We start from the raw sequence: 72,089 nt of genomic DNA, 5'->3' as shown, positions 1-72,089 counted from the left end.
GCACTGCTCAGGCCACACCTTGAGTGCTGTGTCCAGTTCTGGGCTCCTCAATTCAACAGAGATGTTGAGGTGCTGGAATGTATCCAGAGAAGGGCAACAAAGCTGGTGAGAGGCCTGGAGTACAAATCCTATGAGGAGAGGTTGAGGGAGCTGGGCCTGTTTAGCCTGGAGAAGAGGAGGCTCAGGGGTGATCTTATTACTGTCTACAACTACCTGAAGGGGCATTGTAGCCAGGTGGGGGGTGGCCTCTTCTCCCAGGTAACCAGCAATAGAACAAGGGGACACAGGCTCAAGTTGTGCCAGGGTAGGTATAGGCTGGATATTAGGAAGAAGTTCTTCACAGAGAGAGTGATTGGCATTGGAATGGGCTGCCCAGGGAGGTGGTGGAGGCACCGTGCCTGGAGGTCTTCAAGAAAAGACTGGATGAGGCACTTAATGCCATGGTCTAGTTGACTGGATAGGGCTGGGTGATAGGTTGGACTGGAAGATCTTGGAGGTCTCTTCCAACCTGGTTGATTCTATGATTCTATGATTCTATGATTCTAAACCTACTCTCCCTCAGCTTGACACCATTCCCCCTTATCCTATCTCTAGACACACTTAGGAAAAGTCACAGTATCACAGTATCACAGTATCACAGTATCACAGTGTCATCAGGGTTGGAAGAGACCTCACAGATCATCAAGTCCAACCCTTTACCACAGAGCTCAAGGCTAGACCATGGCACCAAGTGCCACGTCCAGTCCTGCCTTGAACAGCTCCAGGGACGGCGACTCCACCACCTCCCCGGGCAGCCCATTCCAGTGTCCAATGACTCTCTCAGTGAAGAACTTTCTCCTCACCTCCAGCCTAAATTTCCCCTGGCGCAGCCTGAGGCTGTGTCCTCTTGTTCTGGCGCTGGCCACCTGAGAGAAGAGAGCAACCTCCTCCTGGCCACAACCACCCCTCAGGTAGTTGTAGACAGCAATAAGGTCACCCCTGAGCCTCCTCTTCTCCAGGCTAACCAATCCCAGCTCCCTCAGCCTCTCCTCTTAGGGCTGTGCTCAAGGCCTCTCACCAGCCTCGTCACCCTTCTCTGGACACGCTCAAGCATCAAAATGTCCCTCCTACACTGGGGGGCCCAGAACTGAACACAGGACTCAAGGTGTGGTCTAACCAGTGCAGAGTACAGGGGCAGAATGACCTCCCTGCTCCTGCTGACTACACCATTCCTGATGCAGGCCAGGATGCCATTGGCTCTCTTGGCCACCTGGGCACACTGCTGGCTCATGTTCAGGTGGGTATCAATCAGCACCCCCAGATCCCTTTCTGTTTGGCTGCTCTCCAGCCACTCTGACCCCAGCCTGTACCTCTGCATGGGGTTGCTGTGGCCAAAGTGCAGCACCCTGCACTTGGAGCTATTGAACCCCATCCCACTGGACTAGTCCCTCTCCAGCTTTCCTGTAGGCTCGTTTTGTGTATTGGAAAGCTGCTGTAAGGTTCCCCTTTAGTCTTCTCCAGGCTGAACAACCCTAACTCCCTCAGCCTATCCTCATAGCAGAAGTGCTTCAGCCCTTGGATCTTTCTTGTGGCCCTCTTCTGGACTCATTCCATCAATTCTACATTCTTCTTATGATGCAGACACCAGAACTGGATGCAGTATTCAAGGCTGGGTTTTTACAAGAGCAGAGTGAAGGGGAAGACTCACCTCTTTACCTGCTGGCCACACTCTTCTTTTTTGCAACCCAGGATAAAATTTGCCTTCTGGACTGCATGAGCTCACTGCCAGTTCATTCTGAGCTTCTCAACAATCAAAGGAATCAGGAAGACAGAAAAGGAGATAGACAGCTGGATCCACAAGCAGTCTGTAGATAACCCACAACCAAATACTCCCCCACCAGATCATGCAGAAAGGAGACAGGACATGGAGGAATTGAATTGAATAGAATAGAATAGAACTGAATTGAATTGAATTGCAAGAATCAGCAAAAGGAAGAAACCTTTCTCACTGCTGAAGGTGCCCATGTAGAATAGATTCTCAGCATTCCAGGTTAAAGAGGAAAAACATGCTTCATCAGGTAAGTCACTGGCAACCCAATCAGTTCCCCATATAACGATGAGTTGGACCAAGAAGAGGCAAAGGGTGACAGTAGTGGGCTGCTTTCTTCTAAGAGGTACAGAGGCACCTATTTGCTGACCTGACCCCATCTCTAGAGTTCTGCCATTTACTGGGAGCTCCTATCAAGAGATAGGATTGCTGAGAGACTACCATGCCTTGAATGCCCCACTGATTACTATCTGTTGCTGCTGTTTCTTGGGGGAACCAGTGATACAGAAAGAGTAATCTGAAGACTATCAAAAAAGATTACAAATCACTGGGGGCAGTGATGAAAGACCCAGAGCACAAGAAACAGAGAGGCCCACATAGAAACCTGAATTCAACTCTAGTTAGTTCACCAGAGAAGTCTGTACTTCCACAAGTCACTAAAAATCAAAGACAGGTACAACAAAGGTGGAGATGACACATCACTTGGATTTCTGTGTTCTCTTAACAGTGACCTTCAAAAAGCTTTAAGTGATCATAACTGGATTCTATCGAAAATAGCCATGTATTATACTCCTGTATACCAGCTGTTAGTGTCTTGAATGTACTCCCAGCCCTGACAGTCCCTTCCTGGCCTCCCAGGGGCTCCCCTCACCTGCCCACCACACAGGAGCTCATCTCAGTCCCATGAGCCCATCAGCCTCTGCCCCAGTGATGCCACAGCAGGGACCTTCTCCAGCTCCCACAGCCCTGCCCATCCACAGGCCATGCCAGGCTAGGCATCCACTGCAACCATTCCTGCCCTCAGGGAGATGCTCAATGCCCAGGGTTGGGGCTGACCATGGTGTCCCCTTCTCCTGACTAGGGTGGTGGGATGGGCAGTGGCTGCCAGGCCCTGCCTAGTATTATGCTGAAGTCCTAAGTCATGGGAACCACTGATGCATGGAAGAAGTACAGAAGGAAGAAGGAGAAAGAGGCTGCAAATGAGCCCAGAAAGGCATGTATTTTAATAACTATATGGCCTAGAGACTGAGGAGAATATCACTTCTGTTCTCACTATAACATCTGTCCTTGGAACTTCCAAACTGGACAGGAACCTTCCCCAGTGATGGTATTTCTGTTAGCCAGATTCTCCTAAGTAAACATACACCAGCATGTGAGTTCTGATTGTTGTACTTTAGGATCTGAGGAGAAAGCCTTTCCAAAACACAGACTTCCACGTGTGTTTCTTTAGAATCTTGTCTTTGCCAGTGATTAATTCTCCTTAATGTACATAGAGCCTGTCGGTGGTGGTGTTGGTTTTGTTTTTTAACTCTGAGTACTAGAAAATTAAATTCACTAACATCCAGTCCAGCAACACCATTTCATTCTAAAGTAATCCCTTAAATATGGAAATTACACACCTGTATGAGGTTTTCTCTGTCTTGAGAATGTGCTTAGTCAAGAGTGTCAGAAGATGCAAATGAAGACAGTGTCTAGGACTTTGTTTACCCTACCTTTTCAATGTTTTCCTCCCTTTCAATCCACAGGTAGCTGTTTTAACTGTGTACCAATATAATAGTTTTTATATATATATATAAAAAGTGTTCCAAGAAGTAGTATCATCTTTTTATATTTACACCCTCCACTTCTGGCTGCTACCCAAGCAGCTCTTGTGAAATTACACTGGGTAGGTGGGAACAAAACTACTCAGCCTTAGCTCCAAGTTCAAGACAAACAAACCCCAAAGAGATTTCTGAGAACAGGCATGGAATGTTGAAATGGGAAAAGAAAAATTACTTCCTTGTGGCTGAAACATTTTTGGAAGAGTCAAGTCTGGTATAAAGGAAGAAATTAAGTTAAATGCAGCACTCTTCATAGATTACGAAATTCAAGGGTGCTGGCATGAATAGCATTTAAAAACACAAAATGCATGATGACTGGCCTTTAGATTGGTGGGGAAATAGTAATTTTCACTCAAGTAACGTTAGCATGTATGTGCTTTACAATGTTTTTACTGAATTTATTGCTTGTACATACTTAAAAGGAAAATCCAGTAAAAATACAATCAATGTTGTTGTTAGTGTTAACAAGATCCAGCTCAAAACTTTGCTGCAGCAAAAATCTGAAGAGTACAAAGTACAGTAAACTGGCAGAGAAGGGATGGAAGGCCCTGAAGAGTCAAGCCACTAGGAAGTGGGGACGTTATGGCATGTCTGATGGTGATGGGAGGATTTGGAGGCACCTGCAATAGTCGCAATCACACCAGCTGGTATCTTGAAAGAAAGAACTGCAGCCAGCCTGCACAGAGTTCTGCACTGACAAAGTAGTCAAGGGCAGTCTGGAGACTAATCCTTCTTTTCCTCTGCCTACAATTTCATCAGGAACCTCTGTGTATTAAGTGCATTTCCAGATACATAAAGATCATGCCAAACTCCAGAAGAAGAAATGGGGTGTAGAGGCCATGACAGAAATGGAAGCAGTATAAGAAAGTTTCCCAACAGCCTGCCTCCCCAGCTGCCTGGTTGATATATCACAGATCTAAGTTTCAATTAAAAGGGCATGCAACAACAGCTAAAGAACTGGTGCCTGCTTTCCCATACCTGCTAGCACAAACACAGCTTTTGAAATATTCATGCAATGCCCACAGAGTCAGTGCAATAGATTTCTGGTGATGGTTCATGCCTGGGCAAACAAATAGGCTGATTTACTATGTATACTTGATTGTAAAATAAACTGCAGCAGGGGTGATTCAAAGAGTCTCATAGCTTCTTCTCTTTGTTTCCAGCAGCAAATCAGGAAACTGTTCTCTTCTAGAGTCTTTCCAGAATGATCACTGGCACTGGACTCCTCCTTTTTGCTCCAGAACGACATGTGTCATAGAGGCAGCTTTTGCTGTAAGAATGGAGTAGTGCCAGAAAGAGACAATGTTAGAAAGTCATGGAAGAGAAATATTTTTTCTTGCCAATTAATTCCTTTGTGTTCCCTGCTGTGGTGGGTTTGAGATTACCTCTGAATATAATGAGTTCCTCTGTATTCTCCCAAAATGCAGCTGAGAACCATATACCTGATAGTTCGTGTTCAACAGCAGGAATTTTACAAGTATTCTGACATGCAAGAAGTTTGAGTCACACTATAGATTACACAGGGCAACAGAATCCCAAAAATAATGTATCTTTGAAAGCAGCATTCTTACAGTTTGCTGAAATATAACTCTTCCTCCCGGAACACAGCCCTGTGAGGAGAGGCTGAGGAAGCTGGAGTTGTTTAGCCTGGAGAAGGCTGAGGGATGACCTCATTGTTGTCTACAGCTACCTGAAGGGAAGCTGTAGCCAGATGAGGGTTGGTCTCTTCTACCAGACAGCCAGCAAGAGAACAAGGGCACACAGTCTCAAGTTGTGCTGGGGGAGGAAGAGGCTGGATGTTAGGAGGAAGTTGTTGGCAGAGAGAGTGATTGGCATTGGAATGGGCTGCGCAGGGAGGTGGTGGAGTCACCATCCCTGGAGGTGTTGAAGAAAAGCCTGGATGAGGCACTTACTGCCGTGGTCTAGTTGATTGGACAGGGCTGGGTGCTAGGTTGGAGTGGATGATCTTGGAGGTCTCTTCCAACGTGGTTGATTCTATGAAATTCTATGAAATCCCAAACATTTAGCATTAAGGCAAGATACCATTAGAACAGCAAGATACGTGAATCATTTTATTGTAGGCACCAAGTATGAAATACAGTAATAAAGGAATTAACATAACACAGACTACATTGTTCAGTAGATCTTGGTGTTCCAAAGAGGAACAGAGCTACCTGAAGAGGATAGAGCCATAAACATTGTTGGAATTTCTAGTCATTGCTCAGAGGACTTCAAATCTTTGGCATTTAGATCCAGTGAGAATGTTTATTCCTACAGTCTGAGGGTTTATATATCTTTATCATGGTAGGTACAGCAGATAGAGAGGGAAACAACAGACAGCCCTATAGTAGTAACTGGCATATTAGTAATTAGTAATATTGGCAAATACAGCAATAACTGGGGAGAAAAGCTTCTCCAACAATATAAAAGCCTAGCTAGCCTTCCTCACAAGGCCAAAACCATAAAAAGGAGTTCAGGTGTTAGAGCAGGTGTTAGGGGGATGAGGAACTTCGTTCTCCTTAATTGGGCACCAAAGACTTTCTATTGCCTTGATTCATAGCTCACAAATGACTTCTTGTGTCTTCATCAGTGGTCCCTCCCAGTGCTGTCTCTAAAGAACAAGAGCAGTGACACTTTGTCTATATCAAGCCCCACAATTTCTCAACAGTATGATTCTAAAAAACATAAATTTAAAATCTGAGAAAAAATAAATTTCATTCCTTTATGTCCAAACAAAATCTGTCCTGTGGATGAGAATACAACATACAGTACTCTCTATACTTAAATGACCACAAATGCTAATTTGCTCACATTCATTACTTGTTACATTAATTTCTTTTATTGAGTACTAAAGATATGTTCTAATACCAGATTTTTTATTTTCTTTTTGCAAGTTTTCTCAATTTTCAGTAGCAAACTCCTGGCTCATCAATAAGCTAACAGCCAAACTCTGTCCTCCCTCAGTGACTCGATACAGCAAGGTACTCAAAACATCTCTTACTGCTCTGTCACTGGCGGGTGCTAGAGAACCTACTCTTACTTTATTATTCCTTTTCATAGTTTTATGAGGTTGTGGTGAAGCTGTCTTCTCTAGAGACACTCACACCTTGTCTGGTTTCCTTGCAGTGGTAGCGCAGTCAACTCTTGCCCCAGAAGTTAAAAAGGAGTGCAGACTCAGTGAGTTTTAGTGTTCACTGTGGGACATTAATTTCAAGTATCAAATGCATTAATTAAGTTTCAAGATACACACCCTTTAACATTAACATACATTTCTTTATTGCATGTCCAGTACAGCTTATTAAAATCCAAATATATCAAAACTTTTCTCAACTACTTAGCTCCTGGTAAAGCAAGAATTGCTCTGAGTCTTTTGCCACTTTCTTCATTTTCTTGATTTAGTCCTGAAATGGCACTGATATGTCCAGGATGTGCATGCCACATTAATGACAGTGTCATCCAGCCCCCACTGTGTGACTGTTTATGTTTATGACTTGAGTGAATCCCCATCGGTATGCAAAGTACTGGTTGCATTCTTGCCCATGAAATACCATGGCAGTGTGATTTGTCATTGTCCTGTAAGAAAACACAGAGCTGGTCTCCCTTTAAAACCTGGGCTTCGGAGTTTGAAGTTGGAGATTATCAACAAGCACTAATGTGGTGAGTTTTCCTATATTGCCTTTCAGGGCTCCCCAGGCACATAGGTCTTTGAGTTTTGTGAGGTTCATGGGCACAATGCCAATACAGGGTCACTTAACAGTTGCAGGTTGGTCCACAGGTGTCTGTGGTGGGAACTGGTTTCTTTGGTTGCCAGTCTCCAGTTCTCTAGACTTTGGCATGACCCACTTCCCCGTGATTAGATTCCCACTGACATGTCAATTCTGTGGCACCCTTTTAGGTTGTACATGAACCAGTGTAAATACCAGTGGTGCTATTCTCTGCTGCCAACAGGAGGGCACACAATTCCTCATCTCTGCACTACTTTTGCCTTTTGTAACTATTTCCCAGCACCAGTTTCCAGTGCTGCTGCTTTATATTGCCACATGGGTCCTACATGATGAACAGATGCATCTGAGAATGACATTCTGTCTGTGTTTGAGTTCAGGTGCCATCACACTGTGTTTGAGCTCAGGTGCAGCAGGTCTATAGACTTGACCTAATAAAACTTCGTGTGGGTTTACAGAGACTTTAGGTAGAACCTCCTTTAGTTGCAGTAACTGACCAGTTCCTTCTAGGCAGACATACCACTTCCACTAGGTGACATACTACTTCTGTCACTTGAGTGACAGAACACTGGAACAGGCTGCTCAGGGGCATTGTGAAGTTTCCCTCTCTGGAGATAGTAAAAACCTGCCTGGACACGTGTGATCCTGTGTGATCTGGTACAGGTGATCCTGCTCTGGCAGGGGGGTTGGACTGGTTGAGCACCTCCAGTTCCTGACAATGCATGATTCTGTGATTCCACACTCTAGCCTTTTAAGATACCATTTCAGGAAGGATTGATCCCTTGTGGATAGAATTTAGCAGAGGGGAAGGGCCCTGCACTATACTATCAAAAGCAGCATGTAACCTCTCTGCCTGCTTGACTCTCCTGGTAAAAGAAGGAAGTCCCCTTGAATACAGCTGCTCTGCTTCCTGTAATGACTTAATGCCCCGCCAATCCAGCTTTCCAAGTGGCCAGACAGATGAATTACACAGGGAGTGGGCACTTCTCCAGGCTTCAATCACTCCGTCATAGCCTTTTTTGCTGGAGAGGGGAGTAACTGGCAGGGAGAGTGAATAACACAGGCTCTTTAGACTGGGAGCAGCGTTGGGTCCCAGTGAGACCTTCTTCCACTCTGCAGAAGCCCAGACTCCAGGCGCAGCCACTGGGCTGTTTTTTGGGTTTTGTTTTGGGTTTTTTTGGTTGGCAGGTGGTTGTTGTTCTTGAGTTTGGGTTGGGTTTTTTTTTTTTTTGTTTGTTTGTTTTTGTTATTGTTGTTTGTTGTTGGTGGTTTTAGCTCTGTTTTCCTTTACCCCTGTGGTCGCTCCTGCCGGAGGCACGGAAGGGCTTCCTGCGCTGCCCCGCCAAGGAGGCAGCAGTCCATATCTCTCCTGAGCCTCATGTTTTTCCCTGTAGGAGTTTTATCAGTGATTGCATACGGTCAGTGGACATTCTGTACAACATTCCCATGCTATCGCTTTTAGCCACAGGCAATTCCCTCCCAGATCATAGATCTGAACAGGTTTGCAGACCTTCCTATGCTGAGCCATGCTGACATCATATAGGACCCAGCCCATGTCACGCCAGGAAGCAAGGACATTTATGGGTCCTAGCAAGGCCCTTTGTCAGGTGTCTGTCTAGTTTTTGTGTTTGTCAGAGCAGTTGTAGCCACCACAGAGACATGCACTGAAGAGGCCAGTTTCTCCTGCTGATCCTATCAGTGAGAACTCTGCAGCATGGACAAGCTCCGAACACACTGCTACGAGCCCAGCAGTACAACTGCTCTGCAGCTGGCTGCAACACAGATACTGATCTAAGCCCTACTGAGTAACTGCACAGACCTGAACTGATGCTTCTGCTTTCAACAGTAGTTGAAATCATGGGGTAGCGACCAGTGTTGTAAAATTGAGTGCATTATGCACTGTTAGCCATAAGGTATTCTTAGGCTGTTTAAAAGCCAGACATTAAAATCAAATGATAGATAACAATTATCAAATAATAGATAAAATCCCTTCTCCTTTTTCTTAGACAAACTCACACACGAGTTTCACAGTAGAGGGCAAACTAACAGGAAAGGAGAAAAAGAAATACAGATTCTCAAGTTGTTCTATGAAATATGGTAACAATTTCCTGAATACATTGTTAAGGGAAATGTTGTGGTCTAAAAAGACTACACTGGCTAATCAAGTGCTGCCTTGCAAGTACATGAAGACCAAAGCAATAGTAGCAAATTAGAATCATAGAATCATAGAATCAACCAGGTTGGAAGAGACCTCCAAGCTCATCCAGTCCAAACTAGCACCCAGCCCTGTCCAGTCAACTAGACCATGACACTAAGTGCCTCAGCCAGGCTTTTCTTCAACACCTCCAGGGATGGTGACTCCATCACCTCCCTGCGCAGCCCATTCCAATGCCAATCATTCTCTCTGCCAACAACTTCCTTCTAACATCTAGTCTGTACTTTCCCCGGCACAACTTGAGACTGTGTCCCCTTGTTCTGTTGCTGGTTGCCTGGGAGAAGAGACCAACCCCCAGCTGGCTACAATGCCCTTTCAGGTAGTTGTAGACAGTAATAAGATCACTCCAGAGCCTCCTCTCCTCCAGGCTAAACAGGCCCAGCTCCCTTAACCTCTCCTCATAGGATTTGTGCTCCAGGCCCCTCACCAGCTTTGTTGCCCTTCTCTGGACACATTCCAGCACCTCAACATCTCTCTTGAATTGAGGAGCCCAGAACTGGACACAGTACTCAAGGTGTGGCCTGACCAGTGCTGAGTACAGGGGAAGAATAACCTCCCTTGTCCTACTGGCCACACTGTTCCTGATGCAGGCCAGGATGCCATTGGCTCTCTTGGCCACCTGGGCACACTGCTGGCTCATCTTCAGCTTCCTATCTATCAGTACCCCCAGGTCCCTTTCTGCCTGGCTGCTCTCCAGCCACTCAGTCCCCAGCCTATAGCGCTGCTTGGGGTTGTTGTGGCCAAAGTGCAGAACCCTGCACTTGGCCTTGTTCAGTCTCATCCCATTCGCCTCTGCAGGGCTTCCTACCTTCCAACAGATCCATACCTGCTCCTAGCTTGGTGTCATCTGCAAGCTTACTGATGCTGGACTCAATCCCCTCATCCAGATCATTAATAAAGATATTGAACAGGACTGGGCCCAGCACTGATCCCTGGGGCACACCACTAGTGACAGCTGCCAACTGGATGTGGCACCATTCACCACCACTCTCTGGGCTCTGCCATCCAGACAGTTCTTGACCCACATCAGAGTGAATCTGTCCAAGCCATGAGCTGCCAGCTTGGCTAGGAGCTTCTTGTGGCACTGTGTCAAAGGCTTTGCTGAAATCCAGGTATACTACATCCACAGCCTGCCCCACATTCACCAGGCAGGGAAACTGATCATAAAAGGAGATCAGGCATTTCCAGAGGGTACCAATGTCTGTGAAAACAAAGCTTAGCAAAACAGCATTGAAACAAACCAATTACTTCCAAATCTGGATTCACCCTATCACACAGAATCTTATTTATTTGACTTGGCTTTAATTAATAAGTCCTAAAAAATTACCAGATTTTTAGGGCATTCTTTCTTTCTTGTTTCCACACAATGAGTTTACTCCTTACATCATCTGCTACCAGAAGCACACAGATGTTTAGGATATCAGGTAATGACAGGATCAGGGGGAATGGAGCAAAGCTGGAGGTGGGTAGGTTCAGACTGGAGATAAGGAGGAAGTTCTTCTCCATGAGAGTGGTAAGCCCCTGGAATGGGTTGCCCAGGGAGGTGGTTGAGGCCCCATGTCTGGAGGTGTTTAAGGCCAGGCTGGATGAGGCTCTGGACAGCCTGATCTAGTGTGAGGTGTCCCTGCCCATGGCAGGGGTGTTGGAACTAGTTGATCTTTGTGGTCCATTCCAACCCTGACTGACTCTATGATTCTATGTGCTTCACTGATATTATCAGTATTACAGATATTGTCCCTTCACATTCTCTGAAATGGGATACTCTGTAGTATTGCCCAAGCACTTTCACCTACATTCATGGAATAATATTGCAGTAATTGAGAGTTCATACATTCTTAATGGTGAAATACATTGTAGTGCTCCTAATCATTATACTAGCACTCTTCCAAAAAGCACATACTGTAAGTGGAATCAGATTGTTATTTTTATTGGTAGTAATTCAGCATCCCAAAATATTCTCAAAGTCAGAATGAATTTTAACAACTACTTAAACCTTCTTATCAGCATGGGTGTGAGCAGCATGCTTGGAACAATGAGAATACTATGTGAAGTTCAATTAAGATTGTTAATGGCTTAAAGTTGGAGGTAAAATAATAGGACATTGAGACAGACCCCGGGGTTTGTAATTTCCATCAATGTAATAGTGTAAAACAAAAGGAGAAAGTCTATCATAATAACTAAAGAAATAAACATGGGAGAGATACACATGTGGTGCTATCTGATGTGATGTAGTCTAAGAACATTTTTGTAAATATTAACAATGTTAACAGATATTCAGATAAATCAGGGGCTTCAGTGCACCTGTCTCCTTCCATGCATCTCTCCAAGTTTCCAAGCTTCTGTTCATGCCAGCTTTGGCATGGTGCAGATATACCACCCTGGATAGGGCCTTTGACAGCAGAATTGTGTGAGCTTGGAGAAGCCTAGTGGAAGGATGTCCCTGCTTCACCTGGGAGCTGCATGAAGCTCAGGTTGCCCCTGCCTGCTTTGCTGCTGCCCTCAACACTTGGTTCCTCAGCTGCTGCACAGCTACTAGTGGTGCTGCTCCCTGGCAAGATCAATCATGAATGTACTTCCATCATGTTCCTGAGTCACACAGTGATGTATCTATGCTTCTTCAAGCCTTGGGCACTCTTCAGTTTCTTGCCCTCTGTTCTATTTCCTTCCCAATTATTTTATTATCACAGCCCTTCAGCCGAGTTCATCCTGCTTCTGATGCTGAGCAGAAAGCACTACAGATGCTCTCTTAGTTTTAAAACATCCACAGTTACCCCTCCAAGTCTGACACTCCTCTGGTGATACACCCTAAAGCACCTCAGGTCTGAGGGCCAGCAGGGCACTAACAGGCCTTGACTAGCATCATGTGGGGTCTCCACCCCCATAGCTGCCCATGGGCTTATGGCACCATGGGATAGTGCTGAAGGGGCTGGTGAGGCTCCTGGCCTGCTGACCGTTTTGTTGCCCTTTGCTCCTGGCTTACTTTATGCAGTCACTGGCCTTTGCTCCTTGAACTTAGGTTAAGAATTATGCTACATGGTCCCTCAAACAACTGCTACTCCTTACAGTTGCATCTAGTGCTGTTAACTCCTTCAAGACTTTCGGCTAGTTTGGACACATTTTTTGTCCCTCAGACATGCTGTTTCATAATCAAAATGTGTCAGTGCTGAAGTCTCCACCTGGAGAATTCAGACATTTTATGGGGACATCTGAGTATACCAGAAGAAGACTGCTACCCACTGATCCTCACCTGTTTGAGAGGTGCTAAGTAGTAGTAGATAGGTTCATGGGCTGTCTTGCTCTCTTGGGCCTCCCTTTATAATACCCTTTTTTGAGTTGCACAGGTGAAAAGAGCACAGCAGCCTTCTAGCCCATTAAATATAGTCCACTCTGACTGTAACAAGCTACAAGCTCTGCATCTAGCTGATGAGACAGGCCTGAAGGCTTGTCAGGTTTGTATGGATTTCACTTGTCTTGCCCAGAGGCTCAGGATGCTAATGGTTTGCTGCACTCTCCTTCACAATCCAGAATGAAATCACCATCAACTTGAAGACCCACAGGGTCTGCAGAAGTGTGAATTCAGCACCAAAGAAAGGGGAAGACCCTAGAAGTTTGTGGTTGTAATTTTAATTGTATACAACTATAAACGTTCAAAACATAGTAAATGGACTAACGTTAGGCTGCTAAGATGATGTGTTTGTGTCTTGGTTCCCAGAGACTCACAATATCTCTAACAGAACCAATACAACTACAAGATGCCTTCTCCTCTGCCCTCTTTATTTTGGGAAAAGGAAGGAATTAGGTGCAGAGAGGAAAAGGTAAAATGCACATGAATAAACTTACTTTGATTTGGAAGTTAAAAAAGAAAACTTTAACAATAAATAAAAGGTATTTGAGGCAGGGGAGTTACAAAGAGGTACAGGGAAGGGAAAACAAGATATAAAAAAAATATATGCAACCAGATTAATGGCAATGGGCTTTGTCCACCACATGAAAGGATGACCATGTGGTAAAATAAAGAGTATCAGGAACAAAAGGGTGGTACTGGCAGGCAAGGAGGCAGGGCAAGAGGAAGAGATACAGGGGGCTATACAGGAAGTGGGAGTGGGCTAGCCACTACACCTGGAGTAAGGTTCAGACCTATCCCCAGGGAGGAGTCAGGAGGACCTGGGGTCAGGGTGTTGTGGAGGCAGGAAAATCAATGTGGTTGAGTCAGGAATTTTTATACAAAACCAGAGTTGTTTTATTTTCCCAAGAACCCACCCCCAAAACTATATATACAAAGATTAATTTAGTTTAATTAACAGATTCAGTTGCTTGAGAATATCTACAGGGATGCCATCGATAATGTGACTATTTTGGAAGTCAGAAGTTGGAAAAGGCTTTAGCTATTAATTAATAGCGTTTCCCACTTACTAATAAAGCTGAGCCAAAATAACTCACGATCAGGCTGACTTCGTCCTGTGGTCTGTCCCTCTCATTCCCTTTCAGCAGCTGCAGGTGGATCGTTAAGGGTCGTTAGGCTTTTACAAAGGTGTCAATGGGTGAAGCAGTTCTTTGAAGCTCTTTCTGTATCCACGCCAGGCGAGAGGGGGGGAAGAACTCTCAGGCAGGCACGAAGGTTCAGGCAGGAACAAACTCCAAGCGGGGACGAACTCCAAGGCAGGAACCCCCAAAGGCGGAAGCCCCTAATATTTATACCCTCTCTAGACAAAGGGCAGAGTTACCACTTCCTTAGGCGCGAAAGGGCACAGCCAATCCCAGCCCGATTCCAGCGCGGGCACTGCACGGGGCACCCCTCATGCAGGAAGGAAAAGCAGAGGAACCGGGTGGCTTTTCCTCTCCCATTCAAGCCACGGGGGGGAGAGCAATTTAGGGGTATACAGGACTCCAGGACACAGGGTCAAGATCACTCCCTCAGGAGAATTAGCCCTTTACAGTTAGTTTTTCCTACAGTAAGACTGAGATCATCAAACTGTTAACAATTCAAGCAAGCTTGATGGGATAACTTGGATTCCATAAAACAGTGACAGACTGAGTGCTCCTGGAACCTGGCAGAATCTTCCCGTGTATTGCTATCAGTGATTATGTCTCCTGACACTTCTGATGGGCATGTTATAGCCTCTTCTGTAGTGTTTACTGATGGAAATCCTCTGATCCTTTTTCACCCTATTGGACTTCTGTCACTCCGGTTTGGTTGCTAAATAGATTTAGTATAAGTGTGAAGAGTCTTTTTTTTCCAGTCTTACACTGAATGCAGCCCTTTCTTTCTGCAAAGCTTCATTAAAATCATCACAGAATCACAGAATTTCTTAGATAGGAAAAGCCCTTCAAGATCATCCACTCCAATCATCAGTTTCACACTGACAAGTCCTTGACTAAACCAAATCCCTCAGCATATCTAATCACTATGAATCGCTATGGTTGGAAAGGACCACCAGCATCATCCAGCCCAAACTTCATCCCAGCATCCTTCATCACTAGACCAGAGCCTCAAGCACCACAGCCATTCTCCTTTTAAACACCTCCAGGGACGGCAACACTGCCACCTCCCTGGGCAGCCTGTTCCAGTGCCTTGCTACCCACTTAGTGAAGAACTTCCTCCCAACATCCAACCGAAACCTCCCCTGATGCAGCTTGAGGCCATTTCCTCTTGTCCTATCATTAGGAATTCAGGAGAAGAGACCAACTCCAGCCTCACTACAATCTCCTTTTAGGTAGTTGTAGAGGGCAATAAGGTCCCCTCTCAGCCTCCTCCAGACTTAACAACCCCAGTTCCCTCTGCCGCTCCTCATAAGTCAAATTTGCCAGACCTCTCACCAGCCTTTAATAACTTTAACCTTTTTAGACTTTAATATCTACCTTTAATAACTTATTGTATGATGTAGAAATATACATGTGGATGTCAGGCCATTAATTTGTTTTACTTCTTTCTCAGAGCTTCAGCTTCCCTAACAAGGCATCTTCAGTAATAAATAAGTAATGATGACCAGAACACTTTAGTTACCTGCCACAAAACAGAAATCTTTTCATTCCATTCCATTACTCATTACAGAAGTTCAAACAAAAATCTAGTATGAAACTAAACTCCATTTGAATAAAGTGTTTAAAATTGGCATACACAATCTCACAATCATAAATTAAGAAATGGAAATGTATTATTGTTTCCTCCTATTTTATAATTCTCTGTGTAAACTAAAATATAATTTATATATTATATTATATTATAAATATATTTTATCTATAATATAATATATATTATATTATATATTTTATTTAATATTATAATCCTCTAAAATTATTAATTTTCTCTATAAATTCTTCACAAACACAAACCATTTAATGAAGATCAAAATTTAGTTTCTAGTCATAGAATCAACCAGGTTGGAAGAGACCTCCAAGATCATCCAGTCCAACCTAGCACCCAGCCCTGTCCAGTCAACCAGACCATGGCACTAAGTGCCTCATCCAGGCTTTTCTTGAACACCTCCTGGGACGGTGACTCCACCACCTCCCTGGGCAGCACATTCCAATGCCAATCACTCTCTCTCTGAAGAACTTCCTCCTGACATCCAGCCTATACTTCCCCTGGCACAACTTGAGACTGTGTCCCTTAATCCTAACTGTAACCCCTAACCCTAAACCCTAACTGTAAACCTTAACCCAAAACCCTAACACTGAACCAAGCCCTCACCTTAACCCTAACCCCAACCCAAACTCTAACCCTAACCTAAACCCATAGGGCAGAAGCCTCCCAGAACCCCCCCAAATAAACCTATGGGGCTAGAATTCCCCCACCCCCCACCCCCCCCAAAGCCCTCAAATTACCCCATGTGGCCAGAACCCTCCCTATAGTCCCCCCAAATTGCCTGCCACAGAGCTGCAGCCCAAAGGGGAGCACAGATGATGTTGGGCAGCAGGAGGTCTACTGCCTCTCCCAGCACCAAAGTCAAATAAACCAATGACCACAGAATCTGAAATAAGAAAAATGCCTTTATGGATTAACTTCATGATTTGACTACCGAAGATGGTAAGAGGTAACATGCAAAGAGTTTGGATTTTTTTCCCTTATATCTGATTTTATGCATCCTGTGAATTAAATCTACTTGATCAAGTTGATATTCAGAGGACTGCTGAGAAAAAAAAAAAAAAAAAAAAAAAAAAAAAAAAAAAAAAAAAAAGAGGTTAATTTGCAGCAGAAGATGTATTAAATACTATGTAATAAATATTAATTATATTGTCATATATAATAAATACTAATATATTATACATTTAAACTTTGAGTTTTAAGGAGTCTGTTTCTTGTTTAATTACAGCTTTTAATTTTTACATTTGCTTTTATAAATTAATGCCAGTATTTTGTTGTTCTAGGTTAAAAGAAATAGAAAAGGCAATCTTCAAGTGGAAAGCTTAACTTTTACACTTTTGTCTATGTAAGGTGATTTTTTAAAGCTTAGTTTGCTAATAGGGTAATTTTTTTTGGAGAGACATGTTCTGGGAAGTTCAGAGAATTAGCAGTTTCATGCACACATATTCTGTTTTGTAATACACATTAATACTTTCCAGCTTTTCTATTTCACATATATAATTATTCTGACTAAGCACACAAGTTTGAAAAATAATCTTTTTTAACAACTCACAGAAACATAAGTATTGCTAGGAGAGTTAGTAGTTAGTAAATGAAATTAGACTTGATGCTCCTACACAAACAAATGCTTTATGTATTTATAAAGAGGGAAAATCCCTGAAAAACTCTGGCTTAGTTTACATTACATCAGTAAAACCACAGAGCAGGATTGTGTAATTTCAGATTTATTACTCCAAATACTACAACTTTCCTGTAAAAGGGTAGGACAATTTGAAACATGGCATCCTGGCATGTATCAGGAGCAGTGTGGCCAGTAGGACAACAGAGGTTATTCTTCCCCTGTACTCAGCACTGCTAAGGCCACATCTTGAGTACTGTGTCCAGTTCTGGGCTCCTCAATTCTAGAGAGATGTTGAGATACTGGAACATGTCCAGAGAAGGGCAACAAAGCTGGTGAGGGGCCTGGAGCACAGCCCTGTGAGGAGAGGCTGAGGGAGCTGGAGGTGTTTAGCCTGGAGAAGAGGAGGCTTAGGGCTGATCCCATTGCTGTCTACAGCTACCTGAAGGGAGGTTGTAGCCAGGTGGAGTTGGTCTCTTCTGCCAGACAACCAGCAACAGAACAAGGGGACACAGTCTCAAGTTGTGTTGAGGAAGGTCTAGTTTGGATGTTAGGAGGAAGTTCTTAACAGAGATAGTGAATGGCATTGGAATGGGCTGCGCAGGGAGGTGGTGGAGTCACCATCCCTGGAGGTGTTGAAGAAAAGACTGGATGAGGCACTTAGTGCCATGGTCTAGTTGACTGGCTAGGGCTGGGTGCTAGATTGGAGTGGATGATCTTGGAGGTCTCTTCAACTGGTTTATTCTATGATTCTATGGGACATTAAAACATTTCTTAAAATCAAAGCAACAATTTCAAGATTTATATATTGATCTGAATACAGACCCTCAGGATAGAAATACCTAGCTGAAAGGAAGTCCTCTTGATGCACCATGTGGCACATGTTTTGCAGAACTTCTACAAACCCCATGTAATTTTGATCCTCTGAATTCCAAAGAATGTCTTGTTGATACATCCCTTAAAACACAACAGATTTTCTAAACCTGAAATAATTAGCTCTTTATTAATCTATTCATAAATTTCCAAGGGTAGAAAATGTTCTGTGGATCCCGCTAGATGATAAATCAATGATTGTGGTGGGAGATTTGTCGCACTACCTCTAACACGAAGTTAGAGAAAATAGGCAAAGTTTGATCAGAAGTGAAAGATCACAGCATACCAATGAAAACAGATGCTTTAAGTTTTCATCCTGAGGTATATTCATTAGACAGTATAACAAATGATGGAAATAGCTGTAGGAATGAACTGTAGGATACTTTGAGATACCTTGAGCTTGTTCAGATCCTGCAGCAGTAGTGCACACAGATGTAAGTTTGCTTTGTTCACTTTCAAAAGAATAAATGTGTTCAAAAATTGTGAAACAAAGCCAGATAATTTTTGCATCAATTGGTAGAAAACTACACAAAGACAAAGAAAGTTCTCATTTTGCATTGTTTTCAAAAGAAATACATAATCAGGACTTACATGGAATGAATTGGAATTCAAGAAGTGAGTCTTTTCTTCATTGGGGAAGAAAAAAGAAGAGTGAATTCTGATCCAGGGCAAATAACAGAACATTATGTGGAGGAACTGCAGTAGCAGAGATAAATTCACATGAGGAGAAATACTTTATTCACAGCACCAAAGTATCAGAAATAAAGTTGTGGAGGAATGTGATATCTGACACATAGAAACACAGAATAATTTGGGTTGGAAGGGATCTTCTGACACATAGAAACATAGAATACTTTGGGTAGGAAGGGATCTTTAAAGGTCATCTAGTCCAACCACCCTGCAGTGAGCAGAGCCATCTTCAACTAGAAAGGTTGCTCAGAGTCCCATTCTAGCTGTCTTGCTCGTATCCAGGGATCAGGCTGCTACTAGTTTTCAGGGTAGGTTGTTTAGAACCATTACTATTTGCCTCATTGCAACAGACTCTGCTAAACTTTCACATCTTTTCTTATAGACCCCCCTTTTAGTACAGGAAGGCCATAAGAAGGTCTCCCTGGAGCTTTCTTTTCTTCAGATTGAACAACAGTAAATGTCTCAGTCTTACTTCATAGAAGTGCTCCAGCTCTCTAATCACTTTTGTGGCCCTTCTCTGGACCCACTCTAACAGTTCCATGTCCTCTTTGTGTTGGTGGGTCCAGAGCTGGACACAGCACTCTAGGTGGGGTCTCATAAGATCCTTGTAAAGGGTTCTGTCAGTAGCCAGCAATGGAACACTTCACTGGAGAGCAGCTGTGGGCTTGAGAAGTTCACTGCTAGCCGTGGGTGGGTCAGTGCCTAGGAAGTGAAGGGTGGGAAAGGCCCAACTGCCAGAGAGGCTGGTGGTGGCTCTCCAGCTGCAGCCACCACCCACGGCTCCTGCATGCTGCAGTAGCAGCAGAAAGCGCAGCCACTCTCTGATTTGCAATTTATCTATGCAAATATATAGATACACATTCTCTGTTCTAATCTACTTGGGATTTTCTTTTTGGAAAAGTTACCTCCATGCTGTAGTTTCTGTCCTGCAAATGGATACTTGAAAATGGCAGCTTCTCTCTGACAAGCTGTGACACCAGGTGAAGAAAGGATAGTTGGGAATACACAAGAATGGCCTGGCTTTCACTGTGACAGCAAAGCCACTGCTGACATTTCCAGTTTCAGTCTTAACTTGTCTCTAAAACATTTCAAACTCTTGAAAGGGGAAGGATTCTTCTGTACTCCCGAGATTAACACCACTGATCCCGGCTCTTCTTTCCAGTTTTTCTTGTGCAGATGAAACACAGACAGCCTTTTTATGTCCTTGTACACACTTGAGAAATGGTCACAGTTGACGTCTGCAACTAAACTGACTTTTCAATGACTCGAAGCTCCTGTTGGAGGGATCATTCTGTGCCATACCAAGAGAATTGTATTTCCAAAGGACAGCATTTTTCAACGTCCAGTTGCGGGTTTTTTGGGGTCTCGGTTTTTGTTTGTCCTCCCTTTGGAAATGAATTTCCACACCCAAGTGACTCACATGCCAGCTGACTCGCCTGAAGTGGGAAAGTACCATATCTAGTAAAATATCTCTTTCACTTTTTCCAGCACTTACAAAGAACGTTTTGAATTTATTGGTTTCTCCACAGAAACATTCGTGAAGACTTTCTTCTTCTTTTTTTTTTTTTTTTTTTTTTTTTTTTTTTTTTTTTTTTGGTCGATTTTTTTTTTCCTCCTGAAAGCAAATGTTGCTACATAAAATTGATGTTCCGTTTTCGCTGCCGCTGCCCACATGCCATGACCTCCACCTCTCTACCTCTCCACGCCTGCTGTGCTGGTTCCGCCTTGCAGGCTCTCACCAGACGCCAACTGGAAGCTTACAGCAGAGCTTGATGTGGGCGCTTGAAGCTCAAACAAAACGCAACCCAACCCTCACCGCACCCCAGGCTCCTCTGTCCGACGTTAACGTCAATCACTGCTATTACGGCTATGGATGAATGTTCCCGGTGCTGGACGGACCTTCCTTGATGGACCGTGAAGCGCCCTTGCGCACTGCCCCGGCCGGCGAAGACAGAAAGAGGCGCGGCTGGAACCCGCCCAACGAGCCGCCGAGGGGCTAGGAGCGCGGGCGGGGGCGGCAGGGTGCTCGCACGGCCACTGCTTCCTCCCAGCCCGTGAGGCACCGCGCACAGCCCCCCGCACCTCGGGCGCAGCGGGGGCCCGGCGGCAGAGGCGGAGCGAGGCGGGCCCGGGCAGGGCGGGCCGCCGTCCTTAGAAGGAGGGACGGAAGCAGGGCTACCTGCCTCCGTCGGGGCGGGCCGGCCGTTATAGTGCATATAGCATAGAGGAGCGCTGCGGCCGGTTGTTGGTTGTAGGCGGCGCTGGGCAGGAGCTTGGTGGCACCATGAGGGATGGTGGTATGGAGAACCCAGCGTTTGAGCCGCCCAGCCCTGACACTGGCCGCCGGCGCCAGGTTAGCCCAGCCGAGGCAGGTGCCAGCGTCACTGAAGAGGGGCCCTGCGGATGGGGCCGGTGCACCCCTAAGGCCCTGCAGCTGTGCAACAACCCAGAGGGCTACCTGGCTGCTTATAGCCTCCTGGCTATCTTCCAAGGTAAACTTGACCCTGCCACCTTGCCCGGAGCCGTGGGCTCGCTGGCTGCCCTCCTCTCCAGTTTCCCAGTGGGACCCAACCCTTACAAGTCTTCTATTTCCCTGGGCACATTTTGCGCCCCTCCCTTGAGCCGTTTGGGAAGCCAGTCAGAGGAAGAGCGGTGGTGGTGGTTTGGGTGGTGTATAATGGCAGGACGGGTTCCTTCAGCTGCCCAAGTACGGTGCTGTTGATGGAAAGAAACTAGCGGCTTCACTAGGGGAAGGAAGTACCCTAGTGCCCTCGATGGGGAAGTTGCTCATACGGTATTATTCTCTGTGCTCCACTCTATTCCTCCTTTTCTCAACTGTGTGTTGTCTGCTGCCGAGTTCATGGTCCCATGCTCTGCGTTTTGTGCTGTTTCTATGCTGCATGCCCATTGATCGCAGGGTAATAATGTGCCCCATGCACCACAGAAGTTGAAACATAGGAGCCAGAGAATACGTGATATAAACCAATAGACAAAACTAGTGTCCCAGGACATACTTTGCAACCTACCTGCCAATTAAAAAGGTACCTTGACATGGCTTGATGAGACCTTGGGTAATTGAGGTGAGTTAAAGCAAACCTGGTTTTGTTCCTTGGATCCTAGTGTATCTGTCTTCCTAACACTTAACTAATGGCTTAACTTAAACTTGGGGGGTCACCTGATGTTTAACTTGCCTGTAATTTCTGCTGTTTAGCTTCAAATATACTTGTCCATATTTTTTGTTTTCTATTAAGAAAAGGTGTCAGGACACTGACAGGCCTTTGGAAGTAGTAGTAATGACTGAGGGAGGAAGCGTTGGTGTATCAAATGTAGAGACTTGAGACTGGGAAGTGTTAAATATTTGTCCAACAAATGGAGCCTTTACATCAATGTTCAGAACCCTTCAACTTTATTGGACTACCTAGAAAAGAAAAACTGTATTTCTCCCCAAATTTGTGAGGCTTTAGAGCTCATCCTTACTGCTTCTGAAGAGTAAGATTTCTGTAGAGAGGTGGTGAGATATAGATGAGAGGATTCATTGCTAAATGCGCTGGCAGTCTGCGCCAAAGGCATATGGATGGCTGCATATGTGCCTGGAACCACAATGGCATAACCAGGATAGTCTTAGGAGAGCTGAGCAGCAGGTTCTGCTTAAAACCTGATCTGACTACTACTTGTGTTGCATAGAAAATCTTTGAAAGAAAACAGTGCCTCTCAGTATGTGTTGTTATGACCTCTTTTTAATTCAACCTGTTGAGAATCTGTTCTTTTCACACATAGGTTGTATTAATAATCTAGACTACAGAGCCAGTAGTTCCTTGCTTATGTTTGAAAGGTTATGTTGCAGCTGATAGGACCAGGAGGTGGTTTTGTTGTAACTGTCTTGATGTTAGCTCAAGTTTTTCTCGAAAGAGGAGTGGAAAAAACTTCTTGCATGGCAGATTTCAGTGGCAGCTGAATAGTAGACTTTTAGATGATGCATGCATACTTTAGTAGCATGGATAGGCAGCCAAAAATGCTTTGATTGTAATGCTTTCAGGTTAAATTACACTAGACAAAGTGCCTCCAGTATTCCCAACACTTTTAATTTACTATAGCAACATTTCTTAAAATCTGTTGTGCTGATACAGTGATTTTTGTCAGCTAAATAATAAATTTAGTATAATTTAATTTTCTTATTAGTACTGTGGATAGGTTCCCAGTCATTAAAAGTATGTATTATAAGAATCTCTGCCCCTTTAGGACACCATAGCTGTTGGTTATGCCACTTATCCAGGTCTCAGTCCTACTACCTGAAGATGTGTGCCAGAACACAGGTATTTAGCTAAACTAGTTCAGGTTTTGGGCTTTAATATAAGGAAATCTATAATGCTTGTCTTGAAGGGTGATGTAAACATGTCTTTTATAGACCTTGTGGCCCTCTTAATGATGTGTTATCTGGATTTTCTGGCTAGATCACAGAAAGAAAATTTGACACTGAATGCTCAAGTTGCGATTCTTTCCTGACAGCAGAGAAAACAGGAATCATTTTCAGAGGAAAACTTTAGTGCTCAGGGCTTGCAGCTTCAGAGTTTAGATAAAAGCACAGAAAATACAACAGGGATTTTGAAGTTAGGCCAGTTACTACTGCTAGCTTTAGGTCTAGTTATTTAGCTTACCTTCTGAATAACAGAAATTATCACTGGGGAAGACTATAAAACTTGCTAATCCTCTTCCATGCAAGTTTATTTCCTAGTTCACTGAAGGATTGTGCTAGTTTGAAGCTAGCTAGGATATTTTGGTGAGAGGAATTAGGTTTTATAGGCTGTGAAAAGGAAACAATGGTGATGTCTACCTCACTCATAGGCTTGCTGAGCTGTATAAATACAAGAACACAAACATAGATAAGAAAGTCCCACTCTGACTCTGGCTGCAGGCACTTCTCTCCCTAACTCACCAGAATATCCCAGCTAGCTTCAAACTAGCACAAGGATAATGAGCACACTTCTGATATGTGTTGGGGTTTTTCTTTAAATGACTGTATGCACAGTACATTAATACTGTACATAGTTATTTGCACCAACCTGGTTCTTGTGCATAGATATTTCTTATTTTAGTATAGTGTGTTTAACTGAAGGCATAGATTTGTTGCATTGTTTTCTCATTGCCCTAGAAGAAAAGTTACTGTTTTCAAAGTCACCTGGTATGCTGCAGTTCAGCTTTTTGGAAAATTCCAAGTGAAACTTTACTCTTCATTTCTGGCTGTTTGTGTTTCAAGTACATGTGAAACCTGTATTTCCAGAATAGAAGAAACTTCTTTAGTCATGTAATCTTGTTCTGTGTAACACCTGCTTTCTGTATGGTACTTACAGTTGCACAAATGTACGATTGCATCTTGTAATACAGCAACCGGATGTGCTGCAGTTCATAGCTGTAGTAGCAAACAAGGCAGAAGTTATTTCACTATTCCAAGTGCTCCTTATTATTTGTGTCAATAGTAGGTTCTATTAAATGAAACCGAGGAGTGCTCCAGTGCAAGCTGTTAGAAAACTTTAGTATTTTAGACCTTGATTATCAATTCTGGGCCCAGTCCTGTTCAGTATCTTTATTGATGATCTGGATGAGTGGATTGAGTCCAGCATCAGTAAGCTTGCAGATGACACCAAGCTAGGAGCAGGTGTTAATCTGTTGGAAGGTAGGAAACCCCTGCAGAGGGACCTGGACAGGCTGGATGGGTGGGCAGAGGCCAATGGGATGAGATTAAACAAGGCCAAGTGCAGGGCTCGACACTTTGGCCACAACAACCCCAAGCAGCGCTGCAGGCTGGGGACAGTGTGTCTGGAGAGCAGCCAGGCAGAAAGGGCCCTGGGGGTACTGGTAGATAGTAGGCTGAACGTGAGCCAGCAGTGTGACCAAGAAAGCCAGTGACATGCTGGCCTGCGTCAGGAACAGTGTGCCAGTAGGACAAAGGAGGTTATTCTTCCCTTGTACTCAGCACTGGTCAGCCCACACCTTGAGTACTGACTGTGTCCAGTTTTGGGCTCCTCAATTCAAGAGAGATGTTGAGGTGCTGGAACATGTCCAGAGGAGGACAATAAAACTGGTGAGGGACCTGGAACACAGCCCTGTGAGGAGAGGTTGAGGGAGCTGGGGGTGTGCAGCCTGCACAAGAGGAGGCTCAGGACAGACCCCATTGCTGTCTACAACTGCCTGAAGGGAGGCTGTAGCCAGGTGAGGTTTCTTCTGCCAGGCAACCAGCAACAGAACAAGGGGACACAGTCTCAAGGTGTGCCAGGGAAGATCTAGGCTGCATGTTAGGAGGAAGCTGTTGGCAGAGAGAGTGATTGGCATTGGAATGGGCTGCCCAGGGAGATGGTGGAGTTGCCATCCCTGAAGGTGTTGAAGAAAAGCCTGGATGAGGCACTTAGTGCCATGGTCTAGTTGACTGGATAGGACTGGGTGCTAGGTTGGACTGGATGATCTCGGAGATCTCTTCCAAACTGGTTGATTCTATGATTAGATTTGTTATTGAAGAGACTTTTTAAAACTGGATGTCTGCAAACTACTGCTTTAAAACCATCATATAATCACACCTCCAGGGACGATGACTCCACCACCTCCCTGGGCAGCCCATTCCAATACTTACAACAGCTGCAGAGCATGTTTTTGGGTTTTCTTTGTGTTCTTTTGTTGTGTGTGTGTTTTGTTGTTTTGCTTGTTTGTTTGTTTTTTTTTTTAGTGTATGAATTAAGAGTACTGTTTCATGAGAGGAAATGAGGTTGCTTTATGATTAATCTGGGTTTTGTGGGTCAGTACACATTGTCACAGTTGCAGATCTAGTTACAGGTTAGAAAGTTTTGGTGAGAATAGTTAAAAATGAATTCCTGTACTACTATTTCAGTGTTGAGAGATCTTTGTGGGAAGGACATAGACCTGGTGGAGCAGGTCTAGAGGAGGGCCTTGGAAACGGTCAGGGTGTTGGAGCAGCTCTTGGGAGGACAGGCTGAGGGAGCTGAGGGTGTTCAGCCTGGAGAAAAAGAGATGCCTCTGGGGAGACCTAATTGCAGCCTGCCAGTACCTGAAGGGGGCCTGCAAGAAGGCTGCAGAGGGACTGTTTATGAAGGCCTGCAGTGATAGGACGAGGGGCAATGGTTTGAAATTAGAGAAGAGTAGATTCAGATTGGATGTTAGGAAAAAGTTCTTTACAATGAGGGTGGTCAAGTACTGGAATACATGGGTCAGAGACATATGTGGGGACCCATCCCTGGAGACATTAAAGGTGAGAATTGTCAGGGCTCTGGGTGACCTGATCTAGTTGAGGAAGCCCCTGCTTAGCTGCAGAGGAGGTTGGATTGGATGACCTTTAGAGGTCCCTTCCAACCCAGGTGTTTCTGTGATTCTCCAGTTTGTTTTTCAGGTCAAGTTAGTATCAGCCAGGCTCCATTTTTCCAAGCAAAACTGTAGTAATTAATCACCAGATTATGACATCAGAGAAGTTGTGCTGCCATGCATCACATGTATATTTTTACAGGTTAAATCTAATTATCCAATAAAGTTGTATGTAAATTAAAGGCGACTGCTTTAAAGTACAAGCAAGAGACAGCGTCTTCTGCAATCAGCTTGTGATGTAGCTCACCTACTAAATGTGAGTATTTTAAGGTCTTAGCAGGTGCCTGAAGTGCTGGCAAGTGGGAAGAACTTGTTTGTCCACATGCTACTATTAATCTTTGGACAATGCTCCTTAAAAAGAAAAGAAAGAAGCTGCCAAATGTATAAATAATGGCAGTGGCTGAACACCTGAATAGTTACATTAATCCCATATGAATTTAAGTGTGGTGGTGTCATTGTTTAGGCCCAGGCAACCATAAAACACCTCATGGGAGTGAGAACTGTAAGAAGGCGGCAAAATGAAATAAGCTGAACCCGGGACAGATGGTCAGACTGGCAGGAGAAATCTACATCCTAAATAAAGAAGTTGTAGTGGGGTATTAGCTGCCAAGAGCTGCCTCCTTGTAGAAAGCTGAAGTGTTTAGCTGTGTTGGGAGTTACAGATGATGTATTGGATATGTGTTTTAAAAGTAAGCAGAGAGCACTCTAGACAGGTTAAGTCTGTTGAGGTTCAGCTTCTGTAGTGGTATTTCTGGATGGTAAAATGCTTGTTGAAAATTAACTTAAACCCATTACTCTCTTCAGTCATCTGTCCTGTTCTGTTCCTGGAATGGTAGTAAAAAGGATAGTATTTGAATTTTAGACAGAGGAAGCATAACTGTGAGGCCTGTGTCATGAGAGATGCTCGTCAGTCATCTGTGAGGTTACAGAACTTTTATTTATAGTGGTGAATCCAAGACTTCCTACATTTTTCCTGGAGTATATATTTTATTATGGACACAGTTTAATTACTTAACAGTGAAGTTATCTGACACTTAGGAAGTACAGCTGTTCATTAACTACAAGCCAGTCAGTCTCATCTGTATGCCCAGTAAGATCATGGAGCAGATCCTTCTGGAGACACTACTGAGACAGGAGAATAATGAAGAGGTGGTTTGGTACAGTCATCATGGCTTCATCAAGGGCAAATGCTGCCTGACAAACCAGGTGGCCTTCTATGAACAGGTCACAACATTCATAGATGAGGGGAGAGCAACTGATGTCATTTACCTGGACCTAAGGAAGGCCTTTGACACTCTCCTGCACCACATCCTTGTCTCCAAGCTGGTGACACATGAGTCTGATGGGTGGGCCACGAGATGGATAAAGAACTGGCTTGATGGCTGTACCCAAAGAGTGGCTGTCAATGAGTCCATGGCCAAGTGGAGGCCAGTGACAAGCAGAGTCCCTCAGGGATCAGTCCTGGGACCAGTCTTGTTCAACAGCTTTGTGGTTCCATGGACAGAGGCATTGAGTGCAGCCTCAGCAAGTTTGCTGACAACACCAAGCTGTGTGGTGCGGCAGACATGCTGGAGGGCAGGTATCCATCCAGAGGGACCTGGACAGGCTGGAGAGGTGGGCACAAGCCAATCTCATGAGGTTCAACAAGACCAAGTGCAGTGTCCTGCATCTAGGTCAGGGCAATGCCAAGCACAAATCTAGGCTGGGCAGTGACTGGCTGGAAAGCAGCCCTGAACAGAGGGACTTGGTGGTGCTGGTGGATGAGAAGCTCAATATGAGCCAGCAGTGTGCACTTGCAGCCCACAAAGCCAACCAGATCCTGGGCTGCATCAAGAGAACTGTGGCCAGCAGGTTGAGGGAGGTGATTCTCCCCTTCTATGCTGCTAGTGAGACCTTGCATCTTTCCTTTGTGATGCCAGGAAGGAGATATTTCTTTGACAATTATTATTTGAAAGATATGTCCTGAATTTGCCTCACTCCTATATTATATACTAATGGAAGTCATAACCTTGACTAATCTTTTTAATTAGTGCAGTATCTTATAGCACTGTAAGACATTCTATTTGAAAAGTATGTGCTATGAACTGAATCTGGAGCTTTAACAGAGGAACAGAGTTTGAGGCATAGTATTACACTGGCTTAATACTACTGCATCTTTAATGCCCCCAGGTGAGAACAAAATCTATTAGGGCCTGTGCCGATTTACTGGCTTGAATTGATGTTGTATAAATTCACTGCATAACACCATTATAAAGTAAATAAATGGCTGTAAAATGTAACTTTGTAAATATATAATAATGTATTTTCTTTTTTTCCCCCCAGGTATTGTGGTAAATGGCTTGATTAACATCAGTATTTCAACAATCGAGAAGCGTTATGAGTTAAACAGTTCAAGCACTGGCTTAATCTCTGCAAGCTATGATATTGCTTTTTGCATATTATCACTCTTTATATCTTTCTTTGGAGAAAGAGGACACAAACCCAAATGGCTTGCTTTCTCAGCATTCATGATGGGACTGGGCTCACTTGTGTTTTCTTTACCACACTTCAGTAGTGGAAAATACCGATACGGAACTAAACTCGAAGGTAAGCTTATCCTTATGTTTTGAAAACTATTAAAAATAAAAACCTTAATTTGTTACAACGTAGTTAACCTCTGTTGGAGTCCTAAAAAGAGGTTGTTTTCTCTAACACTGAATATAAAATCTGTTTGCTTTTTAAAACTGTAAGTTTCAGATTGTCTCTGTCTGCAGTGAACTTTATTTTGCAGAAGGGATCTGAGTGTATCACACAGATTTGAATACAACATATTCACACATATATTCACCATATATGTGTGAATACTACACATATATTTGAATACAACTAAAATTCACTTTGAGTAAATAATATCAGCCCTTTCTTTGTAAATGGCAGTGTAAGTTGGGTCAGCAATGTAGAAGAAGTTAAAAGAAAGCTGTTAGCCTTACCGTCTTGTTGAAATATAACTACACTACATGCTGCAGTTTTGGTTTCTGTACTACTAAAGGCATCTTGAGTAATTCATTAACAAGCTTCACTAAGTTCTTCTAAAATGTTGGTTAAAACACGTGGTTTTCTTTGGAAGACAAATAAGCAGCAGTAGTGAACTGTAATGAATAAAGCTGTCTTCACATCATGAGTATAGCCAGCTCTCAAGTTTTGCGTATCTTTCCTCATAAAACAAGCCTAGGTGTAGCGTGCTTAATGCCAACTGGTTGCATCTTAACTTAATGGCACACCTGTAACTAATCAAGAAGCATTCAGATACATGTAGAGGAGGATGATGTAATCTCTTAGGGTTGTCTTAATTGTTATTGCAGTGCTTAATCACATTTATTCCTTCAGTGACTGGGCATATTAGCCTGCTTACAGTAGCTATTAAGCAATCTGATGTAAGGTTCTCAGTCTTCCAGTTGTTGATTCTCATATTAAATTCTTAATCGCATCACACAAGCTGCATGAACTAACCAGACATTGACTATTAGTTAAATAACTTTAACCTGTTGTTTCACATCTAATAAATGAGAATCTGAGGCAGAAGTTAATTCAGTTTTTATATGAGCAAGGCCAAAAGAAAAAACTTGTCAGTGTTTGAGAGCTCTGAGTGTATGATTACTTGTTACCCTTTAGTAAAAGGGCAACAGGCTTCTGTCTCTCTAAAGTCTCTTTTCTCTACAATTTCAGTATTACCTCACTACTTTGCTACTATGGAAAGGAAGCTTGAAGGAAAAAAAAAATGCAACCTGATTGGCAGTTTTTAAGAAGTTGAAACAAGATACTGACAGAGTGGGAATGTGAAAGATGGTGGTCAGCTATTGCAAGATCCCTCCCTCTCCTACCAATTTTGGTTAAAATCTCAAATAATCTGTTACTTTTTCACCAAACATCTCCCACTTCATCTGGCATTAAAGATGTTGAAAGTTTTGGTAGCTTATTAGCCATCATGCTTGGCGTGGACTTCTGAAATCTAAAAGCTGTAGTGAAAATGTTAAATGGAACATGTGCTTCATCTCCTGTAAGATAGCACCATTAGCTGGCTGAATTCATGCAGTTTTGCCTGCTGTAGTGCAGGTACCTATGTTGTGACTATTGTGTGCAGGCTGAAGGACTTGATCTGATTTAATCAGAACACAATCAAATATGATGATAATGTCTGCACCGTGACAGACGTGTTGTAAATCTGCAGGTGCTGTGCAATGTCATCCTTTAACAGTTGAGTAAACCACAGTAAATGATTTTATAGACTGTCTAGTTTAGCTACTTCTGATGCTGATGAAGCATCTATTTATGGATGGTGCAGAATTGAATAGCACCACACCTAAAAATCTTCCCTGTTGCTTATTTGTTTGGTTTAAAGCTTTATGGAGATTTTAATGTATTGGGAGTTTTGTGTTAAACTCTACCACCTAATTTACTTCTGAACCATTCCTAGTTGGTTTCTTGATTATGTTTACCTGTTACATGTAAGTTTCATGTGCAGGACAACTTCGGAGATGTCAGTGCAACATTTAGTGTGGCTGTCAAGTTAATCTATTACATCGAGTCTGAAATACAAAATATATTTAGCGACCAGAATACATTTTACAGACATCCCGAGACTTGCTGTTTTGCCTTAAGATTGATTTTACTTTTATTCTGTGTATATGCAGACTCTACTCTACAAAAGTACCCCACTGAAAATACTGACAAGGTTTAGGAAATAGTTTAACTGTTTCACATTGAAAGAGTAGCTAACCAATGGCCTGCCTATTTACAACGTGTTTCAGCCATAGCAAATTTGTTTCTTTCTAATCTCCAGAAAGACTTCATAGACATTGGTAACCGAGATGTAGTAATCAGATATTTGTTCTGGTTAATTCTCTACAGATTGCATAGGTTCAGCAGCAGCTCCGATGTTCTGCTAGTTCAAGTCGGGGGCTCCATCTAGTGGTTTCTGTAGTGAAACCATTGTGTGTTTGGTTACCCTCAATACAAAGGACTGTAAAAATTGCAGGTGCTAGAAGCAGAAAAGTTCTAAACTTCCATCTCAGGTCTTACTGAAACATATTTAAATATGTAAAAGATGTCTGTCCCGGCAAGTATGAAATATGGATCTTCACTTGAAGTTAAGGAAGATAACATTTTGGTGGTACAGGTTACCCAGATAGACTATGCAGTTGGTATCTCTGTGGGGGTGTGTGTGTAGAGAATGAGTAAAGCTCTGAATAACTCGGTCTGCACTCTGTTTTTGGCACTGTCTGGATTAGAACCTTGGACTACATCACTCCCTGATGTCTCAACCAACCTGAATTATTCTGCGAGTCTTTTTAGTAACAGGATATGAACAATATTTTTTTGAAGGGGGCGGTGGGATATCTGTTAATAACAAATCATAGTCATTTAAGTGGAAATGTATGTGGTGTGCTTTTGAAAGAGGGCAAGTGACCTTATTGCTGTCTACAACTACCTGAAGGGTGGTTGTGGCCAGGAGGAGGTTGCTCTCTTCTCTCAGGTGGCCAGCTCCAGAACGAGAGGACACAGCCTCAGGCTGCGCCAGGGGAAATTTCGGCTCGAGGTGAGGAGAAAGTTCTTCACTGAGAGAGTCATTGGGCACTGGAATGGGCTGCCTGGGGAGGTGGTGGAGTCGTCGTCCCTGGGGCAGTTCAAGGCAAGGTTGGATGTGGCACTTGGTGCCATGATCTAGCCTTGGGCACTGTGGTAAAGGGTTGGACTTGATGATCTGTGAGGTCTCTTCCAACCTTGGTGATACTGTGATACTGTGACTTGAACACTTCAGTTCTTTGTATTTCTGGAAACTCAAGTGATGGATAATTCATTTATTGTCCGAGAGGTAGAGAGGATTCTGAGAAGATTGTTACCTGATCTTCCTTCCCAGAACAAGCCAAGGACATTTAAAAGTGTAGAAGACTGTAGCATTTGGGTACTAATGATATCAGCCTCTAATTTGACTTTTTGTCTTGAACCACTAGTGTGTATGTGGATTTTCTGATGGTTTTGGCCTCTGAGTAGGCTGATAATTCAAACAATGGATAGTGCTGCTGATCACTATGCTACTTCTCTATTTCACTTAGACACTCTTTAATACTGTCACTATCTAACTTCAGTAACTTAAAGCTTCAATGAATATGCCAAGGGGAAAATAAGTTCTAAGTGACTTCACCATTCGAGACTTAAACATAAACCAGATTTTTTTAAGTAGAAACAAAGCTGTTATTTCTCACTCAACTCTCTTGAAACTTTTCCTTGTCCCCTAGAAGACAGAAAGCCCCTCACACATGGCAGAAGTTTAAGATGTGAGTAAAACTAGCCTTTACTTGTCTTGCTTCTGTTAGTGTAGTTGCTAAAGCATCTCACAGTTGGTTTGGCCTTCTTGGCTAATATGCTTATATTACATATTTAAGCTTTTACATAATTTCACATAGCTTGGATTTGTTGGATGAAAACATGCAAGAAGACTTACAATTACTAACTCTGGGTGGTGTTGCCTTTACCCTTGGAGGTGCAGATATAATCCACTGACTCTTAGAAAGAAAAACAAGTTTAATCAGGAAGTAACTGAAAATGGGTGGCTGACCATTTTTACTTCTCAGCTAGCATGGCTTTTTCTCAAGTTAGACTTTCTTGATCATGTGAAAGCCAGTGTCTTCTCTCTCCATGATTCTTACAACAGCAGCAAACAGGCTTGTGGATCTAATCTAGGTTTTATTTAATCTGTATCACTACCAATCTCTTTAGACCTTGGACTGGTACAGGAAGGAGATGACATAAGGCAAACTGTTGTCCAATGGCAGCTTTGGTTTATGTTAGCTTAATCTCATAGTTTTGTGTTAAATTGTCTTTGCTTTTGAATGCTTCTTGAAAGTATGTTTCCATGACTCCACTCAGGTGGAGGGTGGGTGGTGAAGGGATTAATAGCTGCTTCAAGGGAATATAATTGCATTAAAGTGCATTCTGATGGTTCTCTTCATTTTGTGGGTAGATCTGATTGTATGGTTCTAAAAGCCATGTAAGTGTGAGAAGCATCTCTCATATCGGTGTCCAGATGAATTTCATAGGGCATATAAATAGAAGAGCTAGAAGGCTGGGAGAGAACTAATCAATTAGTCACACAGTGATAGAGGCTACTAGATTGACATGAACTGAGATACTGCAGGCGATGATGTGGATTCATGAATAGCCAGAGTCTGAGCATTTGATTGACATTACTGTATGTACTCTGCTTATTTTGTGAAGATATTTGTAGATCTCAAGTTAGGCTCTACTTGTGCAATTTTACACTGTTTATGATGTTTTCTTGCTCTGCATTACTAACTTACTGCTGTGTATATTTTAAGGACACTGGTACTGCAGTAGAATAGCTAGCTAAATGCTGTTTTAGAGTTTTCCAATAGATAGTGGAAGCTACATTACAGCTGCAAGTATATTCTATATCTGTTCTGTACATTAATTTCTGTTAATTAGTTCTCTACTAATTAACAAGGTATTGTAGGACACAGTGTCCATCTGTAGTCAGTTTTAGATGCTGTGCCTATAAATAGTACAAAGTTAAGGTGATTTAAGGCAAGGATGAATATTACTAAAAAGTGGCAAATTGACAATAAATAGGAATTTTAAAACTTTTTTTTCAGAGTAGTAACTCATAATAAAATGTTCCTCATGTAGTATCTTCAGTGTAGCATTAAAATAAGGATTGTTCATAAGTGGAGAGGAGTAAAATTTTTAGTGGCTCTTATGAATGAGGTTTTACTATCACTCCACATTGGCCAATTTCTGTGCAGCAGCACTGATTCACTTGTGTACTACAAGATTCCACCACCACTACTGTTGTAGTGCTAAAGCCCCTGGATGCATTTGTAACATTAATTTAGGTTATTAAATCTTTAAGTACTTGCAGTGTGCCAAGCACTTAATTTTGTGTCCTGTGAGCCCCAAGCGTGGACAAGCTTCCCTCTGTTTGCTTAGAAAAAATGTTCTTAAATGTACAAGAACCTGAGAAAAATTGATTAATTCTCAGTACAAAATTACAACTTCTTCCCATCTGACAGGAAGATGTCTTTCAGATAACAAGCCTGCTGGTGACAGTTAGGAAAGGGGGACAGGGGTCATGAGGTAAGAGCTAGCAGGCCTCATTGAAAGGGCTTCAAACTAGAGGTGGAGGGCAGTGGGTTGAACCTTGGCTTGCTGGAGTTAAGCCTAGAAGTGGCATGCTGTAACCTGTGGAAGATGATGTGCTAGTGAGTTTTTGGAGTTGACTGTTTCAGTGAAGGTGTGGAATGGTGATCTCTGTGTCACTAAACACATAGGAGTTGGTAGATGAGCTGCTATGGAAACGTCTGTGAATAGCCTGGTGGGTATTAGGGCCTCTCTTCACATGAAGGTGGCAGGACCATTAGCTCAGGTGAGGTGCGTCTATACTAACACATGCAGCGTAGGTAACGAGGAGGAGGAACTGGAAACCCTTGTGCAGTGACACAGCTACAACACAGTAGCCATGACAGGAACATGATGGGACAACTTCTATGGCTAGAGTGCTGCAGTTGATGGAATACAAATTTTCAGAAGGGGTAGGTAAGGAAAGGGAGGTGTTGTGGTGATCCCCTATATCAGGGAGAGGTATGGCCTGCTGCTCACAAATAGAGAGGGGCTGGTAGGGGATGTGGTGGTTGGAGGCTGCCTGGGGTCCAGTGACCATGAAATTATAGAGTTTTCAATAGATGGAGAAACCAGGAGGGGATCAACAGAACCTCCACACTGGGCTGCTGAAGGGCAAACTTTGGCTTATTTAAGGAACTAACTCTGAAAGTTCCTTGGGAAACAGCCCTTGAAAACAAAGGGGTCCAGGAAGGTTGGACCTACTTGAAGAAAGAACTCCTGTTGTCACAGGAGCAGGCTGTGCTGTTGAGCTGGAAGATGAGCCAATGAGGGAGACAGACAGACTGGATGGGCAAGGAGCTTCTGAAGGAATTGAAGAATAAAAAGAGAGTGTATCACCTTTGGAAAAAAGGGGAGGTACCCCTGAGTCCAGCAACAGTAAGTTTGCAGATGACACCAAACTAGGAGCAGGTGTGGATCTGTTGGAGGGTAGGAGAGCTCTGCAGAGGGACCTAGACCAGCTGGATGGGAGGGCAGAGGCCAATGGGATGAGATTAAACAAGGCCAGGTGCAGGGTTCTACACTTCAGCCTCAACAATCCCAAGCAGGCTGAGGGCAGAGTATCTGGAGAGCAGCCAGGCAGAAAGGGACCTGGAGGTACTGGTAGATAGTAGCTCAACATGAGCCAGCAGTGTGCCCAGGTGGCCAAGAGAGCCAATGGCATCCTGGCCTGTATCAGGAACAGTGTGGCCAGTAGGAAGGCAGTGTGTCCAGAGAAGGGCAACAAAGCTGGTGAGGGGCCTGGAGCACAGCCCTGTGAGGAGAGGCTGAGGGAGCTTGGGGTATGCAGCCTGGAGAAAAGGAGGCTCAGGGGTGACCTCATTGATGTCTACAACTACCTGAAGGGAGGTTGTAGCCAGGTGGGGTTGGTTTCTTCTGCTAGGCAACCAGCAATAGAAGAAGGGGACACAGTCTCAAGTTGTGCCAGAGGAGGTCTAGGCTGCATGTTAGGAGGAAGTTGTTGGCAGAGAGAGTGATTGGCATTGGAATGGGCTGCCCAGGGAGGTGGTGGAGTTGCCATCCCTGGGGGTGTTCAAGAGAATACTGTCTGAGGCACTTAGTGCCATGGTGCGGTTGACTGGCTAGGGCTGGGTGCTAGGTTGGACTCGATGATCTTGGAGGTCTCTTCCAACCTGGTCGATTCTCTGATTGTGTAATACTTGGTCATGACCTAGGGGTGTTGATTGACACCTAGCTGCATATGATCCAGCAGTATGCTCAGCTGGCTAGGAAGGCCAGTGACACCCTGGCTTGTGGCCAGCAGGGTGATTGTCCCCTTCTCCTTGTCATATAATATGTGGTTTTGAGGTCCTTACTGCAAGAAGGACATTGAGGTACTGGGGTGTGTCCAAAGAAGAGTGACTGAACTGGTGAAGAACCTTGAACATAAGTCTTAAGAGAACTGGCTGGGAGAACTGGGATTGCTTAGTACGCCTAAGAGGAGGCTGAGGGGAGATCTCATTGCCTTCTATAAGTACATCAAAGGAAATTGTAGCAGGGTGGATGGAAGTCTCTTCTCACATGCAGCAAGTTACAGAACAAGAGGAAATAGCCTCAGGTTGTACTGGGGCAGGTTTAGGTTTGATATTAGGAAAAATGTCTTCCCCAGAAGTTTTATCAGGCATTGAAGCAGTCTGCCCAGGGAGGTGGTGGTGTTATCATGCATGGATGTGTTTAAAAGAGGAACAAAAGTGGTGTTTCAGGACATGGTTTAGTGGTTTAGCAGTAGCGATGGGATTGCAAGCTCTATGACAGCGGTTGGACTTGATCTCAAAGATGTCTTCCAACCTTAGCAGTTCTGGTTCTGTGGTATTTGTTCAGTGTGTCCTGTTTCCACCAGACTGATGGGTTTATCCTTTTTCACAGGATTGTATGTTCTGTTGTGGTAGGCCTGATAGGCCCAAAATAGGCTTATACATGCCCTGCATAAGCATGCTTTTCTGCTCCACCAGAGAGGCAAGTGTGGGAAATGGAACACAAAAGAACTTGTAGCCACTGCGTCTGGCCTGCCCAGAGTCCTGTGGTGTAAGGCACACACACTTAGCATGTGCCTGCCTAGTGCAAGGCCTGTGCTTTTACTCAAATTAGGGAAAAGTGAGCCTGTGGCTTTGCCTAATATGGAAAGGTTTGGCTAACTGCCATCCTGATTGGCTGTTCTTGTGTCCAAAGGGCAGTTTATCTCATCCCACGTTGATAAAAGAAGATACGCAGGTGAACAACCTGCTTTTGCTTCCCTGCCCAGCCCTGCTGCTCTTGCACACTGCCTTATTGCTTGCCTGCTAAACTCCACTGCTGCTGAGTTACCAGGAGCAGACCCTGGATGCCTGCACATGATCGGCCTGTGTGGCCAGCGTGACATCGTGCTGAGACTGCACAGCATCCTGCCTCTGCACCTGAAAGTCCTGCCTAGAATCCCTGCATTTATGCATAGATTGTCCAGAAGAAGCCAGGAGAACAAGGTCAGAGATTGTGTCCTTTTCCCAAAAGCTGGGTAGATTCAAGCCTCATCAAGACAGAGTCCCCTGAAAGCATTTGGGCACTGTCTGGACTGTGGCTAGCCCCCACAAGTGGGTAATAATAACTTGTGAGTAAATGCTTAAATGCCTCTTTGTAATTCTCTACTGCCTGCTGCCATAGAGCAGAAAGAGCTTGAGCCCAGTACTGGGCAAGGGGCATATTGACCGCAAGCGGCATATAACTGTAAGAATCTTCTCTTCCAGTTGAACTAATGTTGATATATTTTGCTGGTTATTACTAGATGTAGATATTATCCACAGAATGTTTCCATGGCCATGTCAGAACTGAAATAATATTAAAATTAGTGGTTGGAAGTGGCAAGAGTTCTGAATAGCAAAATTAATAAACAATATTCATTTTGGGAAATATCATCTTGCATCAGTTGATTTCCCCTCCCCAACATGTCGTTCTGTGTAAAAACCTGTGAAGATCCATGCTCCTCTTTTTGGTCTTGTCACTTAGAATTGTCTGCAAGTAAAAGTGCAATGATAGCAAAAGGAAGGCAAAGAGAAAACATTCTCCGTTTCTCCAGTTTCTCTTTTCCATCTTCACAGGGGTTGTGTGTGCATGTGTGTGTCTGTGTAGGATGTGTGTGTGTATCTGTGTGGGTGTTTTGGACAGGGATCATCCAGCTAGGAGGTGTGGGTTTTAAAGTTATAATGAGGCTTGCTTATTCTGGGATGCTGTTTTTGAGCCCAAAGTTGCCTATGCTATTTAGTATTGTGTTTTACATATTTGTCTAAGATGTTTCAACTGTCAGGGTCATCTGAATTAGAAATCTTTCTTCATCGTTCCAGTATGTGATTTAAAAGAGTAATTTAACCCTGAACATGCTCACTTCTTTAAGTAACTGTGCATGTGTTTTTCAGGGAGATGCATCTCAAAACAGTATGAGAATGTAGCATTATCTTTGCTTATGACTGACAACTGCATTTTCCTCTCCAGCAGTCTAACTTTCTTCAGGTTGTTCAGGATGTTCTGTTGTTTCAGAGTAGAAATTGTTGTTAGTGCTTCTGGGAATCATTGTAAGCTTACAAGAACAAAATGAAATGTCTGTCACCTAAGAGTATTCGTTAATCTGTTGAATGACCATTTGAAGTAGCTCTTTTTAATGCATCTGATTAACAAAGCTTGCCACAAGCCAAAACCTTTTTAATAAGGTATGTCATATAGGATGTGTATATTAGTAGGCCTGAAAATGAAAACAGGAGCTTATCACTAACAGTATTTCATATGCAGGTTAGCTCTTGGTGCCAGATTCCTCTGAGTTGAACTGTGATGAGTTGGGCAGCAGAATTTTAAAGTCTGGCTTGTCTCTGTCTTTCAGAAACATGTCAAATTCCAGGAGCAAGCTCTGCTAACTTCACTTGTAGTGCCAGCACAAAGTCTTCACTTTCCAACTATCTGTATGTCTTTATCCTGGGACAACTGCTGCTGGGAGTTGGAGGAACTCCACTGTATACTTTGGGGACAGCTTTTATTGATGATAGTGTCCCAAAACACAAGTCTTCCCTTTATATAGGTAACTTTTTAAACTGTTTATAGCACTTGTCTGCATAGACCGTAGACTGCAATGTTTCTGAATGCTTTTATGAATGCCTCTTATTTAATCAGTTTGTCATTGCTTGATTCTCTGCATAATATGTTTCTGTATCATTTACTGTGCAAATGAGGTATTAGTCTGCTGTATCAAGTCTTATCAAATACTTATTTTGTAGAACATGGTAAGACTACTATGTGTATCTCTCCTGACTTTTTTTTGTATCGCTATGAAGTTATTTGTTATTTTCTCTTATTTTAGGTGTAAACTCCTGGAAGTATGTTATACTGATAACTTGTAGGAAGAATTCAAAGCAATTTAGATTGCTTGACTTCCCCTCCCCAAGACAAAATCCATGTTTTAGAGGGTAAAACTGAAATCATCACCTGTTTGCTTGGAATTCTTGCTTAACTGTTTGGGGCAACCCACTTCAGTTGATGCCAGCAAATGGAACAGTTGCATATGTTAAATCTTAGACAACACAGACAGCTTTTATACTTGTTGCTCCTTTATGTTGAAAGAGAAAATTATTACACTTTATTATGAAGTCATTGGAACAAAAAGAGCAAGATTAGGACTGCCTGCCTGATTCAGGGGGTGGTCAAGAAGTGGTCAGAAAATGCAGGAGAATGGTTTGAGTGTTCACACTTAAAAAATAATGGACCAATACAAAAAGTAAGTGCTTGTGCAACCATTGGACAACTGTGTTCTGATAAACATAACAGAGTAGAATGTAACTGTGTGGACAGGTAGCTATATAAAGTCAAAATTATTTTTCTTACTTTTATACAGTGTAATGGGGTTTTAAAATAAATCGTGTGCTTTACCTAATGAAAGAAGGCTGGTTCAATGCAGGAGTTTAGAAAAACCAAACCAAAACCAACCTTCCTTGCTAGTGTCTGTAAATAGCTGTTAGCATCTTAAACTATGAGTTTTGCAGCTCACACACTGGTCATTTTTCTTGTCTGAAACTGGGTGCATTGTCATGAGAATTATTCCACTCATGCTAAACTGAGTCATCTGCATCTAAAGCCAATGGAAAATTCAGCCATTCCAGACAGTAATTTAGACTCAGTGGTCTATCTGAGAAAACAGGTGCTTTGTAAACTAGGTTTGAAGTTCAGTGAAATTAGGTGGACTTAATTATGGGATTTGTTTTATTTCCAAAATACTGCAAAAGCTGGACTATGTCATCTGAATATTTGTTTTGACTTGCAGGTACTTGAGTGTCCCCTCACCCTCTTCTCCTCTTCTGAACACCCCACCCCCTCTCTGTCATGCTTTCCTGCTATTAAAAGAGGGTGAAATAACACTAAATGCAGGCATTGTGGAGACGAATGAGATATCAAGATTTGTCAGCCTGGAGGAAAGCAGAGAATAGCAGCAGGAAGGATGCATTTTTTTACCAATTATTCTGACAGAATCTAGTTGCTATTAGTTGTAAGCCGTTGTTTGCAGGAGCAGTGCTCCTGACAAAAGTGCTAACGTGCCACAGAAATGTAGCTGGTAGGACAGGAGACTGGAATGTTGAGAAAATTGTCCCCTAAGGCAAAAAAATGGAGAGACATAAATGGCTCTTTATACACCTGCAGCTTTGGTTTTGAAGTGCATATGATTGAGTTCTCCATGAACTCATGGCAGACACTACTGCAGTCAAAAGTGTAAATGGAACCCTGGTTTCTGGTCTTAGCAGGTCTAAATATCAACTTAAGACTCAAAATAAAAACAAGTAAAATAAGTAGGTTCTTAAAGATTGTGGCCTTGAGGCATGTAACAACCTCACTTTTTCACAAGCTGCTTGCGATTATAGGCACAAGGTGTGCAAAAGGCAATCTAATAATACACAAAGATGCTGTCAGTGAAATGCCTTTTGCTGAACCTCTGAGTTGCAGTTTTTAATGAGCTGCACATTTTCTTGAGTGACAAGTACAATTTTTTTTTTCTACATGCTGTAGTTGAAGTGGCAGTGAAAGAAGAGGTTGAATTACAGGAATCATTTGGTCTGAAGATGCATTCAAGAATTCTTTTGAAAGTGTGTTGGTTTTAGGCTAATTGGTATATTTTAATGAGAGAATTTAGATCACTGGCTGTGAAAAGAAATTAATAGTGGTGTCTCTCCCATTGGATTGCTGAGAGATAAACACTCAAAACAGTAAGCAAAGTTTCTCAGTCTGTGTCTGCTGCTTGCCGTGTTAACTGCCTGAATCTAATCATTCTCCTAACGCTTTTGTCTGCTGTAGCATCTGACCACCCCCCTGCTTTCTCTGCAGTTAATCATGTGAGCTTTATGGGGCTTACTTTGTTTATTTTGTCTGAGATAAGGGAGAGTGGGAAGGAGAAGAGAGGGGAGTTAGTTTGGAGCCCTCCTGGGTGGTTCTGCAGTTTGGGAGAAGTTTAGAATTTCTGTATTACTTCTAACTTGCATATAATTGTAAATACCTGTATATATGCTTGTAAATGTATTCTGTTCTGTAAATATATAACTTCATCCTAACTCCCAGCCATCTGAGCTAGGCTGGTCAATTCAAAGTGAAGGGAGAGAAACTCTCAAGCCACAAAAAAAAAAAAAAAAAAGCTTTAGAAATGTGTGGTGAACTTTATGTATTTTCTCTTCTAGGATTTGGCTATGCCATGTCACTGCTGGGTCCTGCTGTTGGCTACGTCTTAGGAGGGCAGATACTTAATATTTATATTGATATCCAGATCCCAGAAAGGCAAGATACAACTTAGTCTATTTTTTTTTTTGTTTTCTTTTCCTAATAATCCACACTAAAATCTTCAGCTTTTCTCTATGTGATGAGGAGAGATCTTTTGTTAGGAAAAGACTGGAACAGGCTCCCCAGAGAGGTTTTGGAGTCTCCTGCTCTGGAAACTTTCAGGGCCTGTCTGGATGCATTCCTCTGTGACCTCAGGTAGATTGTATGGTCCTGCTCTGGCAGGGAGGTTGGACTCGATCTCTTTGGGTCCCTTCCAACCCTTAACATCCTGTGATCCTGTGACTGTGTTCAAGAGCTTCTTTAACACAGTAACAAGTTGCGCTCATAGGGTCTACCAAAGGACTGACTTACCACATTGAGTAGTCATTCCATTTGATGTGACAGTTTCTCTGTAGTGCAAACACTTAGGTCTAGCATTTTGAGATATTAGCTATTTCAAGACTGATAATTTAAAAAGTTATTTGTCTTTTGGTTTTGTTCTTCTGTAGAGTGAGATTGCAACTATTAATTTCTTGTGCAGAAAGCTTCCCTGAGGTGTGGTATTAGTGAAGGATATTGCTCCTTAGCTCTTGGAGAAGAGCTTGCTAGAAAAATCTACTAGTTGAGTAATAGTCCACTATTAAAAAAAATGAAAATGTTATAATCTGCTCTGCTGTCCAAACAAAACAAATTATTTAACCTTTTATTTATCGTGTTTTAGGGATTTTGGAACAAGGCAATGGCATTACGAGCTTCTGTATTGGCTTTCACCTAACTCATTGGTCATGAAGGTTCTTTATAAAGTAGTTTTTTCAATATATTAATAATGCTACAGGACCTTGAAATGAGAGCCAAATAGTCACTGCCCTTAAATCAGAATGAATTTCACTGATGAGTTGAAAGCTGTATTTGGTAGAACACAAGATTATTATAATAGAATGCGTTTATTAATATTGTTATAATGAATGCACTTTAAGAATTTGATATATTTATCAAGAAAATTAAAATATTCAAAAGTGTTCTGTTAAATGACTGAAAAAGAAAGGTAATTCTGTCTCACTGATACCTGACATGGCTCATTTGAATCTGTGCATGGTAAACCTGCTTTTTCCAAACTTCTTCCAGTGCAATGATGCATCAAGATGACCCACGTTGGCTTGGAGCATGGTGGATACCATTTCTTGCATGTTTTTTTTTAATCTGGCTTCTTATAATACCTTTCTCATGCTTTCCAAAACACCTACCAGGTAAATGTTTAACAGCAGTGGGCTAGTTTGAAAGAGAGATTTGTTTGTGCTTGTGGATTATAGACTGTTGGACTGAGTATCTGTCTTCATTTCAGTTTCTCATTTATCAGATTTTAGACAAAGACAGTTAATAAATGTCTTGTTTCCAACATGAAGCATTTAAAACAAAGCAAATGGGCTAGAGGAGGGAATCTGGTGTACATAATGATGTACACAAGTAGTATTGGAAATGAGTAGAACACAGGAACTGATGGTAAAAGTTTGGAAGATGCTTTCAGGTAAGATAAGAATCCAGGACTGTATTTAAAGCTGTTGTGCCACCAAGTTTTCTTTCTGGAAATGGAAAAGATAATGAAGAAGAGACAATGAAGCAGGGAACTGGGGGAAAAATTTGGAAAAAGAAATAACCAAACCAGCAAACCGGAATGGGATTCAGAAGAGTTTCAAATTCTTAGGATATCCCTCATAATGTCTTTGTGCAGCTGATGCCTTCCAGTGAAAGCCTGATGCTTTTAGTCAAATTGATTCTATAGCGATACATTATTGATCCTTTTATGAATCTACATCAACAAAATATTTGATAAGACTTTAAACACCTGAACTTATTTTTTCCAATAAAAGGAAACGCTTATTTTCATGCTTTTCAGGACTTTAAGAGAGAAAGTACTCAGTATTTCTGTTGTCAGTAAATATGTCTGTTTATAGGAACAGCAAAAATACAGTCTGAAAAAGTCTCTGAAACTCACAATGATGGAAGTGAGTGGCTTGTGGAGGCCAAAAATATTGGAAAAAATATTAAAGACTTCCCTGTGGCTCTCCTGGTAAGGAAATATTTAGCTTATTAAAGCAGATACATTTTGAGAAATTAAGTAATTTTTTTTTTCATATCATGCATGTGTTGAGGAAGGTAATTGCCTCTTAGTTACATTGTGATGGCAAAGTCTCCAGAGCTACTGATAATGTAGCACATAGTCATTTTATTGATGGTAAAGGCAATAAAAACATTAGTGAAGTTCCACGTGGGAGTAGCTGCTTAAAAATATAGTGAGTTTTAGTTTACATGGTACTACAATGAAATAATTTCCTATTACACTAATTTCCCCATATAGATACTGTTGAAGAATCCCGTGCTTATGAGTCTAATACTAGCCAGTTCCTCAGAATCTTTAGTTGCCACAGGCTTTGCCACATTTCTACCAAAGTTTATTGAAAACCAGTTTGGAAAGACACCAAGTTTTTCAGCAACTCTTGGAGGTAATGTGGCTTTTGATTATTATCTTTTTTTTTTAACCCTAAATCTTAGTTATATTGTGCTGAGCAATATATTATGGGAACTCATATACATATTTTGTTTGGGATATTTGTGAATATACTTATGAAATCTAGCTTCTCTGTTCCAGTGTGTAGCTGTTACTCCTTGTCTTATTGCTGCTGACCACCAAAAAGAGATTGGCCCCAGGCACTTGGCACCTTCCCCTCAGATATTTATAGACATGGATCAGATGCTTTCTCAGTCTTCTCTTTGCAAGACTGAAGAGCCCCAGGTCTCTTAGTCTCTCCTCACAGGGGAAATGCTCAAGTCTCCTGATCATCCTCATAGCTCTCCATTGGGCTTTCTCTAGCAGGTCCCTGTCTCTCTAGAATTGGGGAACCCAAAACTGGGCACAGTACTCCAGGTGTACACTCCCTAGGGCAGAGCAGAGGGGGAGAAGAACCTCCCTAGCTCTGCTGGACACACTTTTCCTGATGCAGCCCAAGATGTCGTTGGCTCCCTTGGCCACAAGGGCACATTGCTGGCCCATGCAGAACTTGCTGCCCACCAGCACTCCAAGGTCTTTTTTCATGGAGCTGCTTTCCAGCAGGGCAACCCAAACTGTACTGGTGCCTGTTGTTATTCCTCCCCAGATGCAGGACCCTGCACTTGTCCTTATTAAACTTCTTGTGGTTTGCCTTTCTCCAGCACTCAGCCTGTCTAGGTCTCGTTGGATGGCAGCACAGCCTGAGGGGTGTCAGCCACCCTTGCAGCTTTATATCATTAGGAACTTACTGAGGGTGCACTCAGTGCCCTCATCCAGGTCGTTGATAAAGATATTGAACAAAACTGGACCCAGTACTGATCCCTGGGGAGCACCACTGGCCACAGGCCACATCTCCTGGGCTTTCCTATGAGGATGTTATGTGAGACAGTGTCAAGAACCTTGCTGAAGTCGAGGTAGATGATATCCACAGCTCTGCCTTCATCTACCCATGTGGTTATGGTATCATAGAAGGCTATCAGGACAGTCAAGCAAGATCTCCCCCATGTTGGATACTCCTGATGATCCCATTTTCTTCCATGTGGGTAGAGGTGGGCTCCAGAATGAGCTGCTCCATCACCTTTGCAGGGATGGAGATGAAGCTGACTGGTCTGTAGTTGCCTTGAGTCTTCCTCCTTGCCTTTTTTGAAGACTGCAGTGACATTGGCTTTCTTCTAGTTGTCAGAGAAAGAGTCTCCTGTTTTCCATGACTTTTCAAAATTTCCCCAGGAATTATTCCAGGAAGGAGCCATCCAAGAGTGCTGAGGGACTTAACACTCCATCATTTATCAGTAGTTCTGGTTGAGAGGGGAGGTGTCAGACAAATTGAAACTTGTGAATAGGGTGGAGGTTGGTCACTTCTCCCAGGCAACCAGCAACAGAACAAGGGGACACAGTCTCAAGTTGTGCCAGGGAAGGTCTAGGCTGGATGTTAGGAGGAAGTTCGTCACAGAGAGTGATTGGCATTGGAATGGGCTGCTCAGGGAGGTGGTGGAGTCACCGTCCCTGAAGGTGTTCAAGAAAAGACTGGATGGGGCACTTACTGCCATGGTCTAGTTGATTGGACAGGGCTGGGTGCTAGGTTGGACTGGATGATATTGGAGGTCTCTTCCCACCTGTTGATTCCATTATTCTAAGAAGGGATACAGGGATTCTAAGAAGAGGGATACAGGGACCTACAGGCCTCTCATCCTGACCTTGGTACAGGGAAAGATCATGAAACTCTTCATCCTGAGTGCACTCACACAGCAGATGCAGGACAACCATGGGATCATGCCCAGCCACATGGGTTCATGAAAGGAAGCTCCTACTTGACCAAACATATTTCCTTGTATAGCCCTCCTGGTAGATGAAGAAAAGGCTGTGATGTTCTCTGCCTGGACTTTACTAAAGCCTTGAGACACCTCGCTCATAGCACCCTCAGTGAGTTTGCAGCTTACACTAAACTGAGCAGGAATGTTGATGTGCTTGAGGTCACAGAAGCTTTGCAGAGTAATATGGACAGACTGGGTCCATGGGCTAACATTGATTGTATGAGGTTTAACAAGGCTGAGTCCTGCATCCTGCACTTTGGTCACAACAACCCCAGGTAAAGCTATGCACTTGGAGAAGAATCAGCAAAAGCTGCTTGGCAGAAAAAGATCTGGGAGTGTTAGTGGACAGCTGGTTGAACATGAGCCAGCAGTGTGCCTAGAGTGGCCAAGAGGGCAAACATATCCTGGCCTGTATCAGGAACAGTGTGTCCAGCAGGAGTAGGGAAGAGATTGTGCCCCTGTACTAGGTACTGGAAATGCCACAGCTTGAGTACATGGATTATATTTTTGCAACATGTCTTGCTAAATTACTGCAGCTGCATAATGCTGCAGTATAAGCATATGCTAGTGGAAGTGATCTTTCTCCAACAGAAATATGTCTGGGAGAGATGTTCTTACTCACTTACTGCCCCAGGTAGTACTAGATAGTGCTATCACTGTTCAGGCTATCACAGTGTCAGGAGGGAGCATTTGCAAGTTCTACACAGAAATCCATTGAAATGCTTGCTTGGTTGTTAAAGATTGTCACCAGATTTGAAGTGGAAGACCAAATATTTCTTTTTTTGGCCTATAGACCCAGTATAAATTTCTTTCTGAGTTGAAAATGTTAGTAGTGTTGCCTGAATGTGCAGCTTTGAGGAAGTGCCTGCACTAACGCTGAAAGCTAGCTGTACCTGAACTAACACTGAGCGAGGTAGTCTGTGTTACCACTGGCTAACTTCTTAAACTGTGGGTATCTATGGCATGAGTGGTTCTGTCAGTGTACTGAACTGTCTTTAAAATGAGCTGTTTCAGATCAGTGCAGGTTACACTGAGTTCCTTGTTGTAGCATAGATTAGCCATATAGAAATATTTACGTGCCTGAAGTTGTATTGCAAAGAGAATAAATCATTCTGAGCTGTATGACCTATAACAGCAAAATCAAGCCACTGATGCTATGTTGTATCCTGTGCTGTCCCTTGTAAAACAGTGATTATGTTAGCTTATGGAAGAGTTTGTGACACAAATGTGTACGTAAGGACGAGGATGTGTGAAAAACACTAAAGCAATGAAAGAGCATTTTCTCTTTCCATGAAGTGGCCTACTGCTGTTCACAGATTCCTTCCCAGTATGTAGTACTCTGAAGTAATGTTGTTTTGCTGTGTTGAACTTGAGTTTTGGGCAGCTATACATTATGCTGTCAAGCTGAACTTCTGTGGAATGGTTACAGATAATTTGTGTAGAATAAGTTACTCGGATTGTGTTAGGACAGTTTGAACATTAGGTCACATGAACTGCATCTTTAGATACTGTTGCAATTTCATGTTAAGAAAAAAATAATATTCTAAGTTGATTCACTAAATATTTTGTCTTTTTGTGAGTGTGTTTATGTGTAATTACTGGTATCTTTGTTTTCCTATAGGACTTGTATTAATTCCAGCAGCAGCACTGGGCCAAATCATAAGTGGCGTCTTGGTTTCCCAGTGCAAAATGGATTGCAAAAGCATAATCAAGTTCATGATAGGCACTTGCTCAGCTGGCCTTCTGTTACACATAGTGTTTTTGTTTATTAAATGTGGAAATGAACCTTTTGCAGGTGTCTCTGAAGCATATAACGGGTAAATATATTTTGATGCACTCTTGGGCTTGATATTAATGTTAAAAGTAAGCTGTATCACAAAATACAAAGCCTTTTAAAAGTGTTATATTTTGCCTTGATATAGGAAATGGAAATGTTTTATGGAAACTTAGAACCTTGCTCTTGGAATCTTGATGGTTAAGAAAGTGTAGTAATATATTGCCTGCAAATTGTTGTAAGCGGGCTAGCTCTGCTTATCAACAACAAAAACTCTCAATCTGTCTAACCATTCTAAGTGCAATAGCCAAGATTTTGACTACATGATATTAACTACAGCTAATATGATCTCTGTGCAAAACTACTGTATCTTTTGTACCTTGTTTTGATAACTAACTCTTGATAATCTGGACAGTTTTGTTCTGAAAAGAGTCTTACCATGTGAAATGATTTCATGAGAGCACTGAGGTGCCCTGCAGCTTAAAGTGATTGCAGGTATTTCCCTAGAAAAGCAAAGCCATTATTGTAGCATCAGGTTCTAGTCTCCCCATATACAAAAGAGTCTTTCTTTTTATCTGGTGAAATGGCTGGTAGAGGAAGAAAAGCAATGCAGAGAGAGCATAGCACAGTGCCTCAAGATGAAGAATAAAATGGGTGGAATGACATGGTTACCTGAAACATAATACAGAAAAACGTTGGCTGATGTGTATAGGAAAGGTTTCCCTAAATAATAGGCACTTTCCCTTTAAATTACACAATTCTCCTTCCTAGTGAGAAAGGAGTCCATCACTGTTTCACAGATATTTGTAGCCATTGCAACAGATATTCTAGGGTGAATATTTCTCCTGTTGTGAGTAAAGCTTTCTCTGGGAACCATTATGCTGTTGAGAAGTCAGGAAAGGGGAAGTAAAAATGAAGCAAGATTAAAAATATCTGCAAGGATAAATATTCTTTAGAGAATGGATTCCTAGGCCCACTTTTTAGACTTCAGAATGTGATCAAATCAGCCCCACTGGCACTACGTTTATGAAATAACAAAGCAATAAGGCTGTATTAAGGTATTAACTAAGATTATGATGTTTCAATCCTCACGGTTTTAAGTAGTGCTGTAATTTTAGTAGTTCTTAACTATTTCTATAGCACAAGTAACATTTAAAAGCAGGAGGAAGGCATTTAGCCATGTGTCCTGGGTTAGAGTGGATCCCTCCCCCGGTAGAATAAACTCACCACAACGTGGAATTTTTTATTTGTTTTTTTTTTGAAAGTCAGGGAAAGATGAAATTGTATTTCTTATAGTTTAACAGTATAAAGAGAAATAAACTACTGTAGGAAAAAAAAATAATAACCTTAAGGAAGATGAAGGGGTCAAGTGGCAGCGAAGCAGCAGAAGCAGCAGCAGCCAAAACAGCAGCGGGGGAGGATAGCAGGCAGGCACAGCTCAAGCAGCAGAAGCCAGCAAGGGGAAAGAACAAGCTGTGCTTCTAGACATAAAGCTCTTGATGCTACAATGAAATTATGCTAACTTATCCTTTGTTGCCATTCTATGGCCTATCCCTGGAATGTTTGCCTCTCCCCTATGTCTGAGCTAGAAAATCAGCTCAAACGGCCACACCATGTCACAGTTTTGCTCTCAAGTAATTGATTATTCTGTCATGAATTAATAGAACTGGAGATGGCTCCCAGCTACCTGAGAGTCTAAGAAGGAGCCAGGTAATGCTTTGCAAAATATCTTTAATTATCTAAGGTGAGAGCTAGGGACTGCTGGCTACTGTCTGAAAGTATCCCGAGTCATGTGTCATGCAAATGATTGTGTTACCAATACTAATTTGTTATTTTCACCAAATACCCCATTTTAGAAGAAAGTTAGGTATTGCTGTCTTGTGTAAAAAGAGAACCTGTAAGTTATGTTCAATATTTCAAGCTAAATAGAGCAGGGAATAAACAACAAGAAGTGCTCTATGAAAATGCAGAAGATTGGTTGGAGGGGAAATTTGTGTTGTTGCCTGTAATGCACATGCAAGCAAGTAAATAATTCTAGGGGGGAATGGTACACATCTAACCAGCAGTTAGGGTTATTTAGTTTTTTTACTTGGCTGACTTAAACGCAAGTAGAATGCAGGAAAGTCACTGACATGCACAAGTATCACAGAATATAAAGGCTATTAATTTCCCTTGGTGCCTTAAGGGAATCATTGACATAAACGTACCTGGCACATTACAAAGTTTGCCCAAAAAGAGAGTGTGACATGAGAGGACTAAGCAGGTATTTTCCAGATTCCTCTTTTAGATAAATGTGGAGAGAATTAGGGTTGATAGCCTTAGGTTGGCAGAACAGAAGTTTAGGTGGTTTGGAGTCATTAGTGACAGAAGGCAGTCAGGCTTTTGGTTCTCTAACAGAGTATTTAATACCATGATAACTTACCATTAATTTGTTTCCTTTTTCAGAAGTCATACAAAATGAGTAAGGCAAATTTCATATGCTGCTGACTGGAAAACAAATGAACCTTAAAACTCAAGTTACTGCTTATGCTGGTTTCATAGTTAAAACTTGCTGTATCAGTTGGCAATATATTTAAAGGCCAGTGTTGACACATAAAACGTGGCTCTGTTTCAGTGTCTGAAAAAGCATTAGCTTTAAGATTGCCATGGACATTTCAGACCTGTGAAAACTAGGATTCAGGCTTTGTTTATGGAATGTTTGTAGTTGTATACTAAGCAGAAGTATTTGTGGGTAGCAACTGAATACGGAAGAGGTTGTACAGAAGTCAGTTGTGTGAAGCTACCTGTATTTCCTACAGAGTCCTAAGATCTTTAAAGAACAGCATACAAAAGATGCAGCTTTTTTTTTTCTTCCTAATTTAAATACAGTTAACTTGTATTTAATTATTGTGCCTAACTTTGGGTGTTACCTAGTGTAACTGTTGTTGAAGACCTCTTATCTACAGGAATTCAGAATTAACCAGTCTTAGAATAAATGTCTCCACTCAGTAGCAATTATAAAAAGTGGTTCACAGAGCGGTAGGGATTGGAAGGGATCTCATCTAGTCCTACCTCTCCTCTTAATGCAGGTATGCCTAGATCAGGTGCATAGGTATGCATTCAGATTTTGAAAGCCCCCACAGAGGGGGACCCTATAACCTCACTGGACAGCTTGTTCCAGTGTTCCATAACCCTCAAAGTAGTTTATCCACAAGTTCAAGTGGAACATCCTGTGTTCTAGTTTGCACTCATTGCTTCTATCACTAGGCACCACCGAGAAGAGCCCAGCCCCATTCTCATGACCTCCACCTGTTATGTATATATATTTATAATACCCCTTCTCAGCCTTCTCTTATTCAAGCTTAACAGCCTCATGTCTCTGAGCTTGTCCCTGTCAGAGATACGCTGCAGTCCCCTAATCATCTTTGTGACCTTCTGTTGGACTCTTTCCAGTAGTTCCCTGTCCTTGAACTGGTGGGCCCAGAACTGGACATGATACTCCAGGTTTGGCCTCAGCAGGGCAGAATAGAGGGGAAGGAGAACCTCCCTTGACCTGCTGGCCACATTCTTATTAATGCACCCTAGAAGGCCTTCTTGGCCATGAGGGCACACTGATAGCTCTTGGTGAACTTGTTATCCACCAGCACTTCCAAGTCCTCCTCCTCAGTGCTGCTTTCCTTTAACCTGTACCAATGTATGGGGTTTATTCCTCCTCAGGCGAAGGAGTCTACACTTGCCCTTAGTGAAATTCATGAGGTTTGCCTCTGCCCCAATCTCCAGTCATCCAGATCTCACTGAATTGCAGCACAGCCTGCTGGTGTGTCAGACACCCTTCCCAGTTTTGTATCATCAGCAGATTTGCTGCACTCTGTTTCTCTGTCAGGGTCTTCAATGAATGTGTTGAACAAGACTGGACCCTCTGCTGACCCCTGGGGAACATCACTGGCCATAGATCTCCAACTAGACCTTGAACCACTGATCACAATCCTCTGAGCTCTGTAATTCAGCCAGTTCTCAGTCTACTTCACTGTCCACTCATTTGACCCATACTTCCTAAGTTTACCTATGAGGACGTTACAGGAGACAGTGTGAAAAGCCTTGCTTGAATTGAGTTAGAGTAGTGGTGCTCTCATCTAGCAGCTGGTCACACCGTCACAGAGGGCTATCAAATTGATCAAGCTTGATTTGTGGTTTTTTTTCCTTCCCTTTGTGAATCTGTGCTGACTGTTCCTGTAATCTTTTCTTCCATGTTCTCACAGATGCCCTCCAGAACAAGCTGTTGCATGACCTTTCCAGGAACGGAGGCGAAGCTGGCTGGCCGGCAATTTCCTGGCTTCTCCTTCTTGCCCTTTTAAAAGATTGGAGTGTCACTGGTATTCCTCCAGTCCCCAGGCACCTCTGCTGTTCTCTGCCATCCGTCATAAATGATTGCAAGTGGATTAGCAATAACCTTAGCTACCTCCTTCAGCACTTGTGGGTGCATCCTGCTGGAACCCAAGGATCTGTGTGCCTAGCTTGTCTAGGTAATCTGTGACCCAGTTCTTGACTTTAAGGACAGTCTTCCTTCCTCCAGACTTTCTTACCTCCAAGGACTGGGGGTAAATACTGAAACATGGAAGACACTCAGTAACTCTGCCTTTTCTGTGTCCTCTCTTACTAAGTGTTCACCCATCTCATGCAGGCGCAGGCCCACATTTTGCCTGGCATTCCTTTCCTACTGATGTGCTTGCAGAACATTTTTTTAACATTCTTTGCCATATTTAATCAAAGATGGCTGTAACTTTCCTTGTTGCATCCTTACACACTCTGGCAACATTCCTGTTTTCCTCCCAAGAGGCCGAGCCTTCTTTCTACATCCTGTGAGCTTCCTTCTTCTGTTTCAGGTTTTCTAGAAGCTCCTTGCTCATCCGTGCAGGTCTCTTAGTTCTGCTTGATTTTAATCATGGTGGTACACTCATCTCGATTTTGAGGAGATGGTGCTTGAATATTAACTAGCTGTATTTGCACCCTAGAGCCCTAACCCATGAGATTCTCCAAACAGATCTCTGAAGAGGTCAAAGTTAGGTCTCCTGAAGTCCAAGATTTCAGCCCTCCTTACTACCCTGCTACTTTCCTGCATGATCTTGAACTCCACCTTCTCATGGTCACTGCAGCAAAGGTTGTCTCCAACTTTCACATCCCCAAACAGATTATCTGAGTTCATTTATCAGAAAGTCTAGCGGTGTACCTCTCTTCGTAGGATTCTCCACCTCCTCTGTCAATAACTTATTATCAGCACACTGCAGGAACCTCCTGGACTGTTTGTGCCTTGCTATGTTGTCTTTCCATCAAATTTCAGTGAGGTTGAAGTCCCCTGTGGTAATCAGGGTATGTGATTGTGAGCCTATTCTAAGCTGTCTGTAGAAGGCCTCCGCGATTTTCTCTTCCTGACCAGGTGGACTGTAGTAAACACCCACTGCAATGTCTTGGGACCAGTCTTGTTCAACAGCTTTGTCGGTGCCATGGACAGAGGCATTGAGTACAGCCTCAGCAAGTTTGCTGATGACACCAAGCTGTGTGGTGCAGCAGGCAGGCTGGAGGGCAGGGATCCATCCAGAGGGACCCGGACAGGCTGGAGAGGTGGGCACAAGCCAACCTCAGGAGGTTCAACAAGACCAAGTGCAGTGTCCTGCATCTAGGTCAGGGCAGTCCCAAGCACAAATCCAAGCTGGGCAGTGAGTGGCTGGAGAGCAGCCCTGAGCAGAGGGACTTAGGGGTGCTGGTGGATGAGAAGCTCAGCGTGACCTGCCAGTGTGCACTTGCAGCCCAGAAAGCCAATCAGATCCTGGGCTGCATCAGGAGAAGTGTGGGCAGCAGGTCGAGGGAGGTGATTCTCCCCCTCTACTCTGCTCTGCTGAGACCCCACCTGGAGTACTGTATCCAGTTCTGGAGCTCCCATTACCAGAAGAATCTGGAGATGCTGGAGCGTGTCCAGAGAAGGGCCAGAGGGCTGCAGCAGCTCTGCTATGAGGACAGACTGAAAATGTTGAGGCTGTTCAGTCTGGAGAAGAACAAGCTTGTAGATGGCCTTTTTGTGGCATTCCAGTATCTGAAGGGAGCCTATGAAACAGCTGGGGATGGACTTTTTAGGCTTTGAGGGAGTGACAGGACTAGGGGGAATGGAGCAAAGCTGGAGATGGGTTGGTTCAGCTGGATATGAGGAGGAAGTTGTTGAGCATGAGAGTGGTGAGAGGCTGGAATCGGTTGCCCAGGGAGGTGGTTGAGGCCAAGTCTATGGAGGTGTTTAAGGCCAGGCTGGATGAGGCTGTGGCCAGCCTGTTCTAGGGTAGGGTGTCCCTGCCCATGGCAGGGAGGTCAGAACTAGATGATCCTTGTGGTGCCTTCCAGCACTGACTGATTCTGTGTGACCTACATCAGAATAATTACTGGCACAAATACAGTACTGGTTCTGAAACTGCTTTCTATGAAGGAATAAGCAACTGAAACATGTAGTAGTAGCTTTATCAAATAAACTTGTGGAAGAATAAGCAAGTATCTGACTCTTGCTTATGATGACTTCTGCTGGAAAGAAGCCCTGTGAAGCGGGAGCTGGGCATCCTGGTGGATATCAAGTTAACCACAGCACAGCAATGTGCACTTGAGGCCAAGAAGGCCAATGGGATGCTGGGGTGTCTTAGGAAGAGTGTGTCCAACAGATCAAGGGAAGTTCTCCTTCCCTTCTAATCTGCCCTGCTGAGACCCCATCTTGAATACCATGGTCAGTTTTGGGCTCCCCAGTTTAAGAGGGACAGAGATCTGCTGGAGAGGGTCCAGCAGAGGGCTAAAGGATGATTAGGGGACAGGAGGGCATGGCTTCTGAGGAGAGGCTGAGGGACCTGGGGCTTTTTAGTCTGGAGAAGAGAAGACTTAGAGGGGATTTGATAAATGTGTATAAGTATCTGAGGGTTGCCCAGGAGTGGGAGGACAGGCTCTGCTCACTGCTCCCTGGGACAGGACAAGGAGTGTAAGTGGCAGCACAAGAAGTTCCAGCTCAACACAAGGGGGAACTTCCTTACTGTAAGGGTCACAGAGCACTGGAACAGGCTCCCCAGCGAGGTTGTGGAGTCTCCTTCTCTGGAGACTTTAAAGGCCTGTCTGGATGTGTTCCTCTGTGATCTGTGTTAGGTAGTATTGTCCTGCTCTGGCAGGGGGGTTGGACTCAATCTCCTTGGGTCCCTTCCAGCCCCTAACATCCTGTGATATTGAACAAATGCCTCTGAAAGAATAAATCTAGTTCTCTGAAAGCTGACTTGGGAATTGATGCAGATAGATCTTTTTGGAGATAATGAACAAATCTTTCATGACAAGCATTCTCTTTCCTTTGAAGAGATAGCCTGGAGGTGAGAAAAGCTTTTTCTAAGTTTGGTTATCAGAAGCACATGAGTACAGGGTCACTTTTGAGTTCATATGTTGATGAATAAAGTGCTTTGGTTTGTGTGGGGGGGTTGCTTGTTTTGATAGCAACTCTGCTTATTATTGAATTAGGCTGTAAGCAGAAGTAATATGGGGTAGATGTGGCTGGGTTGGAGGGCAGAAGGGCTCTGCAGCTGGACCTTGACCGCCTGGACAGATGGGCAGAGTCCAAGGGGATGGCATTCAATAGCTCCAAGTGCAGGGTGCTGCACTTTGGCCACAACAACCCCATGCAGAGATACAGGCTGGGGTCGGAGTGGCTGGAGAGCAGCCAGACAGAGAGGGATCTGGGGGTGCTGATTGATACCCGCCTGAACATGAGCCAGCAGTGTGCCCAGGTGGCCAAGAGAGCCAGTGGCATCCTGGCCTGCATCAGGAATGGTGTGGTCAGCAGGAGCAGGGAGGTCATTCTGCCCCTGCACTCTGCACTGGTTAGACCACACCTTGAGTCCTGTGTTCAATTCTGGGCCCCCCAGTTTAGGAGGGACATTGAGATGCTTGAGCGTGTCCAGAGAAGGGCAACGAGGCTGGGGAGAGGCCTTGAGCACAGCCCTATGAGGAGAGGCTTAGGGAGCTGGGATTGGTTAGCCTGGAGAAGAGGAGGCTCAGGGGTGACCTTATTGCTGTCTACAACTACCTGAGGGGTGGTTGTGGCCAGGAGGAGGTTGCTCTCTTCTCTCAGGTGGCCAGCACCAGAACGAGAGGACACAGCCTCAGGCTGCGCCAGGGGAAATTTAGGCTGGAGGTGAGGAGAAAGTTCTTCACTGAGAGAGTCACTGGACACTGGAATGGGCTGCCCGGGGAGGTGGTGGAGTCGCTGTCCCTGGAGCTGTTCAAGGCAGGATTGGACGTGGCACTTGGTGCCATGGTCTAGCCTTGAGCTCTGTGGTAAAGGGTTGGACTTGATGATCTATGAGGTCTCTTCTGACCTTGGTGATACTGTGATACTTTGTCTAGTAAGCGAAAAACTTAAGAGAATTGGTTTTGCCATTTTTTTTTCCCTCAAACCTGAAAAGAAACCCAAAGCCCATAAATGCAGTGACTGTTCCTGTAGTTCTGTTCATCCCCACAAGTGCCCAGAACCCTTTGTTTGTTTTGCTGTGAAAGAACCACCAGCTTTTAAGGACCATTTTATGCCCTCATTTGCTGGAATTCTTTAGGGAAGTGATTTTAGAACAAGAAATTTCATATCTTAAGAATCCATGTACGTTAGACCATATTTCTTCTGTACTTTAATATTTTTCTCTGACCATGTGTACATAACTAAGGATCAGTCCCTTGTAGATCAGGGAAGAGAGACATTGTGTGTAAAAAGACAACTGCTGCTGCTGAATTGATTAAATCCTCCTGGCCTTGACAGCTTTGTTAGCCTCTGAGGCATATGTATGAACAAACCTTTAATTAATGAATTTGCTTGTTCTGCACAGTAGTGCTTTAAGCTGGGGCAAATGAACTTTGATTCTTCCATGCATGAAGAATGAACTGGTGTAACTCAATAGGCTTCAGCTGCATTACAACCAAAAGAAGTATACAGGTAGCTATGATATTCCTAATTCATGCGAGCTTCAAATTCTGTTTAAGTATCAGCTTAATTCTTAGACAAAGTTTTTTCTTCTCTGAGTATTTGTGACCATCACACATTGTCTTGAAGACACCTGCCTTTTAGGTAAGGAATCTGGAGCTTTCAGCGTACAGTACTTAAATCGTAGAATCAAGCAGGTTGGAAGAGACCTCCAAGATCATCCACTCCAACCTAGCACCCAGCCCTGTTCTGTCAACTAGACCATGGCACTAAGTATCTCATCCAGGCTTTTCTTCAACATCTCCAGGGACAGTGACTCCACCACCTCCCTGGGCAGCCCATTCCAATGCCGATCACTCTCTCTGGCAACAACTTCCTCCTAACATCCAGCCTAGACCTCCCTTGGCACAACTTGAGACTGTGTCCCCTTGTTCTGTTGCTGGTTGCCTGGCAGAAGAGACTGCCCCCCACCTGGCTACAGCCTCCCTTCCTCTAGTTGTAGACAGCAATGAGATCACCCCTGAGCTTCCTCTCCAGGCTAAACATCCTCAGCCTCTCCTCACAGAGCTGTGTTCCAGCCCCCTCACCAGCTTCATTGCCCTTCTTTGGACATTCCAGCACCTCAGCATCTCTTGAATTGAGGACCCCAGAACTGGACACAGCACTCAAGGTGTTGAGTGCATGGGAAGAATAACCTCCCTTGTCCTGCTGGCCACACTGTTCCTGATGCAAGCCAGGATGACACTGGTTCTCCTGGTCACCTGGGCACACTGCTGGCTCATCTTCAGCTGCTACTTACCAGTACCCCCAGGTCCCTTTCTTCCTGGCTGCTCTCCAGCCACTCTGTCCCCAGCCTGTAGCACTGCTTGGAGTCGTGGCCAAAGTGTAGAACCCTACACTTGGCCTTGTTAAATCTCATTCCATTGGCCTCTGCCCACCCATCCAGCCTGCCCAGGTCCCTCTGCAGGGCTCTCCTACCTTCCAACAGCTCCACACCTGCTCCTAACTTGGTGTCATCTGCAAACTTACTGATGCTGGACTCAATCCCCTCAACTAGATCATCAATAAAGATATTGAACAGGACTGGGCCCTGCACTGGCCCCGTGGGGAACACCACTAGTGACAGCTGCCAACTGGATGTGGCACCATTCACCACCACTCTAAACTACTAGTAGTATTAATATTCTGTTTTCAGCTGGCTGAACTCGTAACCTGTGAGGCTTCTTTAGTTGTTAGTGTGCTGCTATTAAAAAATCAAAAGGTATTTCTATTCCCACAAGTTGCATCTTAAGAAGGTCCCTCCCCATCTTCCAAGCTGTTTTTTCAAAGATACTTCTTTACATAGAACCAATACTATAACTGGAAGTAAATGTATAAATTGACAGTAGTTACAGTAAGCAGGGCTTAAGTTGTCTTCATTTATTGTCCCCCTAAACAGCCAGAGAAAACTAACAGCTTTTTGGGTGTGATTGTGTGCTGTGGCACTCTGCATTTAGCTTACACAGTCCTCTTGGTGCTGGAACAAGCTAGATGCCCGTGCAGCAGTTTTTAGCAGTAGTAAGGCTGCTTTGGGTTTAACTAAATGACATTAAATATTGCTCTTAATCCTGTTTCCTTTTCCCTTAAAACCGTAAACTGAACAAAATTGAACGTGTAAGTGCATGGGAGGGAGGAAGGAGATGGTATAAGAAATGTTTTGAGACACAGAGTGTTGCTGTCTGTTTTGAGAATAAGACTTGGAGGAGTGATCTCTGGAAGCAAGAAAAACCCCAGAATAAATGGGAAGATCCTCTAGTAACTACTAGGAATGTGGCATGTTTTTAAACAATTCGCTGTATAAATCACTTCAGGGTTATTTTCTTATAAATACTGCACTACTTATTAACATATCTGCTGTTTTTAAGTCACTTTACTAAAAGCCTGTTAACTTTTACCTTTCAGAACAGGCACGCTCTATAACTTAACAGCACCATGCAATGCTAACTGCCAATGTTTGCTGTCTATGTACTACCCAGTTTGTGGCAGAGATGAAGTCCGATACTTTTCTCCTTGTTTCGCAGGATGCACATCACATCTAGTTGACAACATGAAAAAGGTACTTCTAGCTACAGAGGTGGCTGACATGCCCTGTTATAGCTTCTTTACAAACACCTCCTCTATCAAAGTAGTTCTTCCCTTCGTATGACGAGAAATTGAAGAATTTCTGAATCTTAAGTGGTGGTTGCCACGAGAGTAAAGATATGTGGATTGAAAACACCCGTCTAAGTAGGATAAATGTTGGCATTTGATGGAGTCAAGTACACTGACCAGATGGTTTTAGGTGTTCCAGTTGTGGGAATTGTAACAATATCAGATTTACTTACTTGATGTGGTAGGTTGGGACCTACTTCCTCCCCACTCCCCAGATAAAATTTACCAGACTAGCTCAGATGAGTTGGCAGTTAAATGAAGCTACATTGACAGCAAAGCTAAATTAACAATCATATATACAAAGTATATTTACATCTATTTACAATTATATACAGTTGAGAATTAATACAGAAATCTAATATTTGCCTTAGGACAAAAGAAAAGACAGAGGGAACCAATGCTACCCTCTCTCTCCCTCTAGGCAGAAAAAAACCAGCAAAACTCATGTGTTATCTGGTCAGCCAAGGTTAGCAGAAGAGATTAGAGCAAAGCAAAGGAGAACTGAACAGATCCAGTGCCCCAAAAATGAAGTAGGCAAGCTGAACCAGAGGACTTTTTATATCAGAAAAGGTAAAAGGTTAAATGAGAGGAAGTATTATATAGAAAAAAACAGAAGTCTGACTGCTTGCTGTGAAAATGTCATACTTTATTGTTTCTTCAGTGAATTTAGATGAAGAGCATAAAGCTATTGAATTTGTTCACTTGCTTACAAAAGCAGTCCAGTATTGCTTCTGTACTTTGCTGCTTTCCTGTGAAGCAGAATGTGGTTTTAAAAAGCAGGCTGCTGATAGCCACGCTAGGTGATCTGAGACTTGCCAGTCTTTGAAGAATGTGAACTGTTGTGGTTTCCAATCTGTCATACTACTGTTCTAACTGAATTTATATTGTATAAGCTTGAAGAATAAGGCTTGAGGAAGTAGTGGCACCAGCAGATGTGAATCTAAAGAATGAACCTGGTTCAAATAACAGTTTGTTATGGGTCGAATTGAATCTGCTCATGAATACTCAGTACCATGCTGATGTCATGCCAGCTTCAAAATTATAGTATTGGCTAGAGCAAAGTATCATGGGGGTTGAAGTTTGTTTTGTGACATGAGAGGCTTCCTATTTCTAGTTAACATCCCAAACCCAGAAATGGCATTTTTTTTCCACTGGGCTGGCTGTGGGCTTGGTGGGTTGAGGAGGTCATTCTGCTGCTGCCTCTGCTTTTTGGTGTTCTTTGCTGCAAAGTAAGCTAAAGTAGTTGTATATTGTGTCATCCCATTAAACTCATCTCAACCCAGAGTTCATTTTTTATTGTTACCTTCCCTGGCATCTGCGTGTAGCGGGGGAGACTGGGAGCAGACACAGTTTTTAGTTATTAATAAAGTTAAGGGTTCTTTGGACTATAATTTTTGAACTGTACAGAAGTAATCAGCAGTTTTTATTGATAAATTATCTTACAGTTAACAATCTGTAATTTTAGCATTGGATAAATTGCTTTTGACAACCATGTAGGCTATCTTCTGTTGTAAAGGAATTGTAGCTTCTGGCTACACTTTGCTCAGAAGTTACACTTTGCAAATGAAACCACTCCTATGGGGAAGGAGAAAAAGTACATTTACTCTTTTGACCCTTTGACACCTTTATAACACCTACCTATGTCTTCATAACACTGTCAAAGAGGCAATTAGTTTGGAAATTACGTATTTTAAGAATTTTTCATATACATTGATTTTTTTAAAATCTTATTTTGAACACTGCATCTTGCCCTGTCTTGTGTGCAGCAGCTAGTGCTTATCTTCACCACTTTGTAACAAGATTCAAGTGTAAACCTTAATATTTTAAGGCTTACTTTGTTGGTGTGTTTATACAGTGTTCTGGTCTGCAAATGCCTCAAACTCTGATATATTTAAAGCATTTCTTTGTGTTTGTATCTTAACACTTGCTCCACACAAAATGGAGATCACAAAACCAAAAATAGCTTTTGCTCAGGTAAGCTGGATCAGTTCAGTTCTGTTGAACTAGTTTTAAATCGAGGGCTTAGGATGTCATCAAGAAATTGACTGTTACAGTATGTTTCCCATACTACAAGGCCAGGATTTGCTCTTGTATTCAGTATGATACGTATCTAATGAACATTTACCATATCACTGTCACTTAGTATCATCCTAAGAGCTGTTTTGTAAATCATTTGTAGACTTATCACAACTGCTCCTGTATTGGGATACCAAAAAGAGGAAATTCTTCAGAAGACTTCCTCTATGAAGCTGTCCCTGGGAAATGTCCAACGCAATGCAAGTTTTTGCCTTTATTCCTGACGACCTTCTTTTTTGCTGTTGTTTTTACGTTTATGGCTGTTACTCCCACAACTGTGGCCATTCTCAGGTATGTTTTTGGATGGAGAAGTAGGTAGTATTCTTGAGGAATTTCTGATGAGTGAAATATTCTAACTTGTTTTGCTTTGGAATGTAGACTTAAACCAGTATGCAAGGGATTTCAGAGTCACAGAATACATCCGCTTGGAAGAGACCTCAAAGATCATTCAGTCCAACCCTCAACCCAGCTCTGAAGGGTCAGCTCTAAACCATGTCCCTAAGATCCAGGTCCATAAGCTGCTTAAACACCTCCAGGCACAGTTACTTCACCACTGGCTTGGGCAGACCATTCCAATGTTTGATAACCTACTCTGTAAAGAAGTATTTCCTAACATGCAGCTTAAACCTCCCCTGGCAGGAGGGGCTGCAGATCCTGTTGCAGTATCTTATGTAGTCTGTAGGCAGTAATTGAAGCAGAGGACAGTCATACCACTGTTCACTATCTCTCATTTGCTTCAGTGGTGCAGTTTAATAAAGAAATCAGTGCTGAAACTAAACTGCATAAATTAAGCTAGTTAGGGGGTATTTAATCTTGATGGTAATACCTTTAAGGCATTGTCAGGGTAATATGCATTTTGCAGGAGAGCAATCTGAAATAACTGGGAAGGAAGTAAATTCTGCTAGTTGTTGCATCAGTCTATTGACTTTTTTTTATAGCAGCATATTGATTTGTATAGTATAAGTCATAACTGATTAATTGAAGGCCAGGTTACTGTATTAAGGATTATGGGAAATACAGCACTTTGTGCTGTGTCGAAGCCTAGTCTCAATTCATGTAATTCATGTATTCCTTCTTAAAGAATAGGAGCTCAGGACTGCATCCTAGCACTGTCCTTACATCCTTAGTTATTCTGTAGGGAAAAGGCTCAACAGTGTATCACAGTACTTCTGGTGAGCTAGCTATTTTAGCTATACTGCTTTGTTAAACTAATTCAACCTAAAAATTCTTGATGAGCTATTGGAGTTGCTTCTATTTTTTTTTGTCAAAACACTTCTTGAAGTTCTTTGGTTGCTCGTTCTGCAGACTGGATTTCTAAACCCCCTCACAATTGACTGGTTAAAAGGTCATATTAAGACAAAGCTTATTCACTGAGAGACAAAGCAGCGAAGTAGAACAGTTAAGATTTGTTTACAAGTACTTGAGCTGCGATTTTTTGTTTACAGGTGTGTGCCAGATAAACAGCGGTCCTTTGCTCTCGGAGTACAGTCAGTGTTTCTGCGGCTGCTGGGTATGACTGCGAAGCACTTGTGTCTGAATAATCTCCTTACCTGACATTTCTCTGTATTTTAAAATAAGGCAGTCCAAAGCCTTCACAGGAGCTTGAGGCAGCCATGTAGAATACTCCTGTAAGAGAGATGCCGTCTGGGTTCAAATACCGCTTTAAATAGGGCATGCATGCTCATTTGAGCCTTTCTTGTTCTTATCAACACAACCAAAACACAGGTAACAGCCATTCTTTCAGCAAAAGGCAAATGCCTTCACTTTCTCAAGAAGGAAGCCCGTCCTCCAGGTTGTAATAGGAAAAAGTCATGTAACAGAAAACAGCTTCATGTGATTAACACATCATGTTCTAGAAGTTAAAAGGAAGTATCACAGTCTCATATAGTTACATCCTTGTTGGCCGTGCCAGTATATTGTAAAATGCAGAGGTGGAGTCATTTCTCTTCTTCCTTCCCCTTGAATTCCTTTATTTTTAGCCCTTATTGAAACTGTCAACCCTGCTACATAAACAATGGCATTTTTTTTAATATGATAAATCTAATGCTTAACTTCTAAATTTAAGCGTCTTCAGGATCTCAGTAAGACAGGTGAACCACCTTAATTAAAACAAAGCTAAATGTAGGAATTCTCTGAATCACTGATTGGAATTTTCTCGTTGCAAAAATGACATGTGCAACTGAAGATTCAGTTACTGATTAAAGTAGTGTAAATATTTAGTACTGCTGCCATCCCCTCCCATTTGAGGTCACATATCTAGCATTGTAAATTTTGCTTTTCTGTACTTAAACTCCAGTTAATCCAAGTCATACTACCAGTAAAGCATAACAAGAATAAATAACATAAGTAGAAATTAGTTGGGAGGTAGTGTTAAATGTATGAGGGCTGTTCCATTGTACTCAGTTATCTGTGGCAGGCTTTTCCCTGTGGAGCAGACGTAACGGAAAATAAGACCTCACAACATGAAGAGTGCTATCAGGAAAGATATGTTTTTATCAGCACTAGATGAGGTCCCCCTCCAAAGCCCTTGCACACCTTCACCTTGTTCATGTGAAATGTTCATACTACAAAATCAGACATATTCAGTACAGGGGTAGGGTTATTACAGTTAGTTCTGGGAATAGGTGGAGTTATTACAATCAGTTCCTGCAGCTTATTTCCATACTGTCCCACCTCTTCACGCATGCTCATTGCCACCTGGTGGTCATCTTTTGGGGTCTTTGGGAGGAAGGCCAATGTCTTTCTCACTCTGACCTCTCTACCTTTTGTCCACCCAGCATCAGTTGTGGGTCATATTCTTGGCTGGAGTCTCCAATGTTCTCATCTTTGAATACAGTATTTTCCTTCTCCATGAGTGTTTCAAGACCCTCTCAAGCTTAACCCCCTTCCTTTGTGTTTATCTGATTGATGATGCTTTATGTCAATGCTCACATAATTAATGATTTAAGTAGGTTTCTACACTGTTCTCTATCCCTTTTCCTCATATCAGAGCACAGGATAGGAGAAACTTTTTTGCGCTGCCTGTACAAGGCTGAACAAAGCAGCAACTAGCAGCACTACCACCAAGAAGATGCTTATGCTGTAGACTTTAGGAATCACACAAGGGTCCTAGACAGAAAAACTGCAGTAAGGCCATATCTACCTGCTAGCTCAAGGGCTTATCTGCTTGTTAGCTGAAGAACAGTTTAGGGCATCAATAAGTTTAGGCAGAAATGCCGTGATGTACCTGGAGTATTTATTATAAAATTGGGTATATGTGGATCCAAAACATTTTGTGATTTGTAAAGCACCACTGCAACAAAAATCACACAATCTAATAAACACTACACAGAAGTAATTTTAAACACTACTCACCTGAAAATTTTCCTAGAAGCTTGGCTACATCTGAAGGATGGACAAAAAATGTAATTGAGCATACTAATATAATATTTTAGTTCTCTACATTTAGAAGAAGTTACTGATATGATCTGAGACAGGAACTTGGTTTCCTTCAATTAAAATCCTGGCTCTTATTTTAATCATATTTTTCTTTGCCAATGAAAACTGAGGAATGTTCAAGAAGCTGAAGTCTTCTTGCTTGGTAACTGAGAAATGTATAAAGAATTAACTGATACTCTATGTACTCGACCTATTAATTGAGAACAAGCATACTTGCTGTGTAATGTGAGCCCTATGACTGATGAAAATGTTGTGTTCAGAGAGGCTTTCCCATTTTATCTTCCCTGCCAACTTGGGATTTCACTGCATTCATTAAAACCAGGTAAGACTATACCAAGTAAGTCAAACATTCTAACATCTTGCTGTGGGTTTTAGGTACTATTCCCGGACCAATTTTGTTTGGTGTTGCTATAGACAACAGTTGTATCCTGTGGGATATTGATGAATGTAAGACTAAAGGAGCCTGTTGGGTTTATGACAATGAAAGAATGGCTTATATGCTGATGGGCATAAGTAAGTTCTTTGCAGTAAGTACTTGATTGAGGTGATAGATACACTGACCTTAATTGCTAGATAGGAATTATTTTAATTAGAACCTAAAACTTTTCTTTTGTGACATTAGAAGTTTATTGAGTTTTGGGTGTGGGTTTGGTTTGGGGTTTTTTTTTTGTTGTTGTTGAGTGGTGGGGGTTTGTTGGTTTTGTTTCTTTTAATCTTAAATGGTAAAATACCAAGCAAGGAGCAAGACTACTCTTTAAGATTACCTAGAAAACTCTTAAAATAACAATAATAGAAAGAAGTTTTGCTTATTGGTCTTTCTTTATTGTCATGCTGACTGAATTTTAGGGGATTACCATGCATTTGAGTCTTACTTTTCTTGATCTGTTGTCAGCTTAAGGTCTTGTAAGCTTCCTTCCTTGTTTACTCATCTGTTCCCTTCAAGTATGTGGTGTATGTATGTCATGAGGAGGGAAGGCAAACTAAGCTTCCATCTATGGTCCTGTCTTCAGGCAACTGTAGTAAAGTGCATAAGCTAAACTGCAGGAGCATTAACTTCAGTTTTCTCCTCTTTTTCTCCTCAATCCTTCTCCCACTTTGCCACATTGTACAGACAACACAATACACCAGTGATGAGTAAATGGAATGACCTTTTAAGGTAGCTAAGGAGAAAATACTTAAAATGTTCTTGAGTGAGGAATTTTAGTTTGTGGCAAAGTGAAGTACAGTACTGAAGAAATAGGGAAAAAGTTGCCCTTGAAGCTGGAATGGGGTGAAGAAGCATAGAAGCCCATATATAATCATAGAATGGTTTAGGTTGGAAGGTAACTCAAAGGTCATCTAATTCCAACCCCCTACCATAGTCAGGGACACCTCTCACTAGAACAGATCACTCAAGGCCTCATCCAACCTGTCCTTGAACACTTCCAGGGAGGGAGCAGCCACAGCCTCCCCTGTGCCAGTGGCTCACAAGCCTCACTATAAAGAACTTCCTAACATCTTGTTTAAATCTCCCCTCTTCAAGTTTAAACCTATTACTCCTTGTACTGTCATTACAAGACCTTGTCGATAGTCCCGCCCCAGCCTTCCTGTAGTCCCTTTCAGATACTGTAAGACCACTCTAAGGTCTTCTCAAAGATTCTTCTCCAGGCTGAAGAGCCCCAACTCTTGTAGCCTGTTCTTGTAGCAGGGCTGCTGCAGCCCTCTGATCATCCCAGCGGCCCTCCTCTGGACTCGCTCCAACAGTTCAATGTCCTTCTTTCACTGTGGGCATCAACCCATGCAGAATGGGGTGAAGAACTGTCAGGCAGGTGAGAGATCAGGAGTCAATTGAAAGATTGCCTTTACCTGCCCTTTGCAGTTGGTGTAAAAGATGCTAACATTCACAACTGTCTCAGTTCTAATTTAAATTCCCAGAGACTCTAATAAATTTGATAGAACCAATAACAATTTGTAGAGTGCCCTCCCCTCTCCTCCCTCCCTTCCCAAAAGAAAGGAGTTAGAAGTAGAGAGGAAAGATAAGCGCACCCAAATAAATCAATCTCACTCGATTCAGAAGTTAAAAGGAAAAGTTAAACAGTAACTTAGAAAGGTATCTGAGGTAGGGAAGTTCACAAAAGGTATAGGGAAGGGAAAAATAGCAAAAATACAAAATGTATAAATACAACCCAAGTTTGTGCTGGTGGCTTTGTCTGCCTCATGGGTGATGGCCACGTGGTACACAGTGAGTGGAGTGATGCAGAGAGAGATGCAGAGGGCTGTGCAGAGAGAGAGTGAAACAGGAAGTATCCCTGCTTTTATGGGACAAAAAGGGGGGGAGTGGGCTAGCCATCACCTGGTGGCATTCAGACCCACTCCTGGGGAGGGGTCAAGACCCCTAGGGTCCGGTTCAGGGTTACTCCTCCTGGAGTGTTAACCCTATACAACAACATATCTGTGAAGTCTTACAGTGTAATTTTACCATGTGGAAGTTTATAAATGACCAAGATGCTCTTGTCTTTTACTGAAGGTGTCTGCAATCTTAACTATTCTATTCTTTGCCGTCAGGTGCTGCTTGCAAAGTCATCACAATCGTCTTTGTGGTCATGGCAGCATGTTTGTATAAGCCTCCACCAGCAAGTGCAGCCCTCCCAGAGAAACATGCAGAAATGGAATCTGCTGTACATACATGAGCAAATCAGGGGTTTCCAAAAGATGACAGTAAGACTAAGCACTGTTGTAAAGCCTTTACCAAAGTTCTTGTATGTATGTATACATACTTTATACTTTATGTATGTATACATACTTTATACTTTATGTATGTATACATACTTTATATATATCTTTAAGTATAAAAGACCATATTCAGATTTTTGACAACTCAAAATAGTTGTAGATGTATGCAGTGTTCTCTAACTTGCTAAATATATATATATATATTAGTATTCCATTGTGTATATCAAAAAAAGTGACTCATTTGCAGACTAGTTTTAAATGCCTAATCTATAACTTAAGTGAAACAAGTTTGATACACTCTATTAAAAAAAAACCCAAAGTAACCAAACAAAATCAAAAACCAACCAACCAAGAAAAATGAGCCCCACTTCTTGCTGCTTAGAAAGTAACAACTAAGTGAGACTGTGTTGGCATGAAACAAGCAACTCGGCACATAAAAGGAACTGTGAATGTTTAAAATGGACTTACTTTAACGGGCACATAACCTGGGTTAGTGCCTTAGCTGGGGATATTGACTATAGACACACTTGGGAATGTGCAAGTGTAAACATAATAAAAGATGTTTGTACATGTTATTTTATTGGCTTAAGTTCACTTTTTAGTACTTGTAGAAAAGTGTAAATAGTACTTATAAAATTGCTGGGTTTGAAATGGCAAAATTTGTTAATTTAAATGCCTGTGTTTCTGTCTGGAATACATGCAGCAAGTTGCTGCCCATCTGCTTCCTTAAGCATTGTTAACATCTTTTTTTTTTTTCTATAAAATTAGAAAATAAAACCTGTGTTCTTGCTACTTCTGTATGTGCTATGTCTTTTCTAAATGACTGAGTTCTAGGCTTCTCAAGTCCAAGAAACGCAATGCTGAAAGCTAGCAAAAATGCTTGTTTGCATCAAAAGGAGAATTTTTAGTTGTCCCTTTGACTTACAGGTTACATGCTATTAACACTCTGTTTGTGTAGTGCAACAGATGTGCTGTACCAATTAGCCACTCTCAGCAGTATTAAACTGTACTGCCTACTACTGAAATATCATTCAGTGTTGACTGGGGATGTTCAATGCCCAGTATCCTCTGCACTTGCTTTACTTTGTAAATGTGAACTTGTCTGTTGTGCTAGAAACTTGTCATGTTTATGTTGCCATGTGTGCCCTTTTAATGTGGTTACATGAACTGTATTCATTGACTCTACCAAGTCACTGACTCTGCAAATGCCATAGCAAGGGGTTATGGCCATGGGTTATATTTACTCTAATGATGAAATACTCAACTAGGTAGAGATTAAGTATATGCTATCTACAACTAACTGAAGGCTGTAGCCAGGTGGAGGTTGGTTTCTTCTGCCAGGCAACCAGCAACAGAAGAAGGGGACACAGTCTCAAGTTGTGGCAGGGGAGGTCTAGGCTGGATGTTAGGAGGAAGTTCTTGCCAGAGAGAGTGACTGACATTGGAATGGGCTGCCCATAGGGGTGGCAGAGTTGCCATCCCTGCAGGTGTTGAAGAAAAGACTGGTTGAAGCATTTAGTGCCATGGTCTAGTTGACTGGCTAGGGCTGGGTGCTAGGTTGGACTGGATGCTGTTGGAGGTCTCTTCCAGCCTGATTGATTCTGATTCTTCTATAAATATTTAGAGACCTAATTGTGAAATAAAGCAAAATAGAGCACACCTACACCTACTGAAGTCATAAGATGCCATAGCTTTAGAGGCAGAGGAGGAAAGGAGCAGAATTCAACAACTGAATTTGTGCTTGCTCTGCTGTTAGGGAGGGGAAATTAATCGTGAGATGACATTTTCAACATTAATATTGTTTATAAATTTCAATATTCAGAACTCTCACCACTCCTGACCACTAGCTTTTAATAATGGGTTCTTCACATGGTCATGGAAACATACAGAGGATTAACTAGATCTGGAAATAACTAGCAAAAATATATAACATTAATTGAACTGGAAGAGAAGGTTCCTGCGGTCAGATACCGCTTGTGGTCAATACACCACTTGTCCACTAGATGGACTTAAGGAGCTCCTTTCTGTTTATGGCAGAAGGCAGTGGTGAATTATAGGAGGCCTTAAGTATTTACTCACAAAATACTACCTCCCGACTCACAGGGCTAGCTACAACTTCAGACAGTGCCCCAACGCTTTCAGGGAATTCAGTTACTGTCTTGTCGCTCAGGCTTCTGATTCTTCCCAGGCTTCACAGAGTCCTGGGAAAGGAGGCAGACAATCTCTGACTTGGTCCTCTGGACTATCTGTGTATTCTGGACTTACCCTCTTGGCAGGAGACTTTCAGGTGTAGGCAGAATGTTTTGTGATATGCAGTCTTAGCAGGATGTCACGCTGGCTATGCTGGCCAATCATGTGGAGGCACTTAGAGCCCGTTCCTGGTAAAGTTGAGGCAGGGTCTGTCCAGGCAATTCAGGATGCATTGAAGCAGTAAGCAAGGGCAGCAGGCAAGCAGCAAGCATGAATGCAACAGCAGAGTACATTTTGTTTACCTGTGTATCTCTTTTTGTCAGTGTAGCCCAAGACTAATGAGCCTTTGTATGCAAAATAGTCAATCAGAATGGCAGTTATCCATGCTTGACTGTGTTAAGTGAAGTCATTGGCTTGCTTTACCCAAATTTGGGGAAAGCATAAGTCTTACACAAGGCAGGCATAAGCTAAGTGTGTGTAGCTTGTTTACCACAGGATGTAAACAAATCTGGGTAGGCCAGAGTACTTAGACTCAGTGGCTCCAGGTTCTTTGTCCTCTTTCCTATGGTTGCTTCTCCCCAAAACAGAAGGAAAGAGAGCAGAAAAATTTGGGCAAGCCAGGACATGTATAAGCCTATTTTGGCCTATCAGGCCTACCTCAACATCTACTTAGTTGACTCTATGCTGGTAACAGTTTTCTGATAAACAGACTCATAGCAGGATGGATGTCTAATACTGAGTTTGAGAATATGTCCTGAAACTGAACTCTTTTTCCAGTTCTCATTAGTCTGAAGTGTAACAGGCCATATGGTAGTTAAACTGGTAATGTCACTTCTCTTGTTCTATCTTAGGTTGTGAGATCATAGTTAACAGTTTTCTATTGCACGGATTACAAAACTTCTGGAGTAGAGCACCAGAAGCTTTCTCTTCTGTTCAAGTTTCCAGCACGCTTAGTTTCACTGGAGTGGTTTCTTTGCAGGTCAATGCACAAAGTCCAGTCTGAGTCAAGTCACTGATGCTGTATCTCACAGATCAATGCTGGGGCCAATCCAGTGTATCTTCTTCATTAATGATCTGAATGAGTGAATAGATTATGCAGTGCACAAGTAGCTGATAGTACAAATAGTTGTGATACTATCCAGAGGGACCTTTGCGAAATGGAGAAATGGACAAATGGGAACTTGGTGTAGTTTCATAAGAAGTGCAAAGACCTGTACCTAGGAATAAATAACCTTAGGCACCAGTGGCATACATATAATTACTGCTGCCATAATGTGCTAGTTTGAAGCTAGATAGAATGTTTTGGTGAGAAGGATTAGACCACAGGCTGAGAAACAGTGGTGATGTCTACTTCACTTATAGGCTTGCTGAGATGTATGAAAACAAGAACATAAATATAGATAACAGAGTTGCTCTCTGGCTCCTCCCTAACCCCCCTGGCTGATTCTCCAAACTCACCTTGAACATAAGGCAAAGTCTGGGATAAGGTAGAGGGGTGAGAAGGAGGTGGAAGGGTGGTTGGGAGCCCCTGCTGGAGACTCTGGTTTCTGGCAGGGCTGTTGTGTTTCTGTATCACTTTTAACCTGTCTATTTCTGTCTGTAGCTGTATAGATTGTAAATATCTGCTTGTATATTGTGTTAAACATAGATAAAGTATTTACACTTTGGGCACTGCCTGAGCTCTGGGCATTTTTCTCTCTAACCTCACCCTCCATCTTTCTGATTAATACACCTGCTTCATAACCACCCTGGCCAACCCTCCATTCTTCCTTGGGGCACAAGGCAACATCTGGGGTAAGGTTGAGGGGTGGGAGAAGGTGGAAGGGCAGTTGGGAGTCCCTCCTGGGGACTCAGGTTACTGGGTTACCTTTTACCTTGTCTATTTCTGTCTATAACTGCATATACTGTAAATACCTCCTTGTATATTGTGCTAGCTGTAAATATAAGCTTCATTCAAATTTCCAGAGCTGGCTGAGTCTAGTCTGGCTGATGTCCAAAGTGTGTGTGGGGGTGGGTAACACCTAAACCATCACACATACCTATAATTACTTAGCGTATAATGTTTGTATGCAAAGCTGCCTTGCAGAGTCTCCAGACAGAATTAGCGGTATCTGAGCAAGATGACCTGAATTGGATTGGTTTTGAATAGAGTAGAACCAAGTATGTCTACTGGTGTATTATGGCCATAGGAACCTTTGGAGTGCTGCAGGTTGTTGGCTGTCATGATGTATTGGGAGTTGAGTTGCTGATTGCTGTCTACAACTACCTGAAGGGAGGCTGTAGCCAGGTGGAGTTGGTCTCATCTCCCAGGCAACCAGCAACAGAACAAGGGGACAGTCTCAAGTTGTGCCGGGGGAGGTCTAGGCTGGATGTTAGGAGGAAGTTGTTGCCAGAGAGAGTGATTGGCATTGGAATGGGCTGCCCAGGGAGGTGGTGGATTCACCATCCCTGGGGGTGTGTTGCAGAGGGGGTTCTCTATGCCTACACCTATTTGGCAGAGGTAAGAAATTAATTTGAGGCAATATTAATTTTATATAAAATATAATTTATTAAAATTAATATTTATGAACTCTTGCCACCCCCAACCACTGTATATTAATATTTAGTTCTGTGCAAGGTTATGAAAACAATTAGAAATATAATATATACAGGGATTTGGCCAATAACTGGCAAAACTATTTCAAACTATAAACAGAGAGAGATTTCCCTTTGGCTTAGTGCCACTTGGGAGCTTATTGCTAATAGCCCAGCAGGGTGGGCTGAAACTCTGTCTGCTCTA

At 42.8% G+C, this 72,089-nt stretch overlaps 1 protein-coding gene across 1 annotated transcript; it reads left to right on the top strand.

The window, feature by feature from the left end:
- Positions 1-20,875: 20,875 nt before the first annotated feature.
- SLCO4C1 (solute carrier organic anion transporter family member 4C1) lies at positions 20,876-67,158 on the top strand. Its single transcript, XM_064140491.1, has 13 exons — positions 20,876-21,322; positions 28,518-28,781; positions 38,713-38,907; positions 41,543-41,639; positions 42,747-42,868; positions 43,574-43,689; positions 43,978-44,122; positions 47,599-47,794; positions 58,646-58,799; positions 61,074-61,261; positions 62,416-62,480; positions 64,784-64,921; positions 66,953-67,158. The coding sequence occupies exons 1-13, from the start codon at positions 21,115-21,117 to the stop codon at positions 67,075-67,077; spliced, it is 2,013 nt and encodes a 670-aa protein (XP_063996561.1). The 5' UTR covers positions 20,876-21,114; the 3' UTR covers positions 67,078-67,158.
- Positions 67,159-72,089: the final 4,931 nt, after the last annotated feature.

Source organism: Pogoniulus pusillus, chromosome Z (assembly GCF_015220805.1).
Source record: "Pogoniulus pusillus isolate bPogPus1 chromosome Z, bPogPus1.pri, whole genome shotgun sequence".
In the NCBI taxonomy this organism is placed as follows: domain Eukaryota; kingdom Metazoa; phylum Chordata; class Aves; order Piciformes; family Lybiidae; genus Pogoniulus; species Pogoniulus pusillus.
Note: the sequence above shows the minus strand (reverse complement) of the source record. Positions and strands in the feature narration are given on the sequence as shown.

Bases quoted from the DNA above. Each gene is read 5' to 3' on its own strand.
- SLCO4C1 (XM_064140491.1), top strand. From the start codon at position 21,115: ATGAGGGATGGTGGTATGGAGAACCCAGCGTTTGAGCCGCCCAGCCCT. The intron at 42,869-43,573 runs GTAAATGTTTAA...GTCTGTTTATAG, and splicing joins CTTTCCAAAACACCTACCAG to GAACAGCAAAAATACAGTCT. The intron at 44,123-47,598 runs GTAATGTGGCTT...GTTTTCCTATAG, and splicing joins TTTTTCAGCAACTCTTGGAG to GACTTGTATTAATTCCAGCA.